We start from the raw sequence: 66507 nt of genomic DNA on the forward strand, positions 1-66507 counted from the left end.
GGTGTCATGGAGGAAGTTCCTCTCGAGTAGCAGAACGAGGGGTTCTATTCACAGTATTTTTTAATCCCATAGGCAGTCTACGGCCCATCCTGGACCTGCGAGATCTCAACAAGTATCCACATGGTCTATCTGGCTTCCATTATCCCCTTCCTGCATCCGGGAAACTGGTATGCCGCCCTCGACCTCAAGGACTCATACTTCCACATAGCAATCTTTCCAGGGCACAGATGCTTCCTCCGGTTTACAGAGGGGCCCCACCACTAGCAGTCTGCGGTCCTCCTGTTCGGCCTGGCGACAGCACTGAGAGTGTTTACCAAGTGCATGTCAATGGTAGCAGCTTACCTCAGGCGCAGGAGGACAGTCCTGGAGTGGGTTCTGTTCGATAATCCCCCTCACTCCACCAAGTTGATGTCAGATGCCTCGGATCTTGGCTGGGGGTGCATCTTGGCGACCACCAGACACAGGTGATATGGTCCCCAGAGGAGGCGAAGTTGCACATAAACGTCAAAGAGCTCAGACCAATCCAGCAAGGTGGAATGAGTCCTGACAGACAACACAGCCTCAATGTTCTACATCATCAGGCAAGGGAGAGCGCGCTCGTTGGCTCTCTGACAGGAGGCACTCCATCTGTGGGACTTCTGCATCAGCCATGTAATCCACCTGGAAGCTTGTCACCTTCCCAGCATCAATAATACGCTGGTGGACCAGCTTAGCAGGGACTTCTCTCACCATGAGTGGTCGCTCCACCCAGAGGTAGCCTGCATGATCTTCCAAGGGTGAGGAACTCCCCAAGCAGACCTGTTCGCCACCAGACAGAACAGGAAGTGCCATCGGTTCTGTTCTCGGCAAGGTCTGAGCAGGGGATCCCTTTCCAACACCTTCCTCCTGTCATGGTCAGGGAGCCTGATGTACATGTTCTCGCCAATTCCGCTCACCAGCAAGGTACTGATCAAGAGGGACAAAGCACAGGTAATCATGATCACTCTGGTGTGGCCTCCCAGTACTGGTTCGGCACACTCATGAGCCGGGCACACGGCCCCTCTCTGGGCCTTTCCCAACTGTCCGGACTTGCTGTCACAGGACTCTGATCAGCTATTGCATCCCAACCTCGTGTCCCTCCACCTCTCGGCATGGATGCTGCGTGGCTGAACCCTGAGGAATGGACTGTTTGGATGCGGTACAACAGATCCTCCTAGAGAGCAAGAAGCCCTCAACCAGACTGACTTACCAAGCGGATAAGGTTTTCTCACTGGGCTTCTGAGTGGGGCATCTCTCCCTTGCCTTCTTCTGTTCAGTCCATCTTGGACTACCTGCTTCACCTGAGGAACCAGGGCCTGCCACACTCCTCCAGTAGAGTGCACCTCAAGGTCATCCCCTCCTTCCATTCTCCAATCCAGGGCCAGACAGTATTTTCTCGTGACATGATGGTCAGATTCTTGAGAGGCCTTGAGAGACTCTTCCCGCAGGTGCAGACCCCTGTCTCATGGTGGGGTCTTAACTTGGTCCTCTACAGGCTCATGGGCCCTCCCTTCGAGTCGCTGGGCTCCTGCTCTCTTTTCCACCTGTCATGGAAAGTTGCATTCTTGGGGGCGGTGACGTCGGCGAGACAAGTTTCTGAGATTAAAGCCTTGACCTCAGAACCGCCAAACACAGTCTTTTACAAGGACAAGGTTCAGTTGTGGCCACACCCGGCCTTCCTGCCGAAGGTGGTATCTACTTTCCATATGAACCAGGACATCTTCCTTCCAGTACTCTGGCATAAACCACACAAGACCAGTGAAGAGAGGCATCTGCATGTGCTGGACGTCAAAAGGGCGTTGGTCTTCTATCTAAAGCATATCAACCGCTTGTAACAAAGCAGCCTGTGGCGGGACACTACTGAGAGTATCAATTCAGGACAAATTGTTTGGAGCAGGGCAGTTACAGCCCAAGCGTGGGATCCTTCACTACTAAGGCACCAAACTAGCCAAACAGAGAGGACTTTGGTTTTACCCCACTGGCTAACCAGAAGTCATACAAGCAATTCCCTCAGGGTACGGCTACACTTGCAGCTGTACAGCGCTGGGAGTTAAACCTGTCTTCGTACAGCTGAGTAGGGAAAGCGCTGCAGTCTGTCCACACTGACAGCTACCAGTGCACTGTCGTGGCCACATTTGCAGCATCTACAGCGGCATTGAGAGGGGCGCATTATGGGCAGCTATCCCAGCGTTCAAGTGGCTGCAACATGCTTTTCAAAAGGGGGGGGTGGAGTGTGACAGGGAGCATGGAGGAGAGACAGAGTGGATTTTTGGAGTCGACATTGTGTCAGCAGCTGGCTTGCAAGTTCCGACCCCCTCCCCCACCCCTCTCTCACTCACTGAAAGCAAATAGCCCTCTTTGTTTTTTTCCTCACAGACCAGATAAGCAGCTGCTCTGAAACGGACCCCTCTTCCCGCCCACCGCGCTGCTTCTCTCCTCAAGCCCCCTCCCGCCCCCTCTCTTCAAGCAAACACTAGCTGTGGGTGTTCCAAAGGGAGCTCATTCACAGCAAACAGGAGCTGTGTTTGTTTTTTTGATAAGCAGCTCCGGGAGCCCCGAGGTCACAACAAAACGAACAGAGGCATCACAACAAAACAAAGAGAGTTATCTTTACTTAAAAGAATTATGGGAAGGTTCCGGAGATCAGTTACAGCGTTCTAAGATTATTCCCTGTTTACACTGGCACCCCAGCGCTGCAGCAGCAGCGCTATACTCTTTATTCCTCTCGTCGAGGTGGAGTACAGGCAGCGCTGTAGCCAGGGAGATACAGCGCTGTATGTGCCTTGCCAGTATGGACAGGGAGTGAGTTACAGTGCTGTAAAGCCACCCCCAGCGCTGTAACTCTCAAGTGTAGCCAAGGACTGAGACACTCCAGTTTCCCAGTATCATCACTAGCACCGCTCCTTATGGGGATGAATGGTTATGAAAACCACTACCCCAGTAAAAGAAAAAAGGTTCTCCCGATCTCAAAGGACCAAGCTCCAGACCCAGGTCAATATACAAGTCAGATCTTACCCACAAAGCATGCTGTTGCCAATCCTTTAGAATCTAAAGGTTTATTCATAAACGAAAGAAATACAGATGAGAGTTAAAATTGGTTAAATGGAATCAAATACATCCAATTGCAAAGTTCTTAGTTCTGGCTTGTTTTGGGCTTGATGGGATTACTGATGATTTAAACCAATCAAGTCTCTGGACTACAAACATCCCAGCTTGGATGGGTTGTTCAGTCCTTTGTTCAGAGCTACAGTTTCAAGCATAGTTCCTTCAGAGGTCAGAAGCAGGACTGAAGACAAAATGGAGGGGTTTCCAGGGCTGTTTATATCCTCTGCCATGTGGAAGGACCCCTTTGTTCTTACTGTGGAAAATCACAGCAGCAAAATGGAGTTTGAAGTCACATGGTCAAGTCACATGTCCTTGCATGACTCAGTTTGCAGGCGGCAGCCATTGCTCACATGGTACCATTAACGTTCCCAGGAAGGCTCCTCAGATGTGGATTGGAGTCTCCCAACGTCCACTGTCAGTTAAGTGTTTCTTGACTGGGCACTTACTGGGAATAGTCCTTTCTCAAGAAGCTGACCAAATGCTTCACTGATGCTACTTAGAATCAAACGCATTGAGATATAAGTATCTAGCCAATATTCATAACTTCAAATACAAAAATGATACACACATACAGACAGTATAATCATAACCAGCAAATTACAACCTTTTCATATACACTTTACTTGACCTCCTTTGTACAAGATTTAGTGCAACTATAGGACTTTGGTTGCAATAATGATCTGTACGGTCACAGTTCATGTCAATAACATCACACCCCTTCTGGAAATCAACTCAGCTCTTCATTGCCACAGCAGAAAGGATGAAGGGTCCTCCCAGTGTCCTCACAGAGGATTTCCAACTGGATCACCTCTTGCATACACACGTTAGGAGCTGGTGAGGGTCCCGCCACTGCCAATAGAGCCCACTCAACTAGAAGCTCAGGCGTCCTCAGCTGCCTTCCTGGCACACGTCCCCATCCAGGACATTTGCAAGGCCACAACCTGGTCCTCTGGTCACACATTCACGGCACATTATGCCGTCACGCAGCAAGCCTGGGATGACACTGGGTTTGGCAGAGCTGTGTTGCAATCTGCACGTCCGTGAATTCCTACCTATCTCCATTGGTACTGCTTGGGAGTCACTTAATATGGAATGGAATGAGCAGTCACTCTAAGAAGAAAAGACAGTTACCTTTTCCATAACTGGTGTTCTTCGAGATATGTCCTCATGTGCGTTCCATGACCTGCCCTTCTTCCCCACTGTCAGAGTTTCCGGCAAGAAGGAACTGAGGGGGTTGGGGGAGCTGGTGGCGCCCCTTATACCGTGGCATGTGTGTGCCACTCCAGGGAGCACCAGAGCCGGTCCCCTACAGATATTGCTGAGGGAAAAGCTTCCAGCACTGGTGCATGTGGCGAACACACGCACCTAATATGGGCTGGACATGAGCAACACATCTCGAACACCAGTTACAGAACAGGTAACTGTCTTTTCCTCATGGTTCCTGGCAGTTAGCTTTTTTTGACTGCTGCTGCACATGCAGATGTTTTCAGAGTTATGAAAACAGAGTCCACGATGACTCCAAGATCTCTTTCTTGAGTTGTTAACAGCTAACTTAGATCTCATCCTTTTGTGTGTACAGTTGGGATCACATTTTCCAATGTGTATTACTTTGCACTTATCAACATTGAATTTCATCTGCCATTTTGTTGCCAGTCACCCAATTTTGTGAGATCCCTTTGTAACTCACAGTCAGGTTTGGACTTAATTATCTTGAGTAATTTTGTACTGCCTACAAATTTTGCCTTCTCATTGTTGACTCCCTTTTTACCTGCCAGGCCACCTAAAGATGTTTGCATTGGTGCTGTGAAGGGTTACCCCACCTCTGGGATGCTACCTGATGTAAGGACCACGGAGCCCACCTGTTCCACCAGCCTGGGCTCCCTTTCACTATTTGGCTGAACCAGGCCCTCAAGCCTTCTCCAGCACACACACAGGTAGGGAACCCCCAGCTGCAGAAAAACACAGACACTGAAATCAGCTCTGCATGGGTAGGCTTTAGCTAGGGAAATGCCCAGCACTCAAGTGCACACCCCTTCTGGAGTGTAAACCCAAAATGGTATCATCTTGTGCTGCACAGAGAACTATGCAGCGTAACCTCATGACATTCACCCCCTCCTCAGTGTGGAGGAAGATATGCACAACTCCCCCCTCCCCCCCTATGAATTCCACAAACTGGTTTTAGAGAAAACAAAACAAGTTTGTTAACTACAAAAAATAGATTTTAAGTGATCATAAGGAGAAAACAGATCAAAGCAGATTACCCAGCAAATAAAACAGCAACGTAATATAAGCTTAAGATACTAAAGAAACTGGTTACAAGTAGTAATTTCTCACTCTAAATGTTGTTTCAGGTGGATTGAAGAGATTCTTTGGCTTTCCATTACGCTTGTCACACAGCACTGTGCTGTGGACTCTGTCTATCATAGCCTGGAGATTTTTTCAAATGCTTTGTCATTTCGTCTTCTGTAACGGAGCTGTGATAGAACAGATTTTTCTTCCCATACAGCGATGAGATCCAGTATCTCCCGTACAGTCCATGTTGGAGCTCTTTTGGGATTTGGGACTGCATCACCACCGGTGCTGATCGGAGCTCCACGCTAGGCAAACAGATGACATGCATCTGACGAAGTGGGTATTTACCCACGAAAGCTCATGCTCCAAAACGTCTGTTAGTCTATAAGGTGCCACAGGATTCTCTGCTGCTTAAACAGGAAATGAAATTCAAAAGTTCGCAGGGCTTTTCCTGTCTGTCTGGCCAGTGCATCCAAGTTCAGATTGCTTTCCAGAGCGGTCACAATGGTGCACTGTGGGATACCACCCGGAGGCCAATACCATTGATTTGCGGCCACACTAACCCTAATCCAACGTGGTAATACCGATTTCAGCACTACTCCTCTCGTCGGGGAGGAGTACAGAAACCGGTTTCAAGAGCCCTTTATATCGATATAAAGGGCCTCATTCTGTGGATGGGTGCAGGGTTAAATCGGTTTAACGCTGCTAAATTCAGTTTAAACGCGTAGTGTAGACCAGGCCTGGGACTAGCACATTCCACCCAGATAACAAGAAACAGGCTGACCCATCTCAAAGACAGGGGCAAGAGAGTAATATGATAGAGTTGTTTTGTTCAAACTAACATGTACAAGGTGAGAGGCAGCACCCTGACACGTGGAGGGGTCGCACCTCTCTGTGTCGGGAGTGATGTGTAACTTGTTTGTACCTGTGTATAAAAGTGTGCCCCTGAAGCGTTGTCTTTGTCCAGCCTAGGGGGCAGTGGTAAGTCCCACCACTGACTGAGCTGGTCCATTGCCAGGGGGCACATATTCGTCGTATGTCCTGTAGAGTCTGTGGGGAACTATTACTGTGCTTCATTTGACAGTAAACTTGGCCGGGTGCCTTCGTACCTTATCGGAGTCTGTGGTCTTTGGGGGTTCTCTCAGGGTCTGCTGCATCAGCGAGCGGCGCAGAGCCAGGGCAGCACTCAGAGGGAACACACACACGCAGCCAACTGTTGTCAACATTGAACAGAGCAGAGCACCGCACCGGTGACATCTGACAACATTGGTAAGCCCGATGTGATTATAGGATAATCATAATCAGTAAATCATAACCTTTTCAATGATATCTCATAAGACTCATCTCTCATAAAATACATCTTAGTTATGCCATAATCACAGTATAGCCATATCGCTATGAAGAATATGGGGGCATAGTGTCACAGGTGCATTCCAGGTAGCTGTTCCATATTTCTGCTGACAGGAGTGGAATGTCAACGGTGTGCAGGAGGGAAGGTGAAGGGGATGGTGCAATGTTTCAGAGCGATCTGCAGTGCCAATGCGACACTGGTAGTTTGCGGCAACATTGCTTGGGTGATGCCTGAGGGATGAAAAACCAACCCTGTTACAGTGGGAAATTGTCACAGTTTAAGCCCAGCTCTGGAGGTGCTTCCTGTCCTGTGGGACACTTTACTGACCTCTGTGTTGGGTGACATAGCTAAAGGGTGCACCACTGATGATGAGCCTGCCTGATTTGTAGGACAGCTTTATTATGCAGTAGGTTGGAGGTCCAAATAGAGGAGGAGCCATACCAGAACTACCCCTTTCCAAGAAGGGAATGGCTGAGAATGAGATTGAAGTTGACACCAGGACACCGCCTCCCCCAGGTGCTGTGATTCAGCACAAGGATTCATTGTAGCAAGACAAGGCAAAGTCTCATAGACTTGTAAATAGGGCCCTGAGCTAAACTTCAAACCAGCTCCTTGACCCTGCGCTAAATGAATGTGAAGAGTTCTCAGCCTCTGCCCGAGCCCAGTCACTTCATCCAGCCAAAATCAGTGAGCTGCAAATGTTGGACTTGTGTTGCTTTGTTGGTCTATCCAGATACATAGTACCAATTTGTCCCACCTGGGGCCACAAGAAAGGCAAAGAACCACAGGGCTAGAAGGGCCTGCAAGGGAGATGCATCTGACGAAGTATTCACCCATGAAAGCTCATGCTCCAAAACGTCTGTTAGTCTATAAGGTGCCGCAGGATTCTTTGCTGCTTTTACAGATCCAGACTAACATGGCTACCCCTCTGATAAGGGAGATGCAGGAGTTGTTGTGTCTAACCATCCCAGAGAGATAGCTCCAGCCTTCTTTGGAAAACCTCCAGGAAAGGAGCTTCCACGACCTCCCTGAGCATCTGTTCCATTGGCCAATTGTTCTTACAGGTAGGGAGATTTTCCTGAGATTTAATCTAAATCTGCTCTGCTGTAGTTGGAACCCATGGCTGCTTGTCCTGCCCTCTGTGGCAAGAGAGAACAACCCTTCACCATCTTTCTTATTGCAGCCTTTCAAGTGTATGAAGCCTGCTATCATGCCCCCCTTAATCTTGGCATGAAATTGTTGATCGGATAAGGGGAAATCCAGGCAATTGTCAATTTGATTTTCTAGTCATATAAAATCTACTTTTCAGATGCAATTGGCCCATTTAAAGTCAAAGTCAACGAAACTCAGTTGTCCTCGCTTCCTGAGGAGAGAATGGGGCAAGAGTTGGAATGGCGAGCAGGAGATGGTTTGCTATTAACTCTTCAGAAAGGACAAAGTGCTTCTCTCACTAAAGACAGCTAAAAAGGCACACACATACTTTTCCATGGACGAAGTTATTTTAGCTGCTGCAGGGGTCTGATGCAGTTAGGAATGGGGAAGGGGGGTACCCAATGCATCTCTGTTAAGAAGTGGTCCTCACTAGGTACATGTTTGAGACCCTCTAAACTTAAAAGAGATAGGTTGGCTCCTTAAAAGCAAGAGCTGGGCTATGTCTACACTACGGGATAATTTTGAATGAGCATAAACCGATTTTATAAAACAGATATTGTAAAGTCGATTGCACGCGGCCACACTAGGCACATTAATTCGATGGTGTGCGTCCATGTCCGAGGTTAGCGTCGATTTCCGGAGCGTTGCACTGTGGGTAGCTATTCCGTAGCTATCCCATAGTTCTCGCAGTCTCCCCCGCCCCTTGGAATTCTGGGTTGAGAGCCCAGTGGCTGATGGGGCAAAAATCATTGTCATGGGTAGTTCTGGGTAAATGTCGTCACTCATTCCTTCCTCCAGGAAAGCAACGGCAGACAATCATTTCGCGCCCTTTTTCCCTGGATTGCCCTGGCAGACCCAATGAGCATGCAGCCATGGACCTGTTCAAGCTTTATTTTTTTGTTGTTGTTGCTTTTGTTTTACAGTGTACTGGATGCCGCGGACAGAGGCGATACTTCCAGCGCTACACAGCAGCATTCATTTGCTTTGCATGATACAGAGCGGTTAGCCAGTCGTTCTGTATTCGTCTGCTGCTGGGTACAATTGGCAAATGAGATGAAGTTTCGTGCTCTGTACATGTCCTGCTGCTATCATTGGGATGCCTCTGGCTGAGATCGACCGGGGGCGCGAAAGACAAAACTGGTGAAATGAATTCCCCGAGTCCTAATCTCGCTTTAGTTAGTTTCTCAAAATAACGAGGTCAGTCTGCTATGAAACGGGCAAGTAGTAGCTAGAAGAACATGTTATCAGAGAGCACAGCACCGCTCCGTGTCAATCCTGCAGAAATGAGCAGGCTACATGCCATTCATTGGGCGTGCCTGCAACAACCCCACCCCGTGTTTCCTCGCTCCCCAACTTACCTGGAGGCTAACTACGTTGCGGTCCCCCCATTTGTGTCAATGAAGTAGATAAAAATGCGCACCGAATAAGAAACAGTGACTTGTTAGTGAGAGATAAAATGAGGGGAAGGCAGCTCTCCGGGGCTATGACAGTCCAGGCAGGCATTAAGCAGTGTGGGGAGGAGGCCAGCATCCCACGCTAGACGTCCAGGCATACAGAATCTTTTCTTTACAATTGGATTGAAGCTCAGCCCCCATGCTATGATGAGATAGTTCAGCCGCGTTCTAGTCCCATCTACTGAGTGACCAGGCAATCATTCCTGATTTTTTACCCAGGCACCCCCTGGCGCCTCACCTCAGGCCAGCCAGAGATATTGAGCAGTTATCAAGCACTGAACACTCTCGGTCTGATAAGGACCGTTACCAAGTCCTACTGCACCTATCTCCACCTGGAGGGGAAGGAGCGAATATGCCACTTCACTGCTGCAGGCATCGCATCTCTACCAGCAGCATTCAGTACACATAGGGTGACATGAAGAAGTCAGAAAATTTCTTTCCCTTTTCTTTCACCGTGGTGGTTGGGGGGAGTAAATTGAGGAGCTATTCCCGTGAACCACGCCGGAAAATGTATTTGAAACCTACAGCATTGCGGAGCTCAGCCAAGAATGCAAATACTTTTTCGGAGACTGGCTGTGGACTGGTGGGATAGCTGGAGTCCTCAGTACCCTCCCTCCAATTGAGCGTCCATTTGAGTCTCTGGCTTCCCATTATGCTTGTCATGCAGCACTGTGTAGCCTGGAGATTTTTTTTCAACTGTTTGGCATTTCGTCTTCCGTAACAGAGCTTTGATAGAACAGATTTGTTACCCCATAAAGCGCATCAGATCCAGTACTCCTGTACGGTCCGTGCTGGAGCTCTTTTTGGATTTGGGATGCATTGCCGCCTGTGCTGATTAGAGCTCCACGCTGGGCAAACAGGAAATGCAATTCAAATTTTGCGGGGCTTACTTTTCCTGTTTACCTGGCCACAGATCCGAGGTTAAAGAAACTTTGGCCCCCCCCTTTGTTCCAGAAGCGGTCAAGTGGTGCAACTGTGGATACTTGCCTGGAGGCCAATAACATCGATTTGCGTCCACACTAACCCTAATCCGATATGTTAATATCGATTTTAGCGTTACTCCTCTCGTTGGGGAGGAGTACAGAAATCGATTTAAAGAGCCCTTTAAATCGATATAAAGAGCATTGTAGTGTGGACGGGTACAGCGTTAAATCGATTTAACGCTATTAAAATCGGTTTAACAGCGTAGTGTAGACCAGGCCTTAATCTTTCGAGGAGGGTCTGTGAGCCAGGAAGGTACTAATATTCAGAAATCAGACCAATGCATTCCCCTTGCTAGAGAGGCCAGTTGCTGCCGACCCACCACCTATCCCATTGCAGCCTGGCCTCAGTATGAATTCTGGTCTATAGGTACCTGAGAGCTCTTCATGTTTCCCCAGCCACATCCAAGTTTCTCTCCCGAAGAGCATGATGGGTTTGGGGCAGAAAATCAAATCCAGGTGTCAGCCAACATGGGTTCCTGTGATGTTCAGGAAAATTCCTGGATGACGCAGTACCTATTTCCAGCTATTCACCTCCCCCTCAGCCTATGGTCTTTTAATGGCTGTGCTTAACCTACCACCCAAGTGAAATTCTTAGGCAAGGCCTTATCTTCCCCTAGAAGGGTTGGGAGTGGTCAGACAGCAGTGCTGGAAACAATCCCTACCACCTGGTTTGGGTGAGTGGAGAACTGTGTAGGATACGTTTCCTCAACATTCAGCTGTGTCTTTACTTGCCTAAGCCATGCCTCATGGGCCACATTGCTCTTTATACCCCTACTATGGGGGCTACCCATACCTGTGCTCTACCCACTGCCGAAAGAAGCATGCAGTGGAGTCGAACTCTTTGACAGAAGATGCTCTAGAGAAGCAAAGAAAGCAAATGGTGAGCTGAGACTCCTGCTAAATGCTATTTTATTGTTACCTTATCCCCCCCACCCTCCATTGTGTCCTAACTCCAAACTGCGAGCACCTTCCCTGGGGTTGGGACTGCTTTCTTTGATACCTCTCTGTACAGCGCCTAACACTTAGGGCCCTGATGCTTGATTGGAGGGAGGCAGTGTGGTCTAGTGGTTACAGCACAGGACTGCGGCTCACTACACCTGGGTTCCAGTTCTGGCTCTGCCACTGGCCTGCTCAACGACCTTGAGCAAGTCACTTCCTGTTCTAGGCCTCAGTTTCCTCATCTGTAAAATGGGTATGATAATCTTGCCCTCCTTTGTAAAGTGCCTTGAGATCAACTGATGAAACGTGCTAGATGAGAACTAGGCATTATTATTAGATGCTGTTGTAATAAAACTGAATAGCTAATAATATTAAGTATTATATTTCAAAGTTGATTAGCACTAGGGTGACTAATGGATCATTCATCTGATTTCATCACTTGGGCAGCTCTTCATTTCCTGCTCTCACAGGTTTCTCCCAATAGACCATGATTTTCTCTGGTGCATTTGTGATTCTAAAATTATTCACTGAACGATTTTGGCTCATCATCCTCCCTCAGTCGCTTATTGGCCAGCAGCTTGTTGTGGGGATTTGACAGTCACAATCCGAGCTGTTTGCACTCTGGTGTCTCTGGCTAGGTTCCTGTTCCCTCCTGGATGCACATAATGAACTCTCTGAATCAGGTTTCTGGGAAAAATAGTCTGACAGTTTCAAAAGTGTGATGTGCTAGCTGGACAAAATACACCTCTATGCAGGGGGCCAGTGGAGGCTGATGCACTACTGGGTAGGGCAGTATGGACTAGTGGCTGGGCCACTAAGCTAGAACTTGAGAGATCTGGGTTCTAGCCCCCACTCTGCCATTGGCTTGCTGGGTGACCTTGGGCAAGCCACTTCTCTACTCCATGCTTCAGTTTCCCCATCTGTGCAATGGGAATAATAAGACTGTCCATTTTGAGCTCTACCTATAAGGTATTATCTAAGATCTGGCCTCCTTTTGCACAGGAGGGAATCCATCTCCAGGAATAGTCCCCAATATTGGCTTAAACCCAATGGTTTTGGTTGATGCTCTTCACGGTAAACTCACTTGCTAGGATATTAATGAGAGTGAGTCCTGGCCCAGCAGAATCAAATTAAATACAAATGTGTATGGATGTTGGCTGGTTGTTTAGGGTCAGTCTTGGCCCAGCTCTGATGCTGACTCTGCATCAACTTTTCAACTATTACCAAAATACAGAACTCCAACCATTTCTCCTCCTCCAAGCACAAAAAAGATGAAATGAAGCAGATGGGTGAGACCCAGTCATTGGTTCCATGACCAATCCTTCAGCACTGATTCTGCAGCTGGATCCACTTGGGTAGACCCTCAGGCCTGCTCTGAGTCAGTGTGGGGCCTTGGTTGTGTGCGTGTGCATGAGAAAGCAAGACTGACTCCATTAGAGTCCCCCCCCCACCATTTCCCAGTTGCTGTCACCAGTTCAGCAGCATGTAGGAATGCTGGCGCGCAGAACACACCTATACATAGGCTTGGCAGAATTTGATGTTTTTCAATATAATTTTGACGGATAATATCACTGTTTATTTCAAGCAATTTTTTAGATTTGTGTCACTTTAAATGTTCATAATTGTGCAAAATTATAGTCCCCCCTCATTTTTTTCTTGATTTAAATTTTCACAGTTGTGAGAAATGATGGAGGGTCAGACAATTATTTAATGACAGCAGACATTCAGGTTCTAAAAGTTAAAACTTTATAACCAGTAAGACCTGAATTGTCTACATCACATGGCTAAATATACAAAGTAAATAATCATAAATCAACCTCTAATCTCAAGCAGCATTTTTTGTTTACTTTGCTTATGTGTAAATTTCATTTATTATTGACGGAAATGTTTTTGCATGGGTGAAACTGATGTCCACCATCATTCATGGAGAAAAATCAAATCCTTCCAACCTATCTATACAATGCGGTGGCTACAATGCTGCTAGTGCCTGTGATAGCAGGGGTGGGACATTTTAGAGCAAATATCATCCAAGGATGTTGTGTACGGGCAGCGGGAAATCAGGGCACTCAAGCATCAGCTCTGGCAAAGGTCCCCTCCACCTCACATTTATTTACATCTCACATAAACAGGTGTGTATGTGTGTGGGCGGGTGGGCGGGGGGGCGTCCCTGAAGCTATGATTGGTTGGAAGTGATCTCCTATTAGCAGTAAAGGAAGAAATTATGTCTTTGTAAAGTGAATCCCCCTAGATTTGCTTTAAGGGTTTGATCTATATATTTAGCCATGGCCTAGCAATGCCTGTGACACGCAGGCCAGAATCCTGAGGGTTTTATTTTTTGGTAGAGGAGATTCACTCCTGTTTTTAAGGTAGAAGGTTGAAGTTCACATCCCTAACGCTGAGCATCCCAGACCCCCAGGCACGGGAACTAATTACCTGCTAATACTGGAAGGATCTTCAACAAAAAGACAACCCTGTTCAGCACCACCTCAGCACTGCACTACTGGGTCACTCCAGCATGGAAAACACCTTCCCTCTGCCTGTACGTACCTGTCTGTGTGTCAGACTGGCAAGTGCTTGCCAAGAAGGGAGCCTCCATTGCCCGTCTTTCGGACAGACCACTGAAAGCTTGAGATCTGCGCTCCCCCTGCCCCTTGACCCAGTGTGCCTGGCCTAACAACCAGAAGGTGGCAGCATTTCCCAGCCTATCTTCCCTTCCTCCTCCTGGCTGACAGTAAACCTGCTTTAACTCTGGGCTCTGCAGAAGTGCAGACCAGAGTTGTCTTTCTCTGTGGATTTCTAGCCTGGCCTTTGTTTCCAGCTGTACTGTCATCCTACCTTGCACCCACAGGGGAACAGGGCTGGCAACAGAGCACAGAGATCTGGGAAGCAGTGGTGCTGACACCTGTCATTCTGACACCAGGCCTGTCATTCCCCCAGTTGCTGGTGGTGGGACGCCAGAGCGTGAGCTTCCTCATAGCGGTGCCCTATTGCTGGAAGAGAGAATGGTCTCATGGACAGGGTCCTGGGCTGGCACCCTGGAGCTGCAGCTTCAGTTCCTGGCTAAGCTACAGACTCCTTGGGTTAGTCACCTAATTAAAGGAACTGGGAAAACAGATAATAATAACCCTTGGCACCTCCCATTATGTTCTCTATAAAGCTGTGAGGTTGGTATTATCCCCCTTTGAAGATGGGGAAACTGAGGTCCGAGAGGGTATGCAGCCAGATTGTTTTTGGCATCTCCATTCTGGCTGCTCAGTTTGGGTCTGAGTTTCAGGGATGCCACTGGGCATAGGCTCCCCTTGGTCTCACATGCAGTTGGAGGGCACTAGGAGCTTCTGAGAATCAGGTCCCAGGTTTCTCACCCCACCCCAACTACCAGCGCTTTTTGGGAGTTTTAGCTTGAGATTGCTCAGCCAGTGGGAGAGCTGGGACTAGAACCCAGGAATCCTTAGGCTGGGCCCTGCTCCATCCACTAGGCAAGACAGCCTCTCCTAGAAGCTACTTACAATAACCCAGTGCTGCTGCTTCGAATGCTGGTCCCTATGTGGATTCCAAACGGAAGTGCGTATGCGCGCCATGCACCGGAGCCAGCCATTGACCTGCACACGTGTTATGTGTTGACTGCATGGCACGCCTGAGGCTTTAAGAGGCTGCTCAGGTTGACGCTGCTCCAGTGCCCTCTTACCACCGCATGGCCAGAGTTGGAATCTCTGTTCCTCGGTGCTCTTCGCTCACTAAGAGAGCTGCTCTCCGTTCGCTGCTTATAGTTTTCCTCTAGTCTTCAGACTCTGAGTGGTCTCAGAACTGGATAGTGCCTTCTTCCCTGCCCAGTCGTACAGCCCAGATCCCCAGCACCAACTATACCATCCGACGTATGTTCCGCCAGCTGATCCTGGTTCTGCTACCCACAAGCTCTGCTGTTGCCTGGCGACCCCTATGCTTGGCCGGCTGGACCGCTTGGAACCCCTACTGAGGCGTGCCACTCCACCTGTCTCGTTGCCTTTCTCCAGCGCATACTACTCCCCCTTCTGTACATGAGGAGCCTCCGACATTCCCACTCCTGCTGCACCAGCAACACCGACAGTGCCATCACCCCTCTGGTCCATACGGGCACCTCTTCATCCCCTGATGATATTCTTATCTCACCCACTCTCTGCCATTCTGATGACCACGTGCAGTACCAGGACTTGCTTCGACTCATGGCTACAGCCCCCAACCTGCCTGTCAAAGATGTCCAGGTTCCACAAAACCAATTCCTGGACATCCTGCAACCCCCTGGATCTTCCTGTATCATCCTCTTTATTCACGACCTCCTCATGCAGCCAGCCCAAGCTGGTTGGCTGACCCCGGCCTCTTATGCCCCTACCTGAAATGGGTGTGTGCCATTATTTTGTTCCCTCTAAACAGGGTCGGATTAACTTTTGTGGGCCTGGTGCCAAATTATTTGTGGGTCCCCATCGGAGCAATGACACATGGTGCAGGGAGATTGGTCCCTGGAGCGAGGGGCCGGCCAGGGGCATGGTATGGCAGGAGCGGCCCCGTTCTGCCCAGCCCAGTGCGAGGGCAATATTTACAAATTGGCAGTTGCCAGATGCAGTGTGTTCTGCCTGGCCCTGTGCTGCCAACATGCCCCTTCCTGTTGGGGGTGGGCCCATGCCGTGCCACACAGCCCCCCCGGTACCCAACATCCTCCCGACTCACTATGGCCAGAGGCCCCCCTGGACTTACTAGGCCCAGTACCCCCGCCAAATCCTCCCACAAATGCACAGCACTCCCCTGCCCACAGCCCCACCACAACTGCCAGCACCTCACACAGAATCCCTAGTGCTCCAGCACACACACACCCAGACCCCTTAGAGACCCACTCCCCCACGCCCTGTCTCCCAGCCGCACTCACTGACCCAGCTGGGAGGTGACTGTGTCTGCCAGGTTGAGCCAGCAGCCTGGTCCCAGGGTGGGGAATCACTCCGGCCCCCCTAGAGTGGCGCAATCAGCCAGGCCAGGGCCTGCCCTGTCCGGACTCCCTCAGGACCCACTTGCCTGGAGGGGCCCAGACAAACCCCACAACACTGTACCCGCCTGACTGCTAGCAGTTTCTCCTTAATTGGTTCCAGGTGTCCTAATTAGCCTGCCTACCTTAACTGGTTCCAGCAAGTTCCTGCTTGTTCTGGAACTGCCCCTGTTACTTTACCCAGGGAAAAGGGATCTACTTAGTCTGGGACTAATATTTCTGCCTTCTAACTCCCTCCTGTAGCCATCCGGCCTGACCCTGGCACAGTATGCCTGGGTCATTTTTGTGTTCAAAGTTTTGAATATTGGCTGTGTACTTGCTTGATTTCTAAGTAGCCTCAGTAAAGCATTTCGTCAGCTTCTTGAGAAAGGAATGTGCAAGTTAAGTAACCAGTCAAGAAGCACTTAACGGACAATGGATCTTGGAAGGCTCCAATCCACATAAGAAGTCTGCTTGAGTACGTTCAAGGCAGCATGTGAACCATGGCTGCTACCTGTAAGTTCTGAGTCACACATGGACATGTGACTTGCCCAGGTGACTTCAAAACTCCATCTTGGAGCAGAACTTTGCATGGGGGGGGGGTGTCTCCACCCACAAGAGAGAGTCTATTTAAACCCCTGAGACACCCCTCCATTTTGTCTTCAGATGGCTCAAGAGAGAGCCTCTCCACCCCTCCAAGGATACCTGAAAGAAACTGGAACAAAGGACAGTAACTACAGGGCGTGAGTGATTGCTGGACCCAGACTAGAAGGAGACAGGTCTATAAAAGGAAGCTTACTGGAACACCTCTGAGGGTGAGGTTTTATCTGTATTCAGTTTTCTTACTGTATTCGGCACAGACTTGAGGGTTTTATTTTATTTTACTTGGTAATTCACTTTGTTCTGTCTGCTATTACTTGGAACCACTTAAATCCTACTTTCTGTATTTAATAAAATCACTTTTTACTTATTAATTAACCCAGAGTATGTATGTAATACTGGGGGGCAGGGGGGGAAACAGCTGTGCATCTCTACCAGTGTTATAGAGGGTGAACAATTTATGAGTTTACCCTGTATGAGCTTTATACAGGGTAAAACAGATTTATTTGGGGTTTGGACCCCATTGGGACAGGGCCGGTTCCAGGCACCAGCCGACCAAGCATGTGCTTGGGGCGGCACCTTGGGACATGGTGGCGCTCAGGGGAGTGCAGCGGGCTTGGTTGGCGCAGAGCTCAGGGGGGCGGGGGCTTGGGTGGCGCGGCGCTTGGGGGCGGGGCTTGGTGGCACAGCGCTCAGGGGGCGAGGGCTTGCAAGGTGCTCTGGGGAGCGGGGGCTTGGGTGGCGTGGGGCTCACGGGTGGTGGGTTCGGTGGCATGGCACTGGCTGGCGGGGTGTTACGCGCGGGCAGCGCTCGTTTTTTTGCTTGGGGTGGCAAAAAAGTTAGAGTTGGCCCTGCATTGGGAGTTGGGCATCTGAGTGTTAAAGGCAGGGACACTTCTTAAGCTGCTTTCAGTTAAGCCTACAGCTGCTAGGGGACGTGGTTCAGACCTGAGTCTGGGTTTGTAGCAGGCTAGCGGGTCTGGGCTCAACCAGACAGGGCACTGAACCCCAAAGCTGGCAGGGAGAGTGGGCTCAGGGGTAGTCTCAGCACATCAGCTGGCAACCCAAGGGGGTTTCTGTGATCCAACCCATCACAGGCGAATCCACCTTTCACTATCTTCACAGAGGTCAAGGTTTCCTACTCCTCCGTCCCAAATTCTCCCCAAAATGGCCTCGCTGTTCCACTTATAACCAGTGTGTGCACCTCCCAACCTTCAACCCTAAACCACACACCTCCCTCGAGAATGTGTGCTCCACACTCTCAGTGTTCGGCGCTTCTTACTTCCGTGTACCCGCACCTTCTGTGTCTCTCTGCGACTCTTCATCACCACTGCTGAATGGTGCCAGGGTCGCACGCTCTCTCACTGTGACTCACTAAATGGATCAATTGGTGTATTGCTAACTATTGTGTGCTCTCCCATGTCTCCGCATCTCTGGGGGTCACGGCCACTCTACGCGGATATGCTGCTACGTTGGCCTTCTCGTGGACGTCTTGTGGCCTGACATTTGTAGGGCAGCCACCTGGACCTCCATCCACCCGTTTTCCGCTCATTTACGCCATCACCCCTGCCACTGCAATGGATGCAGCAATTGGTCGCACACTATCCCACAGACTGTCTCTTCTAGTGAGCCCTCCACCCACTTCCTCACTGACCACTGCTTGCTACTCTCCCACTTAGGGACCAGTTGTTGAAGTTGAGAAAGTTACTATTGTAACTGGAGGTTCTTTGAGATGTTTGGTCCCTATCTGGATTCCAGTCCTGCCCTCCATCCCTCTGCTCTGGGCTCCCTTGCTTCCAGTAAGAGTGAACTGGAGCAGCATTGACGCATGTAGCTCCAAGTGAGTCTTATTTTCAAACTCCTACTTGGCTCCTACTTGCAAACTGCTGTGGATTTCTTTGTGCAGCTGCCAGTCATTTAAATATTTAAACTTGACAATAAGGTCATGACTAAGTGGCTGACAAATAATGTTCGAACTGGCTGTGTCACAGGCAGGAAGAATTAGATCATTTAATGTCTTAAGACACAGCCTCTCCATGTCCAAAACCACCTTTGCAAAGGACTCACTCTCTGAATTGTAGCCGTGTTAGTCCGTATCAGCAAAACAATGAGGGGTCCTTGTGGCACCTTAGAGACTAACAAATGTATGTGGGCATAAGCTTAGCGGGTTTTAGTCATCAAAACTTGTGCCAAATAAATTTGTTTGTCTCTAAGATGCCACAAGGGCTCCTTGTTTTTTTCACTCTCCTCACGGTGGGAGACCTGTTCCTAAGAGCCCCGCTGAGGTGAGGCCTCATGGCAGGCTCCCAGCTCCGAACCAATGCCTAGCTTGGCCATCCTTAACAAACTACCATGGTGCCTTCTGGACACTGAGATTCCAGGGATTGTTTTGCTTGTTCTTCTCTTTTAAAATGGAACAGAAACTAGACCTTGCAAATTTCAATGCCAATTCTGCAACTGTGCAAAACTGCTGAGTTCAATCCTTGTGTAAGGCAGGGATCTCTGTTAGAATATATGTGCTAATAATCTCTCTCTAATAACACTCAGCACTTCAATAGCACCTTTCAGCTGTAGAGCTCAGAGCGCATTTCAAAGCTCCATATCATTTTGCCCATTGTACAGATAGGGAAACCGAGGCACAAGGCCACTTACGCGAGTCTACACAGATCTGAAAATAGAACCCGCAGCTCTTGACTCCCTGTCTGCTGCATCTATTGCTTTTCCTCTGTAGGTCTCAAGGTGCCTTAGCAAAGTCCCCTGTGGTGGCTGGCACGGTGCCAATCCAAAGCCCAGCTGTAGGCACAGAGCTTCCATTGGCCAGAGCAGTTGCCCTGTTGCCAATGAGCCTTCTCCGGTAGCCACAGGAGGGATTAATCTGGCTTTGCACAGCACAGGTCACTGCCTCCCTGATGAGAGATCAGCCATCTCCCCTGATCGCTGCACAGCACAAACCCGACCCGGGCGGGGCGCAGCCAGTGCCTCGCCGCAGGAATAAGGGAGCGCGGTCGCTTTAACGGCGGGTGCCCTCGCTTCCCAGCCCCCGGGCCGGCTGCCGAGCCGAGGGGCGGCCCGCCGGGTTGCTTCCTGCGGCCCCTGGAGGCGGCGGCGAGCAGAGGGAAGCGGGGAGTTTCCATAGCGAGCGGCACCATCGGCCCGCCGCCCGGGACCAGCAGCGGCCCGGCCCCGGGAACTCCGGGGCGGGGCTCGGCCCCGGCGGATTTCACCTCGCCCCGGGCTCCGCGGGCGGATTAGTCTAGTGGAGGCGCAGGGGCGGGAGGCTCCGCGTCCCCGCGAATCAGCTGGAGGACGAGGTGAGTCTCCTTCCTCCCCGCCCCGCCTGCTGCTCTGACCCCGGAGCCAGCGCGGAGCCCCCGGCCCGGAGCGCTCGGGCGAGCGCCAGCTGGGGAGAGGGCGGGCAGGATGGTGACTCAGGTGAGCAGCGCCGATCTCTCGCCTCTTCCCTGGGCTCTACACGTGGCCCGGCCTTGGCCTGCGCGGGGCTGGGTCAGCTGCAGCGCCCGGCAGGGAGAGGCTGAACCCTCCCGGGGTGACTGGGCAGCTCCAGCGCTGCGTCTCTGTCTGTCTGGGGAAAGAACTTGGCAGCCAGGTCCTGAGCTCCTGGCGTTACCAAGGGCCCCTGCTGCAAATTGGGGTGTATCTTGCATGTCCCTTCCTAGTGCCAGGCCAGTAGGTAGCGCCCCTTCTTCCCCCCCAAAAAGCGCCTTAAGGCCAGGCTTTCCAAGCCAACGGGCGGGCAGCTGGTTCAGCCTGTTGTGAGTCATCCTTGCACAAGGACTGCAGCCAAAGTGGTTGGTTAGGCACCTGAAGGAGCAGTAAATTGGCCTTGAAAGCCAACTGGCTGCTGCCATTTCAGTCAGGGCAGGCCGCACCTGGCTGCGGGGGTGTCTCCCAGGTGGCCCAGAGGATTGAGGGGTCTGGGGTCTTCAGTGGCGGGGGCCTGCTTCAGTGGTAATTTGGCGTGGGGGGTCCTTCCGCTCCAGACCACCACCGAAGTGCCCGAAGACTCCGCCGTGGCGGGGGCTTCCCGCCACCGAATTGCCGCCAAAGACCTGAAGTGGAAGAAGCTCTGGGGGCCTGGGCCCCGCGAGAGTTTTCCGGGGCCCCCGAAGCGAGTGAAGGACGCTGCTCCTGGGGCCCCGAAAAACTTTCGTGGGGGCCCCTGCGGGGCCTGGGGCAGAATGCCCCACTTGCCCGCCCCCGGGCGGTCCTGGTGTCTCTCCTCTGTTCAATGACTGGTGACCAGCTTCTTGTTCCCTTAGTTAAAACATAACTGATGATCAAGGCTGGAAATATTCCCAGAGTTTGTTGGCATGCATGGCCTCCCCACCCCCACAGGAGGAGTGAGGACAGAGCAGAAGGAAGGGGCCATGAGATGAAAAGCTTCAGGGTGTCACTGACTAGAGCTAAGGGCACTGGGTGATGGGGCCCTGTTTGCAGAGGTGCTGAGCACTTGCAATTTCAGATGGAGTAAGTGGGATTCAGGATTGCTGAATACTCCTGAAAATCAGGTCCCAAGACCTCAAAGCACTTCATGCATGTGGGGTGTGGCTCACAGTCCCCAATTTACAGATTTGGGAAACTGAGGCACAGAGGGGGAAGGGAAGCAAATCGCCCAAAGTGACGACAGCCCTGTCCGTGGGACCATGCCGCTTCCACTCGATAGCTGGCATCTGAATCCCGTAATGCAATCTGTTCCCATTGCTCGACTTGTCTGCTACACAGGAGGAGCTGGGCCTGGCTTCTGGCTCACTGAAGAGGTGGGGGAGGAGTGGTGGTCTTTCTGCCTTTCTCTCTCTCTAATATATGTCATCTTCTCACTGAAGTGACACCCGGGGACAGGATGCAAGATGGCTGACCTGAGCAACATCCAGTCCGCAGCTTCCAAGAGCATCCGGCCTTTCCGGTCCAGTGAGGAGTATCTCTACGCCATGAAGGAGGACTTGGCTGAGTGGCTCAACATTCTCTATGGCTGGGATGTCCGGGTGGAGAATTTCATGGAGACCCTGGAGACCGGATGTGATCTCTGCCAACATGCCAACAATGTCAACCGCATTGCTCTGGAGTTCCAGCAGCAGCACCCAGAAGTTGCTGCCCACATGAGGGTGCCCCAGAATGAGGTTGTCTACCAGGCCAAGAATGTGGTGCCTGGCTCCTTCATCGCCAGGGACAACGTCTCGAATTTCATCCAGTGGTGCCGGCAGGACCTGGGCATCCAGGACGTGCTGATGTTCGAAACCAATGACCTGGTGCTGAGGAAGAATGAGAAGAACTTTGTCCTGTGCCTTCTAGAGGTCGCTAGGAGGGGCTCCAAGTTTGGGATGCTGGCCCCCATGCTGATCCAGATGGAGCAGGAGATTGAGGAGGAAATGAGGGATCAGAGAGCCTATGGGGGACTGGAAACCCAGGAGGATAGCCAAGACTTGGGCCCTGAGTCACCTGTCTACCCTAGCAGGGCGCAGAGAATCTCCTTGTGTGACCTCAAGAACCTGGATGAGCTGGTGAGAGACTGTTCCATTTTGTTAGTATCTTGTGCCCCCAAGTAACGTACAAGCAACATGAAACCCTCTCCTCCCAACATTACCCAGTGTGGCTCTCCTGGTGATCTAAGCCACGTTAGTGTTGTGCTAGGGGGGAGGTAACTGGAAGGCACTGGTTCTTGCCACCCACCAGTGGTTACATTTCCTCCCACTCCAACTTGTTTCTGCTCATCTTGCTCAGAGCATCTGTAGGCCTGGTGCATTCTCCCGCCTGGTCCCCAGACCCACCTACAAAGACGTGCTGGCCCCAGGGTGGGAAGGGGGGACCATCATGTGGTGTATTATAGCTGAGGGAGATCAAGGCAGGTCTAACTTGGATAGCCTGGGGGAAGAGTTCCAACCGAGATCTCTCCAAATGTGGAGGCTGGAGTGCTGCGTAGCTTGGAGGCTTTGGTGATGGGGCCTTCCACCTCCAGTGGGCAGATGGAATTGGCTCCAAGTTATTGGTGAGCAGTTGCCCCTCTGATGGCAGTGTTGTGGCCTGTGTGAAATGGGGATGGGAGGGCAGGAGTTGTGTCCACATCCCAACAAACCTCTGTTGTGACTGGCCTGCTGGGATAGTCCTGGGCACTGACTGAGCCTTCCTGTCCCCGGGATGGGTGTGCCAGGCCAAGCGTGAGCCGTGGTTTCAGCCGAGTGGGGCATCGGGGAAGTGTGCGGTGCCACCACCCGGTCTGCGGGCATGGGCGTTGGGCTGAGCTGGTACGTGGGGATGTACCAAACCAGCGATTCTCTGGCCACCCCAATGGTTCTGACAGGGTTTAAACTTTCACCGTCTTTAAAAATGGGAAAGAGTCATTCTGCATGAGCCCCAAAGCAGTGCTGTCTGATCCTGTCACTGGAAACAGCTCTGCAGTGAATTTCTCCCATCCATCTCCTTGTGGCATTAACTCTGAAACCTAACAACAGAGAGAGTGACGTGCATCCGACGAAGTGGGTATTCCCCCACGAAAGCTCATGCTCCAATACGTCTGTTAGTCTATAAGGTGCCACAGGATTCTTCACTGCTTTTACAGATCCAGACTAACACAGCTCCCCCTCTGATACTTAGCATCCTTAAAGGGGCAGTGCCACCTTAAAAATGCAGCGTAAGCAAACCTTTGTGACCAGTGATGTCTTAGATGAGTGAAAGTGCATTTTGCTATTTGTGGTTTGCTTCCCCCCCCCCCCCCCCCAGGTGCTGGAAATCAGTGCCAGTGGCTTTTTGTCTTCCAAGGCCTTCATGCTGCTGGGTTTGGGTGCCGGGGCCGGAGGGAATGGAGCATTTTTCACTGGAGCATGTACTGATTGTGGGAGCATCTCCATTGGTCTCTGGGCTTTTATAGAAGCTTTTTTCAGGATTGCCACATGTTAAGTTGACTGCAGTCTCTAACTATTTCACTGCTGAGTCGGGTAGCAAAGAGGGCCAACCGTGGGCTCATATAGGGAGCCAGTACGATTTCCTCTCCTTGCCACCTCTCGGAGCCTGGTGTGGGTAAGTATCATTATAGCCAGTGACAAGGGCTGCAGGCTCTAAAGCTGTCAACGTGCCACTCCTGGGGTGTGCTTGGTTGAAAGGGCAGAGTGGGCCAATAGCAAAGCCAGATACCTCCCGGAAAGTTGTCTGTGTGGGTGAGGGACGTGATCCCTTAGAGGAATATGTAATCGCCCATCTGTTTTCCTTGGTACCTTTTCTATCTGTGAGGATTTTGAACTTGCTGCTTATTTATCATTTGTCAAAGGGACTCCTGGCGCCCACTGATGGAAAAACACCCTGACGTCCCAGCAAGCTCTGGCAAAGCCAGGCTGTGGATCAGAGCTGTGCGGCAGGCGCCCATCTCTAATGGAGAGCTAGGGCTCCCCTGGGAGATGAGACCATTGTAATCAGATTCTCTCCGTTCAGCTGAAGCTCCATCACACATTTTTCCATCTTGAGAAAACGGCTCTTCTCCCAGCCCGGGCTTTGTTCGAAGCCTAGTGCTGGGCGAGGAGGGAAAGCAGGGGTGGCTGATGGGATTATTGCTGAAGCTGGGACCTAGGGAATATGGCAAAGGGAGATCTCTTAAATACTTCCCAGCCCTGGGAGATGCAGGTCCTGAATGCTGCTTTCGGAGCTGGCCCTGTGGTTGCTAAAGCAGTCTCTCTCTCCCAAAGTCCACAGGCTGAAATTAAGCCCTTGGATAAATCACTGGCTTTATTTTTAGACGTGGAGTTTGCTTTATAGCTTCTCAAGTGGAAACATGCAGAAATGTTGGTTCTTCCCAAGGTGCGACACACCCGCTTTGCAAAGCAAACCAGGGAGCGGCTGTGCCCTGGCTGGAGGCAGGGAGGGCAGTCTGCTGCCTTCTGGGGCCTGCTCATGGGAGAGGCCCTGCTAAGTGAGGAGGAGGCTGGTGCAGGGGAGTCAGCGTGGGGAAACCCTGGTTTCTCTCCCCCTTGCGGTGGGTCTGGGTGTCACACCTGGGGGGCTGAGCCTGATTCTCAGTGAATCGCTCCTCGGAGCTGACTGCCACCTGAGGGCTGGAAGTTGGGCAGGTGCTGAGCCTGGATCACCCTGGGGAATCCCCTGTGTAGGAGGAATCCTAGAGGGGCTAGTTCCACCCACTTTAAGGCCTCTTGTACTGCTCTGGTAGTGTGAGGGGCCCTCTGTCGTGACAGCACCGTTCTGATGTGGTCGTTCCAGGCTGGGCCACGTTAGCCAGCGTTCACTTGGTGCACTCGTACTGGCCCCCAGTCCCAGGGGAGAGAGCCCAGAACTGAGCAGCACTGCGACCCGTGTGCCAGCTCATAATGCCTCTCGCTTAGTGTGGCCTGGCCGCTCGTCTGTTGAGGCCCAAACCCATGCAAGCGCAGGGGGCGATGGGAGCATGCAGAGTTGCTGGGCAGCTGCATGGGGTCAGCTGCTCTAGTCTGGGACGGCAGCTGAACACTGAGGCAGAGGTGAACATCCAGGCAGGTCCTGGGGGCTGGGGCTGAGTTGTTGGTGGGGTGAGTGGGCAGTTTGGGGGCATGAGTTAGGGAGGATCAGGGGGCTGGGGAATGTTGAGGAATGGTGGGGTGAGTAATGGGAGATGTTGGGGACTGCAGAGAGTGGGATGTACGTCAGGGATGCATGGGAGCTGTCAAGGCAAGGGGGAGATAGGGGAGGGCTGGGGGGGTACATGTGGAGTGGGGGGGCATTTGGGGGCCTGTGCGTGGGGTGGGGAAGGGGGCATTCTGGAGTCTGTGGGAAGGGATATATGTGAGTGCTTTGCTGTCTAGTTTATGGAAGGTGAGCCCCCCCCAATTTCCATACTACTCGGGGCCCCAAAATTCCTTAATCTGGGTCTGATTCTGGGGCTCCCAAGGCCTCTGTCTCATAATACCAAGCGCTGCTGTTGGGAACAGGGGGCTTTGGGGCCGTTTCTATCCAGAGCACACTGCATTGTGGATAGGGGCAGGAGGACCAGCTGATCAGGGTAGCTATGTCAGTTGTAGCTTCCTGGGACTGTTGGCTGTTCTGGGACAGTTTAACCCCTGGCCAAGGCTTCATCCCCAGCACTGCAGCCACCTGGACCGACCGGTGCTTGGAAGGAGCTGGGGCGTGGATGGGAAAAGTGCTGAGATCAGGACAGCCACTGGGGTTTTGTGATGCTCTCACCTGGCATGGCCAGGGATGGAAAGTGTCACCCACTGGGGAGTGAATGTGCTTGTGACAGAGCCAGAGCTTATTAATGCTGCTTTCCAAGTCCAATCCCTCCACCCCCTGCTTGTCCACTCCTGGGCCCAGTGTGTGGCCTGGCCTCTGCGCTTGACGTCTGCAGAGACAGCAATCAACCTTCCCGGCCCTGTTGTCTGGATGGGGAAACTGAGACACGGGGAAAGGCCTCAGCATGGTGAAAGGTTGAGTTGGTGTTAGAGCCAGGAGTGAAACGCTGATGTCCGGGGGCTAAGAGGAGCTGTCCTTGAATCCAAGCAGGTCTCCACTTGGGAATCTCTCTGCCGCAAAGTGATCTAATAAATGCCAAATGCCACTGCTCCCACATGAGGCTGTGCACTTCCTGATTCTGGTCAGAAGCAGAAATGCTACAGGGAAGGTGTTTTCCAGGGCTTTCCCAGCCAGGCTGCAAGCAGGAGGGCATGGTGGGTACAAGCCTGCTCTCTCATGAGCTTTCCACCCTGACTTCTCAGCTCGAGAGATTTGCGGAAGCAAGTGAGGGCAGGGGTGGGACCTTAAGAGCCCCATCCCTGGGGTTGTGCCATACACTGTCCTAGAAATGAAGCGGGGATGGGACTGTTCATCTGACCCTAGAGAGCTCGGCCCTCGCTGCTGGGCCTGTACCCAGGGTGTTGGGCATGGAGCCCTGTCCTTATAGCAACAACTCCGCTGGGCCCCCATGAGCTAGTTGCTGAACAGACCTATCCTAGGTGACAGCCTCTGCTCAGCAGAGCTTGCAGTCAGAGACCAGACACAGTGGTGGATGAGACCCCCATCCGCGCAGCAGAGCCAGCAGCAGCTGTGGTAGGATGTGCACACCCCTTAGCCCATTAATTGTAGTGATCACTGCTCTCCACCGACCCAGCCGTAACCTGGGAACCTCCAGCTCCTCTTTGTTGGCAGTGACTTTGCTTAGTGTATTCTTGGGCGCAGATCAGGTTTAGGTGGGATATGGTGCATTCTGGGTGCTGGGAGGGGCTTAGAATCATGAAATATCAGGATTGGAAGGGACCTCAGGAGGTATCTAGTCCAACCCCCTGCTCAAAGCAGGACCAACCCCAACTAAATCATCCCAGCCAGGGCTTTGTCAAGCCTGACCTTAAAAACCCCTAAGGAAGGAGATTCCACCACCTCCCTAGGTGACCCATTCCAGTGCTTAAATGGGAGCCATTTGCTGCAGGGCATTTTTGCAAGGTGTGGGGTCTATCTGTGGTTCTTCTCTGGCCCCCATCACTGCTGTATCAAGCACTTCACAATCTTGATGGGATTTATCCCTACACAGCCCTGTGGGGCTGGGCTGTTCTCCTAGGGGTCAGATGGGACACTTAGGCCCAGAGAGAGATGCCTTCGAAGTCACACAGGGAATCTGTGCCAAGTGAGGGATTTGAACTCTGGTCTCCTAAATTTCAGGGTAGTACCCTAACCACTGGACCATCCTTCCTCTGAGGCCTGGGCTTAGTCATGTAATACTGGGTTTAAAGGAGCCATGTCCCAGCTGCTGTTTCCTCTCTCAGCTCTGCTCTCTACTCGTGTAATGAAGCTGCCCGGAGCTGAGAGAGAGACACTGATCCTGTCGAGCCTGTTCCCAGCCGAGAGAGCCGGGGATCCTGTTTCTATTTGCTGCAGGGTTGGGGAGCAGCCAGCCAAGCAACTGGAGTTGCTCCTTGTCAGGTGCTTTATAATTGTAATAATTGTGATGGTGGGTCGTGTGTTTGTGCTGATGTCCCTCTAGCAACTTCCAGCCTTGCAGGGGGGTGACTGGCAGGGCTAATCACACCTCGGCAGTGGCTGGTGGCTAGCAGTGTTGGGGGTTTAATGACATTGTGCATGCTGAAGCCTCGCTCTGGCCGCCCATGGACGCTGTTGCCACTGGCGTGCAGCGAATGCTGGAGGGGCTGCGCCTCTCTGCTGTGGGCAGCAGAAGTGCACCATTTAGGGAACAGGACACTGGCTTCTCATTGCAGATCTACTGCCTCTTGGAATCCACCTGGGGGCTGGGTAATGGGGCCCCACCCCGATGACCAGACAGTCATCAGCCTCCTTGCTCCATGGTGATGTGACAGTGCCCACAAGTGATGGCAGGCTTTCCTTGGGGCCCTGCAAGCAACCTTGTGTATCTCAGCGCTGCCTGGCAGCCAGCCTCGCCTAACTCCCACAAAGGGTCATCCCGCAGCAGGCATTGGGCCTAGGAGCTTGCTGTCGGGGTCAGCGCCTGGCATTGCCCTGAGGCCTGGTGGGGAAGAAGCTTTCTCTAGCAGGAGAGGGTGCAGTGTCTAGTCTGGGCACTATATTTGCTGCTTCCTTGACAATAGGCATGGAGAGGAACCTCGTGAGGAAGATGAGGCGATCTTGGCTCTCGGTAGCAGGGAGGGGCAGCACAGTCCGGTAGTCTAGTGAGGGCCTCAATCTCTTTACCCCGCGCTTGGCTCTATGGCGACAGAGCTGGCTTTAGCCACTGCTTCCCCATCTATTTCGGTGTTCCCTTAGAAACCTGACCGCTTACTGTCTCGGTCCCAATTTAAGATGTTTTTCTTCTCTAAAGGGCAGGGTAAAATTATAGCCTTTCTGGCAGCCAGTGGCCGCCTGTTCTCAGTGCCTGGCAGCTGTGCTGCAGTGGGAGCTCACAGCTGCTCTAACAGCAGGTTAGTGCCGGAGGCTTGACGAGGAGGCAACTGGAACTTTCCACCTGGAGATCCAGGAGCGTAGGCAGCACAGCAGTGATAGGTCTGCATGGGGGGTTCTGACTGTCCCAGCTGTGCCCACCAGTCAGCCACAGTGGGCCACTGGAGATGCAAAGTCCCTGGGCTGGAGTGTGCCGTTTGGGTCATGGCCACGGGGCCTTGTGTTCCACTGCTCCAAGGGGGCTTCCACTGAGCTAAGGAGGCATCTGGGCTGCTTTTGGCCTGGCTTCTGGAGGGCCGACGCACAACTTTCCTTCCTGACGTAGTGGGGTCGGATCAGCTCCAAGAAAGGCACAGCTTGCTGGGGTACAGGAAGCGGTGAGGGGCAGCAGTGACGCAGGGTATTGCCCCATCGGCACCCAGCAGCCTTGGCTTTCCCAGGCCCTGTGATCGTGTAGGTGCACTGCAGCTGGGGAAGCTCTGTGCTGCTGCCTCACAACAGAGATGGGGCAGTTCCCAAGTGTCCGTATGAGGGAGCAGATTGGCAGAGCACAGAGAGGGGAGAGGGGCCTGCAGTGGCCAGGGTGAAAGATCGCTGAGGCCTCTGCTCGCTCTCTCTATTAGCCAGGATGGGTAAGGAATGGTGTCCCTAGCCTCTGTTTGTCAGAGGGTGGAGATGGATGGCAGGAGAGCGATCACTTGATCATTGCCTGTTAGGATCACTCCTTCTGGGGCACCTGCCATTGGCCACTGTCGGCAGACAGATACTGGGCTGGGTGGACCTTTGGTCTGACCCAGTACGGCCGTTCTTATGTTCCCTTGAGCCCTTCGTGGTGGGGGCTGGGCTGTGAGCACTCAGGAGGCTGGACTGACCCCAGCAGCTGGAGCAGGCATCTCCGCCCTGCTTGTGAAGGGGGCGGCTGGGCTGGGGAGCTCCCCTCGGTCTGGAAGCCCAGAGCCTGGCAGCTGCATCCCAGCACTGGCTTTGGGTTGGTCTGATCCAGCTGGCAGGGGGGCGGGGGAAAGAAGTAGAGGAGAGGCTTGGAATGGGGGAAGGGGACGCTGGAGGAGCTGGGGGACCCAGGGCTGGCAGCATGATTGGAGCAGCGGTGCCCCCCAGCAGACAGCACTAGCTGAGAGCCCACCTTGCCACCCATGTGCCCACTCCCAGTTCCTGTTGGTGAGCCCTGAAGCCCCAAGGAGAAGAGAGAGAGAGAGAGTCTATCTGTCTGTCTGTCTGTCCCCGGATTACTCAGGGATCATTTAATCAGAGCCTTGGTGAGCAGGAGGGGGAACCTGACCTCCCCTGACTCCCTAATCTCAAAGGCCTTTTTAATGTGAACCCTTTCCCTGCCCCCATTCCTCATTAAGTCTCCAGCTTGCTGGGAGGGGTGACCTAAGAGGGCACTGGGGACTTCTGCTGCAGTGGCTGCTCATTGGCTGACTGTTTTGCAGTGGGGGGTGTGTGTGTGTGTGTGTCTCTAAAGGGGTGTTTGCTGTGGGATGATGTGACTGCACCCTGGGGCCAGGGGGAGGGTCTGGGCTGGGGTGATCCACCCGCAGGCTAGCAGGAGCGATCAGAGTACAGCTGACTACAGGGGTGTGCCTACAGTGGCCGAACAGGGTTTTGATGCATCCCTGCCCATCTGTGCCCCCCGAAGAGATGTGACAACATTGTCGTGCTGGGGTTTAAACAAGCCTCCTCCAAGCAGAGCCGGCTGAAATGCATTTTTCTCTGCTTTGTAATGACCAGCCATGTGACATGCCCTGGGCTTTTATGGGCATCATGAGAAGTGGGGTGGAGCGTGCAGTAGAGAGCAAGCTTCCTGCAGGAGGCTGCTCCCAGACCCAGAGCTGTGTGTATGGACCCTCGTGGCAGCCAGTGACCCTCTGTGTGTGCTCATGCCCGCTCCTGTTGCAGTCCTAAGAGTCTCAGCAAGCAGCAGCTGGAGAAGGCAGCGTTCTTTAGAGGTTACCACAGGCAGTGGAAGTCAGCACTCCGTACTCACTGCATGGACAGATCACAGCACTGAAGTGCCTCAGTTTCCCCTGTCAGTAAAATGGGGGTAGTGCCTACATTGCAGTGGGGTTTGCAGAGCCCACTGCAATGAAAAGGGAGTATTACTGTGATGGGGCAGAATGCTGCACCTGACAGGCTGACACCTTGTTACCGTTGGCAGCAAAGCCCCGGGCACCAGCGTCACCTGGCATCACTGTGCTGCTCTAGGAAACCCTGATGTCTGTCTCGGAGGCCTGGTGACAAGAAACACTCTCTTACTGCCCAACCTGCACTTGCCTCAGGTTCACAGGAAAGGGTTTGCTTAGACTCCTGTCCCAGAACTGCTTGGTAATCCCGCACAATGCTGCCGGGCTGGGGGAGCTGTAGGCTTGCGAGGGATGGATGGGGGGCTCCAGGCTGGAGAAGTGAGTTGGAGGGCATGTGCTGGGCCCCGGGAAATGACACATGATGGAGCGGTAGCCAGGGTCTGCTTGATGAAACTGTATATTCAGCACAGGCCCTAGGGAGCTCTGCCCGATGCAGTGTGCAGCTGCTGCAGGTGCACTGGCCACGCACTGCACCAGGCTCTCTTCAGGGATGCCAGCTCGGACGAAGCACCAAGGGGACCCGGCTCTGCCACCTGGCCTCAGCTGACTTGCTAGTGATGGGGATGGAGGGCTCAGGAAGAGAGGGAGGGGATTAGAGGACTGAATGGAGAGGTTTGGGGTAGGAGGGACAGGACAGGTAGAGGAAAAGGGAGAGAGAAAAGGTTGGGGGCTCCAGTGAGGTGGCTGCCCGAGTATGGAGAAGCCTGGATCCGAAATTCGGTGGGTCGGACCCATCTGGCGAATCTCGCCCTGAGAGGCGCACGCCTGTGCGTGCCAGTGGTCCCGGAGTACTGTCCGTGCGGGGGTCAGAGCACCTCAGTGCGGGGCTATGAATTGAGCGTACATGCTTGATTTAGGCCCCGATTGTCAAACCCTGCAGGCTCAAAGGTGAGCTGCTCTCTCTCTCTTTGGACACCTCACCGAAGTGGCTGGGCTGTCAAAGGTGCTGAGCACCCAGCAGCAACCACTGGCTTCGGTGTGACGTCGGGGGGCTCAGGTTTTGTGAAAATCCAGCTGCCCGGAGCTGGGAGAGAGACCGGCCTGTTGCCTGGGAGGGGGGAATCTCTGCATAGGCTGGCGGGGTTCCTTCCAGCGAGGACAGGTGCTGGCCATGTGGTCAGTATGAAAGGATGGAGGGTTTAATTCAGAGCAACTTGGTTCAACCTGAGGACTGGAAGAAAATCTGTCTGGCTCCAGATCGAGCCGCCTGTGAGTTGTGTAGTAGCACTTGAGTGTCCTGAGTCTGAAATCTTCACCAGGGGCAGGGGTGGAGTTGGTCCAGACTTTTTGTGGGGGCACATTCTTCAAACGAGCTATAGCTGCTGCTGTTTGCTCAGCCCCTGTGCACGCCTACTTTTCATACCTACATCAGATGTTACGTTCTTCACTGCCTCCAGGTGAGGAATTTGCTGCTGATTCTTGCCTCAAGCTCTGGTAATCTGTTACCAAACTCTGCCTACTAAATGCACCGCTCCCTGATCTTCACTTCCATTTTCAGCTGGCGATCATGTTCCTCTGCGCTTCCTATTTTCATCTGTCAGCTAGTGTTGGTGTGTGCTGTTAAAAGGCTGCCATTAACTACCCCAGAGGTGGCTGCATTATGGAGATGGGTAAATTCCACGCTGCATGGTGAAGTGTTTGAGTGGAAAGGCTTTGATTTATAGAGGTGTCCTAGAACGCCTGCTGGGTTGAAGGCAGAGAGAGGCAGGCTGCTGCGTAATCTGTACCGTAAACTTCACTCTCTCTCTCCATTGAGCCTCAGGCATGTTTCAAACTGCCTTCCCAAATATAGCCATCAGCTGGCAGCTGCATGGCTGGGGAAAGCAGAATGGAGAGTCCCTGGGTGGTAGGTGAGGGCAGAGGAGCTCGAGGAAGTGGTTGTTAGCGGGATAGCTGGTTATGTGGCACTGGAAGAAGAATGGTGAGAGGACAGCAGAGCCATTAACACCCTGCATATAAACACAGCCTGCTTTAGCAGACGGCTGCAGAGTGAGGGATCAGGACTGGGACCCATGGTCAAAGATCTCGACCTGCCTGTGTGCTGGCAGGTTGCTGTGAAGCTGGGCGTGCTGTTGGGGCTGGGGGAAGCAGTGCCCAGCCATCACAGGAGACTTGTGCCCATTTACTGATGAGGTTAACAGGCTGTGCACTGACCGTCCCCTCTGGATTCAGTCGTTCTCTCCACTCCTACAGTGTCGCTGTGGCTCCAGTGTTTTAAGACGCTGTTTGAGAAGTTAATGCATGAGATGAAATGACGGCATTGCCAGCATGAGCAGGGGCTGGACGCGGCCCTCCTTTCCAGGCCTGTGTTTGCCCAGCTGAGGTTCTAGTCCCACCCCAGCCTCTGGCTCCAGTACTGGGTGCTGCTGCTGGAGATGTTGAACCCACCTCTTGGGGTGACTGTCAAGCAGCACTCACATGTAAGAACAGCCAGACTGGGTCAGGCCAAGGGTCCGTCTAGCCCAGTGTCCTGTCTTCCGACAGTGGCCAATGCCAGGTGCCCCAGAGCAAATGAACAGAACAGGTAACCATCAAGTGATCCATCCCCTGTTGGCCATTCCCATTCTCGGATGTCTCTGAGCCCGGTGAGGTGAGCCGTTCTGCTGGCCCCTTGCCCCAGAGGATGGTGTCGCGTCATTTTCTCCACCTTAACCAGAGGGTTCCTAGGGTAAGGAAGGCAGCAGGAGTTTCCTGTCTCCAGCTGAGCCACACTTTCTCTTCCTGGGGAGCCTCTTCCCCAGCTGAATCGTGCAGGTGACTTGGGCTCCTGCTGCTCCTCGCCCTCTGCTTGGCGTCACGGTGCCCTGATGCTGGGCTGATTGGTGCCCTCTAAATACATTAGATGCTTTAAGAAACTGGAGCCTCCATAGCTGGGATCTTTGTACTGGTGGTGGGGGAGGGACAGTTCAGAGCACCCCCCCCAATGACTCCCTTGTGTGACACATGCCCTGTCACAACTGCTGATCCTCCTCCCCCCTTGCACAATCTTGCTTCCCCGCTCTGTGCTTCTGGGCTGACACGTCCAGGACCAGCTCCCCTGCTTCCACTGCACTCGCAGATCCCTTTGCTTTGGCATGGAATTCACAGCACCGTTGGGGGGAGGGGGGTGTGCATATGTGCAGGCCCCTTTGCAGTGTGAGGTATGATCACCCTGCCTTGGTATATCCAGGTTGCCAGAGCAATCAAGCTGGTGACCTGCATGACCCCTTCCCTTCCCCCTGCTCAAGCAAACTGGCATATGGAGGCTGGGAAAGTATGCTTGTGAAATCAACCCATCCTGACCCTTTACAATCCTTTGCACACAGCTGACTGACTCCCATTGAATAACACTGAGTTCCTGTAGAGCGAGGCTCCTTCCTGCAGGACACATGGCGTTTTAAAGAGCCAAGATTGTGGTGCCAGATCCTGCCCTCTGGTGCTGGAAACCATCCTTATTTGGTGCATTTCGCTGCTTCCCTGCGCTAGCAGCTCCTCTCTCCCCTTCCGCTCTGCTGGCCCTGGGGGTCCATTCAGTCTGGGCCTGGCATTGCTTCTGTGCTACCCCGAGAGTGATTGGGAGGGAGCTGGATAAACAGGGCAAAGTGCCAGTTCCTGGGCTTCTCTCTTTCCTTCTGTGCTCTCCCTTCTCAGTGAGTCTCGGGCCCATGCCCTTGTGGGGGAGGAGGGAGGGTTAGTGTCTCTGCCACGTGGAAGTAGCTAAATCACTGCTTCCTGGCAGCCAATTGGACTCTGAGTTTGTCACCATGAACCCTCCCTTAAGTTGGAAAAGGTACTCTGGGTTCACAGCATGGAAAGTATGACAGACCTGGCACCTTCCCCGTCTGGCGAGACACATGCTGCACTACTGAGAAAGCAGCCAGCTCTGGGGTGGAGTGCAGCACACTTGTGTGCATGAGGATGACTACTGGAAGCACTGGAATGGGTTACCTAGGGAGGTGGTGGAATCTCCTCCCTTAGAGGTTTTAAGGTCAGGCTTGACAAAGCCCTGGCTGAGATGATTTAATTGGGGTTGGTCCTGCTTTGAGCAGGGGGTTGGACTAGATACCTCCTGAGATCTCTTCCAACCCTGATATTCTGTGATTCTCATCAAGGACATTGGGGCCTGTGTGGGAAGAGCCACGCGCTATTTAACATCCTCCAGAGCAACTGGTTCCTCTGGCATCAAAGGCTGAGGGTCTCAGCTGAAAGCTCCCCAGGACAGGAAACTAGCTGACTTCAGGTGGAAATCTTGGCTGAAGGGAAGGAGTCCATGCTGCCAGGGGTCTCCAGCCTGGGGATGGCAGTACTCAGCCAATCCCTCGGGGGACAAGTATCTCTTATGCATTCAGGTTCTTGCGCCCGTTTGTCTGGGCACCCAAGTGGTCCTCGCCCTTGGCTCGTGGCTTGCTCCTCCAACTGTCAGCGACCCCATATAGGAGCATTATGGGCTCTGAAAGGAGACCCGTCTGGCTATTAGACCTGAGCAAACGTGGTGACTGGCTCAGGGAGGAGGGTGGCCCCTGGAATTGGGGTTGAGCCAGAAACGACAGGTAGAACTCTGCCAACACTGCTGAGTCTTGCTGGGGTGGGGACCGTAGGGTCAGATCCCAGTGATGTTCCCATGTACTTTGCATCCCAGATGCTGCTGGGGGGTGGGGGGCTGTGAATCTCCTGCCTCAGCAGATGTGCATTCTGGGGTTGACACACTCACTCACACCCGCTGGGAAATCCAAGTCCAGTTGTCACTGTGGCAGGTCAGAGGGCAAGTGGTTGGGAATGGGAAGCTGGTGGTAGTGGGGAAAGCCCTCTTCTTGGGGCTGAAGTGAATGACCCCAAAGAGCTTCAATCTAGAGGGAGGAGGGCCCTGGTCTGAGGAGCTCCCCGGGGAGAAGAGGGCAGATCCCACTGTGTCGCATCAGCCTTGCTGCTGACGTGGGACAGAGACCCCCCTGCCATGGGCCCTTCCTTTCTGCTGAACTTCCTGGCTTTGTGGGACACAAGCTGCCCCCTGCGTTAATTCAAACACGGTGCTGGGGCTAAGTTGTAGCTGCCTGCGGCAAGGAGGATTTTGATCCCTTTTGATCTGAGTGATTAACACAAAACAGATTTCTAATGTCCCAGGGCTCCATCCCCCTGTGTGGAAGTGACAGCAGACTTCACACTGGGGTCTGGGGTCTGTCTCAAAGGGTCTGTAAATACCAGCCTCTCCCTGATGCTCTGGCTGTGGCCTGGAGCCAGCAGCTGTTGAGGGCCAGTCTCCGTGGCAGTGCTGGGACGCTTGCCTTCCTGGAGGAAGCCCAGCCAGCCAGCTGGGCCACATATGCAGGCTGAGCAGGCTGCAGACTAATTACAGTGTGGAGAAGGGAGCGCTGGGGCTGGAGCTCCACAGCTCACTGCATCCAGCTCTCTGCAGCATGAGGGATTAGATGAGCCTGACGGGATTTTGTCTCTTAATTTCCTGTGTTCAGCCGTGAAGCTTTGTCTGTCTAAGTACTCACCCAGCCTCCCAGTGGCCTCCTTGCACCTGCCAAGCCTTTAAAAATAGGATAACAACATTCTCTCCCCTCCCTTCCCGCCTTGATTAGTATACAGTACTGGGCAGAAGTTGACGGGAAAGCCGTGGTCTTACCTCTGCTGGGGTTGCACTGAGTTCGGTGTGCTGCTGCCAACCCATAGTGCAAACCAGCATGGGTGCTATGAGCACAGCCTCCCTTGGTGTCAAGCCGTGGGAACCTTCCCTAGCACAAATGGTAGCTTAGCAGGACTCTGCTTTGGTGCAACTAGATCAGCTATGGGTCACTGATGGCTGGAAGCTCCGGTGTAGACAAGGGTGTGGCCAGAGGGCTGAGTTTGTTTCTGAATCAGCAAGGCTCTCTCTAGTGGCAGGGAGTTCCATAGTCTAGGTTCAGCTTTTAGTGGGGGAACTACCAGACAAAACTCCCCCTCTTGTTCTAGTGGGCGGTGATCAATCAGCCGTGTGGCGCGCACTTCCGTCTGGAGGACGGTTGCTCCACCCTCCCCATACAGGCCAATCTGGGAATGGTTCCACCAGCACTCAGTTTGTTTTGTGATACATCGGGTGCAGTAATTCTACAGTGGGCTGCAGGAGCTGGGTGGCAGTGCTGGCTGGCTGGCCCTCCCCTGAGGGAACTGGCCCTCCTGGGTGCTGTGAGCGGGATTTCCAGATGGAGGAGAGGTTTGCAAGTCCTGAGGCGAGTGGGACTCCATGGGTCTTGTCATGTCTCACTGGAATGCCACATGCTCAGTGCTTTGCATTGCTAATTAGCAGCAAAATCCGTCTCCTCCCATGCCCTGCCGCTATCTGCTCCCAAAGGTTGGTCAGTTTCGTTGCTGTCCCGTACATTTTCCCAGGGGAAGTCGCACCAGGAAGTAGCAGTAGCCAGGATAAATCAGAGAACCTGTTGCAGATGCTTGGCAGGCTGTGCTGATGGAGACAGAGGCCCTTCCTGTGGTGGGATCCATCTCTTGTCTGTGCTTTTGTTCGAACTCGGCCCATTTCCTAGCTCAGTGATTTAGGTAAACTGCATTGTCCAGCTCAAAAGCACCAGCTGCTTGTGGCTGGTGCATTTTAAAGGTGACCGGGATTGTCTGCTTGAGAACATGATACTAAACCAGCGTAGTTAAACCGCTGCCAACCCTTGTGTGGACGCACTTTGGTGTGGATGCCTGGAGTCAATTATGGATATGTTTAAAGTTCACTGAAAGCAGAGTGGCACCAGTTTGCATTAGTCTAGCTAAATTGATTTTACAGGATTGCTGTCCCCATGTGTTTCAAAATCCTGAGTCGAGGTCCCCAAAGCTCCTGAGATTGGCTTAAAAATCGTAGTTATTGAAATATTGTGGTCTGTGCCTTCTGGTTTGTGAAGCCTTTGAGTCACGTCCAGATCACATTTTCAAGCTTTTTCTCCAACACACTGACTGCTAGAAACTTACATTTTCGTGTTTGTTAACTGGAACCTGAGAGTCTCATGTAATTACGGGATTCCAGGAGCTTGACTGTTAAGTAAACATCAGATACAGTGAGATCTTTGATAACATGGCAAGAGTGGCCAACACTGGATTGAAATCTGCATGCAGACAAGGCCTTTGTTAGCAATACAGCACCTGTTGCCCACTCAGACTGTGCATCTTCTGAAATCTTCTTAAAAAGCAAAAGCAGGGGAAACAAGCCATCCTGTCCCGAGATCTCTAAGAGCAGATAGGAGCTGAACGCCCCCGTCATTATCCAGCAGGAAGAAGCTGGAAAGATCCAACACAATTAAAAGAATGGTTTGCAAGCCACCATTGGGTCAGTGGCCTCCCGACAGAGCAGTGACCAGTGTGGCTGCTGTGAGTAGCAGCACGGAGAGAAGATGGGTTGGAAATCGATTGATTTGCCACTGGGGATGATTTGTCAAGACGGTTTGAGTCGGGGCAGGGCGAAAGGGAACAGAATAGAGAGCTGGATCTCTGGGAACCTTGTCCCTGCACAAGCCTTCCTGGAACTCACTCCTTTCAGCTTGACATAAACAAGGTGTCCAAGGGTCACCAGAGTGAATGCAGCGCGGGCAGTTTTCATAATGGAGGCGCTAGACTTTGCACAATGTGTCCTTTTCCCATTCCTGGCTGGCCCTGGCTTGCTGGGCTGCCATCCACCTAGTGGCAGGTTAATAGTTTTTGTAATTGTTTGTTTATTCAGGAGCAAAAGAGCTGGAGTTGCAGGAGCTCTGCCATTTTCTCTGTTCTGAACTTGTGTGCTGGGTTTGGCTGCTGAGCACTTAGCCTTGGCTCCCTCCCTCCTGGGGTTCTGAATGGTGTGGTGTGTGTGTGTGTGTGGTGGGAACCGGGGGCACAATGTCTGTGCTGCTCTCCAAAGCAATTTGTATGAGAAAGCATGGGAAGTGCTGGGCAGGCTTCCCAAGCTCCCAAACAATGGATGCAGTGTTGTCAACTCTGGCAATTTTTTGTTTATTTGTTTGCCAGTCTCCCAATATTTGATGCTTTACTTAAAGCCCCAGCTCCCAGAGTCCTGTGATTACTTGAGAATCTCAACTTCCATTTAAAAAAAATATTAACTAGCCCCTCCCCTGGTCCAGTTCTGTAGCTGTTCCCTGAGTCTTTGCCTGTGTCCCATCTGTGCAAGGGGGTGATAGCCCTGCCTGTGCCCCATGGCTGCTGAGATGGTAAATCCATTCAAGGCGCTGAGGTAAAGGGGCCTCCGATACACTCCCTCGGTTGCTAGAAGGCAGTAGTAGATTCGTAACCCACTCGCACACCCTGGCTAACATGGGCTGCCTGGTACAGTGACAGCGCTGGAGTGGGTCAGTACGTGATAGCGTGGGATAACCGTGACGGCGCTGGGATGGGTCAGCATGGGATAACCGTGACGGCGCTGGGATGGGTCAGCATGAGATAACCGTGGCGGCGCTCAGGTGGGTCAGCCCGGGATAGCACGGGATAACCGTGGCAGCGCTGGGGTGGATTGATCAGCACTGTTTTATTTGCTTAGAAGAACTCTCTGGGCCTGCCAGCCTGGGTCCTCCTCTCCCATGGACTGAACCCAGAATTCTATCCAGGCAAGCCGAGAAACCCGACCTGGCTCCCTTTCCTCCCAGGCACCACATCCAGAATCTGCTCCAGGTCTCCAAAATCAGCCTGGGATACTCTCGTCCAGGGCCTGTAACCAGTCACTTGCAGGTGGGCGCGGGGATGTGGCCCTCCTGGGGGTGCTCGTGGCTTGCTCTTGGTGGTGGCTCCGGGTGTCCTGTGCCCTGCCTCCGCTCAAGAAGGACAGGCTCTCGCTGTGTATGGCTGTGAGTCCAGTCACCTCCTGGTTCTGCTGTGGGCTGGGGGTTCATCTCCTGTATGTGGCACTGACCTTTAATAATTTAATTTCCTCCTTCTCTTAGGTGCGAGAGATTCTGGGCTGCTGTACCTGCCCCTCTCAGTTTCCCATGATCAAAGTCTCAGAGGGTAAATATAAAGTGGGAGACTCCAACGCGCTGATCTTTGTTCGAGTAAGATCCTCCACAGCCACATTTCCTTTCTAAACCACCCATCTTCTCCCCACACCCCCTGTCTCTTCTGTGTCGAGCACTAGCTGGTCCCCAGCAATACCAGAATGTGGGTCTCCCTCCTTTCTTCCCTAGACATTGCTACCAGAGGTTGTGGGCCTGGGGGATTCTGTTTCATTGAGAGGAAGTGTTGTCTAGTGGCTGGAGTACAGGACGGGAGCCAGGAATTCCTGAGTTCTAATCCCAGCTTTGCTTGGGCTCACGGGGTGACCTTACAGCAAATTGCCACACCTATGAGCCCAACAGTGGGGACTCTAATATCCAACCCACTTCCTGGGGACAGGTTATGAGTATCTGCACAGCACGTAGCAGCTATCAAGTGGTCTGTATTCCTGTTCTGCTCTGGTAGCTGCTGGATTAAGGGGGATGCCAGATGACACCTGAAGTTTTGTCTGTGTCATGGGATCTCAGCCTGTCATAATTCATGTGATGGTTCTTTTCTGGTCACGATCCCAGGTCCTGCTAAACACCTGATCTGCAGTATCTGGAAAGATGCCGTTAGTTCTACATGGCCAACAGCGTCCAGGTTTATTTCCTGCCCAGTGCTGCCCCAGTCTTGCGTTTTTGACTGGCCTTGGAGCTTCAGTGATCCTGAGGGTGCTGTGGCCTGGGGGCAGCAGGAGAAATGGTCACATGCTGGGGGTGGATGGCCTGTTTCAGCAGCTTGGAATGGAGGAGATCACAGGGTGCAGGCCTCCAAGGGTGCCATGCTGGCTACTCGTGAAGAGCTCCGCTGATGCCAGCTGATGCCCATCAGAGCTGGCTGGGTTAGGGCTGTACAGACCCAAGCCTCACGATGCCAACCCAGAAGGGGCCGGCACTGTGGGAGTCCATGCCTAACGTGCCAGGAGAAAGCTGGCCACTTCCTGCCTCCATCTCCTCATTTCATGGGCTGGAGCGTGTAGGTGCCTTGCCCAACGGGAATGTTATCACAGCTCGAGGTCACACACAGAGTCTGTAGCAGAGCTGGGAATGGGTCCTAGATGTCCTGAGTCCTGAGGCTCAGTGCCAGGACCACAAAAACCCAAAAGCTATGCCCGGTCCGCATGCATGGATACAGAGTATCAGGCAAGGAGAGCCACCTGGAGGGAGTTTCAGGAGGAGAGCTGGGCTTTGAGTGACCCCTGGCTTTGGGGTTTGGAGAGCAGCTGGCCCTCCCATACTTGTAAAGCATCCTGTGTGCTGCAGAAAGAAGTCCGCTTACGTAGCACTGGTTCACTGGAGACCCTGTTCTAAGGGGAAACAGGGTCTTTGGCCCTTAAAGCTGAACTGCAAAAGTAAAACGGATGGTTAAAAACTTCAGATTTAGCAATTCTGCAGATTTGAAAGCTGCAGCTGCCCTTGCACTCGCACTAAGTATTTGCATCTCAAGTCCAACAGGTTCCTATACCAGGATTCATATGGGCCTCCTCCAGCACGGTGGGGTTTGAAGACTGGAAGGAAGCTAGTGATGTACCAATCTGTGAAACAGAAAGTGGGACAACTCTGGTAATCATAGGCCTGTCAGCCTGATATTGAGCCCAGCCAGGTAATGGAGTGGCTGATACAGGACCTGATTAATAGAGAATTGAGTTTACAGATGACACACAAATTGGGGTAGTGGTAAATAATGAGGAGGAAAGGTCACTGGTTCAGAGCGAGCCGGAGTGCTTGGTAAACTTGAGTGAAAGCAAAGTATTGTAATATGGCTACCCGTAAATATATACCCCTAGGAACCATGCAGGCCATACTTAGAGGATGGAGGACTCTAGGCTGGGGGGCAGTGACTATGAAAAAGGTTGTGGTGGATAATTAGCTGAATGTGAGCTCCCACTGTGAAGCTGTGGCCAAAAAAGCAAATGTGATCCTGGGATGCATCAACAGGGGAATTGTGAGTAGGAGTAGAGAGGTTACTTGACCTCTGTGGCTGGCACTGGTGTGACCACTGCTGGAATACCGTGTCCCGTCCTGTGCCCACAGTTCAAGAAGGATGTCAACAAATTGAATAGGGGCCAGAGAAGAGCCACAAGAATGATTAAAAAATCAGAAAACCTGCCTTTGAGTCTATTTAATTTAACAAGGAGAAGGTGCAGGGGTGACTCGATGACAGACTATAAGTCCCTACATGGGGAACAAATATTGAATAATGGGCTCTTCAGTGTTGCAGAGAAAGGTCTGACACAATCTAATGGCTGGAAGTTGAAGCTACAAAAATTCAGTTTGAAAATAAGGTGTAAATTTTTCAGTGAGAGTAACTAGCCATTGGAACAGTTGACCAAGATTTGTGATGGATTCTCCATCACTGACCAGTTTTTAAATCAAGATGGGAGGTTTCCCTAAAAGCTCTGGTCCAGGAATTATTTTGGGGCAGGTCTCTGGCCTGTGTGATACAGGAGGTCAGAGTCAATGGCTCCAATGGTCCCTTCTGGCCTTGGAATCTATGTATATTAGCAAATTTGCAACCTTCCTGGGACATAGGGAAGTATTATAGCCCCTTTGCAGATTGAACCTGAGGCACAGAGAGAGAAGTGACTTGCCCAAGGTCATACAAGAACTTGGTGGTGGAGACCTGGGAATTGAAGACAGATCTGCTGAGTCCCAGTTTGGTGCCTTAACCACAGGACCTCCTTGCTGTAGATGGCCCTGGTCCTGTTGCTACAAAGTAAACGTAAATGCCTGTCTCCATAGCTACGCATGGGGATGACTAAGAAGCACAGTCTAGTGGTGAGAGCTCAGGACTGAGAGCGAGAACCTAGAGTTCTGTGCCAGAGCTGGGATCTGAAAACCTCTCTGGCTTTGAGCAAGTCTCTTGCTCAGCTTCTCACCTCATACCTCAGTTTCCCCATCTGTAGAACAAGCCTAATGCTTGGTACACCTCTACCCCGATAGAATGCTGTCCTCGGGAGCCAAAAAATCTTACCGTGTTATATCGAACTTGCTTTGATCCACCAGAGTGCGCAGCCCTGCCCCTCCGGAGCACTGCTTTACCACGTTATATCCGAATTCATGTTATATCAGGTGGCGTTATAGCGAGGTAGCAGTGTGTATAGTGACTGGATGGTGGGGAGTGCCAAGCAGGGTGACTGGACTCTCCTACCCTGTATAACAGCCAGTCGCAAAGCTGCTGCTGACAGCTCAGCTGGAGCTACAGCCAGTCCCCACCACAGTAACCGACCATAATATCCCAAACAGGGTGGGGGTTTCAAGTGGGGAATGCATGGCAGGAAGTGAAATCTCGAGCCAAGCAGTTTCCTTCTCATCCTGAAAAAGGCCAAGGGAGGACAGGTGCAGTGACACCACCGTGAGCAGGGACCTTTTCCTTGAGACGTCTGGTGTTATTTAAACGACTATTCAGCAAGGGTAGGTTTTGGCTCTAACAACCTGGGGCTGTGATCTCATCAGAATTCACAAGCTAAACAGGGTTGGGCCTGGCTAGCATGTGGATGGGTGACCTTGAAGGGGAACACAGATGCTGCTGGAAATGGTGCTGAGGCATCAGCATTGAACCAATGCCCTGTTATGGTGTTAGGGGGTGCTGTGCTCTTTGAGGTGCCAAGAGGCAGTGCAGTCTGCAGGACTCAAGAGGTTCTAGTCCCAACTCTGCTACTCTTTCACTGTGTGGCTTTTGGCAAGTGAGGGAAACTGAGGCCCCTCTTTAAAAAGGGGATGATAATAGTGCTGTGAGGTAGCCAGGTATAATTTAGGATTAATTAGTTAAATGATTATCAAGTGCTTTGAACATAAAGCACTATAGAAATAATCACTGTAGTGACCCAGCTAAATTCTAGCTTTAGTCATTGCATTCTACCTCCCTAAATTCCTGCTGCAGCTTTAATTGGATACAGCATTCTTTTGCACTTCCTGTCCTGAAGTGTTATGTTTGGTTGCTATGTGCTGCCAGTTTACACCCCAGAAGTGGCTGCATATGCAGTGGATGTAATGGTTCCTCTAAAGTCTGATTGGTAAAATCCTGGGTGTCACATAGTAATACTGTAAGCAGTGAGTTAGCGCCACTGCAGGCCTGCTCGGCGAGAGAGGGAGCAGTGTTGCTCAGAGACAGGCGTGGGTGTGCTAGCTGACTGAGCCACAATGACCCTGACGGGCGTTGTTTCCTTGATGCCCTGCCAGGTACTGAGAAGCCACGTGATGGTGCGAGTAGGTGGTGGATGGGATACCCTGGAGCACTACCTGGACAAGCACGATCCCTGCCGATGCGCCTCCCTCTGTGAGTGTGTGAGGAGAGGACTCATCCCTTCCAGCAAGTTACCAGAGGGCCTGGGGCCAGAGAGACTCCCCTGCCCCATACTCACTGTGCATGCCAGTCACTTTCACTCCTTTCCAAGGATGCCTCATTTGTGGATGAGTTTTCTTGGGACACTGCAGCAGACCCTTCTACCAGCCCGGTCCCTTCGGCTGGTTACTGCTCCTTGCACCTTGCTCCTCCGAGCCTATAGAGGCAAGCCTGGCTGGCCCGTGCTGGCCTGAGGGGAGAGGACTTTGCAGCGCTGCAACAGCGACCCCTTGTGGCTGAACGTTGGCCCCCATGGCAGAGGCTCTGGCCCCACCAGTAGCATGAGCTCTTTGCCAAGGCCAATTCCCTTTCATGCTCCCACTGTTCTCTGGGATCAGGGCTTTGTCTCTGGCCAAATCCTGCTACATACACAGCTTTCCTCATCCTCTGGTGGTATCCATTGGGCACTTGCAGAGCTGACGGGTTGAGCAGGACGCAGAGATGGGGAGGCAGCAGAAAGGCCCAGCGGGGAAGGGAACGGCTGCCTGTTAGCAGACGTCCCGAGGAAGGGTCATGGGAAACGTGAAGGGCCCATTGATCCCAGCCAGGCCCCTGTGAAGCTCTGCTGCAGTGTCTTCCCTAAGCCAACATGCTGATGACTTTGTTCCCTCTGCAGCGCATCGTCTAATGCAGACACGTGCCTTGGGCTTCTCCCCCCAGAAGACGGCATCTCCTGGCAGCTTCTCTTCCAGCCCCCGAGCTGCCAGCCCCAGCTCCCAGCGCACCTCGGAAGGCATGAACCCCTACCGGCCAACGGAGACCCTCCGCATGGGCGATAAGCGGCTCTCAGCTGGTGGGGACTTGACCCAGGCCAAGATGGACCGGTCCGGCCATCCGGCCAGGGGGGCAGGAGATCTGTCTGTCCAATCGGACTCCTCAAGGCCGATCCCCAATGTGACATCACACGTCAGGCAGGAGAAGCTGGAAGCGCTCCCCCCAAGGGCTGGTACAGTCCCCTCATCTGGCCAGAGCTCCTCCAGTCCCTTGAGGAGCTCCACACCACTGGCCCACCGCGATGTATCTGAGCCGCGAGCTTCATCCACTCTCAGGTAGCATGTGCCAGCGATGCCCATCCCAGCATCCTCAGGCCACCTCACTTGGCAAAACTTAGGGGATCTGGGAGAGAGGGCTCTTGGTGTGTTCATACCCAGGGAATGGAACAGGGAAATGCCCCCGAGTTGGCAGAGAGTGTGGGCAAGGTGCAGGTTATGTTCCCAGAGCACAGACAGGGCTAGGGATCTTCTCTCCCTCCCGTACAATAGGGCCAGGATTCACCCCCTGCCTTGGGGGGCAGTGAGACCCACACATGGTGTGTCCTGGGACAGGGCGCTCCACATCTCCTTAAGGTAATAGAGTGCAATCCCCCTGTGCTGCAAGCAGACTCATACTCCCTATCTCTGTGCACTGAGAATCCCCTGCACTCTCCTGGGGCAACTGACTGTGCCCCTCCCCAACCCTTGGGCATCAGGGGGCCTCACTCCCAGGCTGTCCGTGGGGTGTATCTGGGCCCCAGCCTGGCTCTCAGGGGAAGAGCGGTGCAGCAGCTCCAGTCCTTTGGGCACATTTTACTGCCAGCCCTGGAGGAGGGGCTGATGCAGGGGTGATGTGGTGGCTGCCCAGCCACCTCAGTATCCTTGGGAAGATAGAGTAGGCAGGGCTGGGGTGGTTACTAGGGGAAGGGGGGCTCAAGGCTCCTTGTGGGTGGGCTGGCAGGAGGGCCTCTGTGTCAGGGGAAATCCAGCCCCTTCCCCCCGCCAGTTCTGGTGGCGGCTGTCACGTCCTGCCCCTCCCAGAGGAAGAGGCGCTCCCTCCCCGCCCAGCCGGCAGGGGCCTGCTCAGCCAGCCAGCCACTGACTCACTCCCTGGGAGCTGCTGCAGGATGGGGGAGGCGAGCAGCTGCCGACCGCCATGGCAACCACTTCCCAAACAATAACAACTTCTCTAGGCCAAGGCCAAGCGCTCCCCGTGGGCACCTTCTAGCCCCAGATCCCCAGCCCAGGGCTCTGGAAAGCAACAGCCTCCGACCCCATGAGTCTGGGCTCTGCGAGATCCCCAGGCAAGGCAGGGATGTCTAGACCCAGATTCAAACCTTCCCCTGGATGTTCAGAGTTGGGTGTTGAAGCTCCCCTGGGTGCGTTCTCTACTCTAGCCCCCACCCCCCCCATGGCCAGCAGGAGCTGCCTGCCCCCCTTTGCTGCCCCGAGCATCATTCTCTGCTCCCCTTTTGAGCAATGAGATGCTCCCTAAACTCAGGCCACGTCTACACTACGGGATAATATTGAATTAGCTAAAATCGGTTTTATAAAACTGATATTATAAATTGATTCAGGTGGCCTAAACAGCACAATATTCGGGGCGTGTGCATCCATTGGTTTCCGAGGGCTAACGTCCGAATCTGACAAAGCGTTGCCATGGTGGGATAGACTTCTTCTGTAGCTAGCCATAGCTACCCAGCAGTCTCCCCCCATCAACTCGAGCCCGCTTGAAAGCCTCTGGGTTGAGAACTCATATTGTCAGGCGAGGTGTTCGGGGTAAATGTCGTCAGTCATTCCTCCTCCGGAGAAACATAGCTGAATCAATATCTTTTCCGGCACCGTTTTTCCGCTGAATTGCCCTGGCAGACTCATAGCACACAGCAACCATGGAGCCATGGAGCTTACTAGGCCTTTTTTGTGTTTTTTTTTCCGCGTCAACCCGAAATATGTGTACTGGATGCCGCGGACAGGAGGGCATACTTCACCAAGCGCTAACACACAGCATTCACTTTTTTTTTGCAATTGAATTAGCAAGAGTATGGTTACATGGTCGTTTCTGTACCCGTCTATCTGGCGAGAAAACTGGCAATGAATGACGGTTATCTCCCCCTACTGTACTCGTCCGCTGGCTAGCGATCATGAGTGCCCTGGCTGAAAGTCGGCCCGGGGGTGCAACGTGACAGAAAAAGCAAAACATGGAGATTGACTTCAGTTGACTTAGAGTCAAGCTGTCCCTCTATGGTTCTAAAAATAGGAAGTCAGCTCCTGCTAAGATATAGGGGCATAGTGTAGCAGGGGAAAGGGCAAGGTCGTATAGAGAAGAGACGACAGCTGCTACCGTGTCAGATTCACAGGGGGAGGTGCCCCCGCAAAAACATCCACCACTAATTTGCTTCCTCTCCTCTCTTCCCATACCCTTCTGGGCACGCCCTATTGCATGTCGTCCCGCCGCATGCGAAAGTGAGAGGAATTAGAGAAACATTGCTAGGAATAAAGAGCGAGGAAGACACTTAGGTTAGTTGAGGGGAGAGAAATTGAGGGGAGGCAGCTCCTGAAGGGGCTATATGACTAGTCCAAGGCAAGGTACAGACAATGCTTTTCTTTACGACATGGAGAAGACGGGCGGGGGGGGTCGGATGAAGCGCAGGCCGCGCAGTTGCTAAGAGAAAGAGAACAGGACCTAGGCCGTTCGTGCAGATGCCACTACTGGGAGTAACTGGGAGGTCATTCCATGTTTACCGCAGCGGTGCCGACCGGATAATCCTCCATTTTCCGCACCTGAGGCCGACGAGCCAGGGAGCACTCACGGGCTGATGGCAACGAGCGGAATAATGCAGTTCATATTGACCATCAATCCGAACCGGGGAGGAGGGAGGGGGGACAGTAGCGCACCCGCTGCTACACGCCTGCAGCACGCGATCTACGTCAGGCAGCATTCAGTTACACATTTAGGTGAACATGTGAAAAAGTAAGAAATGATTTCTTTTCCCTTTCCTTTCACGTGGTGGGGGCAGTGTGGGGAGGAAGGAGGAGCTATGCCCTGAAACAAACGCCAGAATCACTGGGTGTTTGAACCTACAACATTGGGGAGCTTCAGCCAAGAATGCAAATACTTTCGGGAGATGCTGGACTGTGGGAAGCTGGGACCCTCAGTACCGCAGCCTCCATCCATGAGACGTACCATTTGAAAGTCTCCTGGACCCTGTTAGTGACTTGGGCACGGCAGACACGTTGTAGTCGCTGAGATTTTTCTTCAGTAAAAAACCTAGTTGCGCGATTACGGGGGTGCTGTAACGGGAGCCTCTGATACAACGAGTTTGTCCTCCCCCATAACAGCGATCAAGATCTAGTATGTCTTCCCCGTACAACGGGGTCCAATGCTGGAGCTCGTTTTGGGATTGGAAGACTGCACGGAAATCCAGTCGCCTCGGGACCAGGGGATCAAAGAAGAAGGTCCCACCGCTAGGGGCAAAGCAACCATTATGTAATCGCAGATAAGTTCGCGGGGTAGAGGGCGTTTGCTCCTGGTTGTACACCTCCCGCTAGGGGCATCCAAGTTCAGGGATTGAGCTGTCCGCAGGAGCCGTCAGGGTGCAGACTGGGGTGGGATAGCCGGCCCGGCAGGCCAATAACGTCCATTTCTGTCACACAACCTAATTCCCGATATGTTAAATCGAATTTAGCGCTACTTTGGTTGCCTCTATTCGGGGTGGAGTACAGAAATCGATTTAAAGAGCCCTTTATATCGATATAAAGGGCGTTGTAGTGTGGACGGGTACAGCGTTAAATCGATTTAACGCTCTTTAAATCGATTTAAACGCGTAGTGTAGACCAGGCCTCAGCTCTGTGCTGAACCAGGGTCATCCTCCTGCCCCCTCCACTGTCAGGGGCTGGCAACTGCAGGCCAGTTTGCCCCAAAGAGAATCCCAGGGGACTCTCCCACTGGGCCCTGCACTCTAGAGCAGTGGTTTTCAACCCAGTACTGTGTCATGGAAAGGGTCGTGGCGGCTCTGGTCAGCACTGCCGACTGAGCCGTTAAAAGTACCGGCGGCGGTGCCGCCCGGCTAAGGCAGGCTGCTCCCTATGTGTGTGGTCCCTGTGGGGGAGAGCCACGCAGAGCCACTTGCACATCTCTGTTTAGGAACCAGACCTGCTGCTGGCCTCTTCTGGGGTGCAGTGCGGTCTGTAGTGCCAGGACAGGCAGGCGGCCTGCCTGAGCACCCCTTCTGCGCCGCTGACTGGGATCCGCCGCAGGTAAGCCAATTCCCTACCCCAGCCCTGAGCTCCCCCAGACCCAAAGCCCTCATCCCTGACCCCAGTCCAGAGCCCTGACCCCCTCCGGCACCCCAACCCCTTGCCCCAATCCAGAGCCCCCTCCTATACTCCCAGCCCCACCCCAGGGCCCTGACCACCTCTCGCACCTCAGCCCAGAGCCCCCTCCCACACCCTGAACTCCTCATTCCCGGCCCCACCCTGTAGCCCTCACCCCTGCACCCCAACCCTCTGCCCCAGCCCTGAGTCCCTCCCACACCCCAAACCCCTCATCCCCAGTTCCATTGGGTCACGGGCATCAATAATTTTCTTCAACTGGGTCACCAGAAAAAAAGTTTGAAAACCACTGCTCTAGAGGACCTGCCATCCCGTCAGAGTGGGCACAAAGCCCTGGCAGTGTATCTTGGATTCCTAGGGCATGGGGATAATTGGACCAAGGGCCGAGTCCCCCACCTCTGCGTGGCCCCCTCTCTTGTGAGGTTTGGGGTTTCTCTGCAAGGCCTAGTTCCGGGAGTCAGCATGTGAGGGGAGAATCTCAGCTTTTGCTTGACAGTAAAACCAAGTTTCTAGTCCCCATGGTGGCAGAGAAGCTGGAAAACGTGACCCCTAATAGCTTAACAGCAGAAGACAAAGGAAGAGCCCAGGCACGTTCTCTCTGGCTCTGAAGTCATGCAATGCTAAATTTCCCAGTGGTCTGGGGCCTGGCTCATCATTCTGGAGTGCTGGGGGTTGGCAGTGTTGTGCTCTGGCTGCCCACTGGTGAATCCAGGCCCTGGGGCCAAGGGACACCCATGGCAGGGCTTCCACAATACTGAGCCCCCAGTAAGTTTATAGTGTCGTGGAACCAAGTGCTGCTCCTCTCCACCAGCCAGGAGCTCACTTGCATTGTAGATCTATTGTTAGTTCTCGTTATCAGCTTTGCTCAGGATCAGCCTGCTGGCTTCCTGTGTGGGTATGAGATATTTATCCAGCCATATAGTTAAGCAGAAATGACTCACCCATACCATACAATCCAGGATGTTAGAGATCATTATCGCCAAGGTATTTGTATTAAATAGCACCTAGCTGAGAGGGGACTCCATCGAAGTAGGCGTTCTTGAAATGTGTCTTCCATTTTCCTGGTGCTAGAAACTTTCTCCAACTCAGAATTCCTTTTGGGCAGAAATTTTTTTTCCAGCCCAAAGGTGAACATTTCTGGAAAGCTGGAACACAGCTATTTTTGAAGGAGTTATTTGAGCATGGGAAAAAATATTTCACGTGCCGTTCAGAACCGTTGCAGTGATGTGCCTCAAAACTAGCTGGAGCGAATGACTTAAAACTTAGCTTGTTTGGTAGCCTCCTTCAGGTTTACAAAGCAAGCCAGGTTTGGAGGAGGTGGATTAAGTCATAGCTCAAGCACCCACAGGAAAAAAATAGTGGGTGCTCAACACCCAGGAGCAAGAGCTTGAGTGTGGAATTTGATGAGTTCTGTGCTGCTATCAAGGTCTACCCTTAGGGCAGGGAGTTTGTTTATAAACAGCGGCAGGGTGATTAAGATAGCAAAAGGCTTGTCATTAAATTAAGCACAGGTAGACGAACCTGAAAGCACCGCCAGGCACTCCAGTTAAAAGACAGGAAACAAAGGGTAGGAATAAATTATCCATTTGCAGAATGGAGAGTGGTGTTCCCAGTGGCTTTTACTGGGCCCAGTCCTATTCAAATGGTCCGCAAAAAGGGGCAAACAGTGAGGTGGCAAAGTTTGCAGATGATACAAAATTACTCCGGATAGTTAAGTGCAAAAGAGACTGTGAAAAGTTACAAATGGATCTCACAAAACTGGGTGACTTGGCAACAAAATGGCGGACAAAATTCAATGTTAAATGCAAAGTGATGCACATTGGAAAACATAATCCCAACTATATATACAAAATGATGGTGCCTAAATTAGCTGTTACCCATCAAGAAAGAGATCTTGGAGTCATTTCCAGTACTCTGGAAGCACTATGTTTCCAGAGTACTGCAAATTCATAAGAATCCTTCTCTCTCTGCCTGTATGATCCTAAACTGCAGAATGCTCATTCACCAGCTTCAGAAGACTTAAAAATTTTCTCAGGTCATCAATAGGACAGACGCAACTGAATATATAGCTGTCCTTAAAGTGCATCAAGACAATACCAGGGAGAGCTGGCTGTATTTTAAAGAATCCTTATTGAGGTCGCAGGAACAAACTATCCTGATGTGTAGAAAGAATTGTAAATATGGCAGGCGACCAGCTTGGCTTAACAGTGAATTTCTTGCTGATCTTAAACACAAAAAAGAAGCTTAAAAGAAGTGGAAGGTTGGACAGATGACCAGAGAGGAGTATAAAAATATTGCTCACGCAAGCAGGAGTGAAATTGGGAAGGCCAAATTACACTTGGAGTTGCAGCTAGCAAGAGATGTTAAGAGTAACAAGAAGGGTTTCTTCTGGTATGTTAGTAACAAGAAGAAAGTCAAGGAAAGTGTGAGCCCCTTACTGAACGAGGGAGGCAACCTAGTGACCGAGGATGTGGAAAAAGCTAATGTACTCAATGCTTTTTTTGTCTGTCTTCATGAACAAGGTCAGCTCCCAGACTGCTGCACTGGGCAGCACAGTATGGGGAGGAGGTGACCACCCCTCTGTGGAGAAAGAAGTGGTTCAGGACTATTTAGAAAAACTGGATGAGCACAAGTCCATGGGGCCGGAGTTGGTGAATGTGATTGCAGAGCCATTGGCCATTATCTTTGAAAACTCATGGCGAACGGGAGAGGACCCGGATGACTGGAAAAAGGCTACTGTAGTGCCCATCTTTAAAAAAGGGAAGGAGGAGGATCTGGAGAACTACAGGCCAGTCAGCCTCACCTCAGTCCCTGGAAAAGTCATGGAGCAGGTCCTCAAGGAATCAATTCTGAAGCACTTAGAGGAGAGGAAAGTGATCAGGAACAGTCAGCATGGATTCACCAAGGGCAAGTCATGCCTGACTAACCCAATTGCCTTCTATGAGAGATAACTGGCTCTGTGGATGAGGGGAAAGCAGTGGATGTGTTATTCCTTGCTTTAGCAAAGCTTTTGATACGGTCTCCCACAGTGTTCTTGCTGGCAAGTTAAAGTAATATGGGCTGGATGAATGGACTATAAGATGGATAGAAAGCTGGCTAGATCGTCAGGCTTCATGGGTAGTGATCGTCAGGCTCCATGTCTAGTTGTAGCCGGTATCAAGCGAGTGCCCAAGGGTTGGTCTCGGCCAGTTTTATTCAATATCATCATTAATGATCTGGAGGATGGCGTGGACTGAACTCTCGGCAAGTTTGCAGATGACATTAAAGTGGGAGCAGTGGTAGATACGCCGGAGGGTAGGGATAGGATACAGAGGACCTAGACAAATTAGAGGATTGGGCCAAAAGAAACCTGATGAGGTTCAACAAGGACAAGTGCAGAGTCCTGCACTTAGGACAGAAGAATCCATTCACTGTTACAGATAGGGACCGAATGGCTAGGAAGCAGTTCTGCAGAAAAGGACTAGGGGTTACAGTGGACGAGAAGCTGCATACGAGTCAACGGTTGTGCCCTTTGCCAAGAAGGCTAACAGCATTTGGGCTGTATAAGTAGGGCATTGCCAGCAGATTGAGGATGTGATCATTCCCCTCTATTCAACATGGTGAGGCTCATCTGGAGTACTGTGTCCAGTTTGGGGCCCACACTACAAAAAGGATGTGGAAAAATTGGAAAGAGTCCAGTGGAGGGCAACAAAATGATTACGGTGGAGCACATGACTTATGAGAGAGCTGAGGAATGGATTGTTTAGTCTGCAGCGAAGAGAAGAATGAGGGGGGATTTGATAGCTGCTTTCAACTACCTGAAAGGGGTTTCAGAGAAGATGGATCAGACTGTTTCTAGTGTAGCAGATGACAGAACAAGGAGTAATGCTCTCAAGTTTTCAGTGGGGGAGTCTAAGTGGATATTAGGAAAAACTTTTTCACTAGAAGTGTGGTGAATCACTGGAATGGTACCTAGGGAGATGATGGAATCTCCTTCCTTAGAGGTTTTTAAGGTCAGACTTGATAAAGCCCTGGCTGGGATGATTTAGTTGGGGATTGGTCCTGCTTTGAGCAGGGGGTTGGACTGGATGACCTCCTGAGGTCCCTTCCAACCCTGAGATTCTATGATTTTGTGAACTAGACGTGAATAAGATTGCTGACAGTTTCATCCAGAAAGCTACAGTGAGACAAAGTCTTTAAACTGGGACGTTAGTGAAGACAGCTTGTGATTGCAATGATTTTAATATACTGTAATTCCTGATAATGTAATTATGTAGTTCATAACAATTGAATCATTATTAAATAGTAAAGATACCAATGACAGACCCATTCAATAATTAGAATATGAAAGAACTGTATAACTATGCTGAAAATAGCTCCCCCCAAAAGTGGCAGAGTGCCCCACCCCCCAACACACACACCTCTTCAAAAGCACCCACCGGCAAAAGCAAAAGTCAGCACCTGTAGATCGTGTCTGCAGTTGTCCATGTGCAGGTTTTTTGCCTTCCTCTGCAGTTTTAAACTCATGTCAGTGATAAATTCTTTGCAACTTGAAGTCTTTAAATCAAGATTTGAGGTTTCTGTTACAGCAGTGGGTGGGTGAGGTTCTGTGGCCTGTGATGTGCAAGGGGGTCAGACTACATGATCACGGTGGCCTTAAAGTCTTGTCTGTCCGTCTGGGGAGCAGCATGGTCCCACTGGGATCTACTCCTGGCTCTGTCGCTGACCTGTGGGATGACCTTGGCTGAGTCATAGCCCCTCTCTGTGCCTCAGTTTCCCTTCTCTCCATTGTCTATTTAGCTTGTAAGCTCTTTGAGGCAGGACCTGCCTCACATAAGTGTTGGTACAGCACCTAGCACAATGAACCCGATCTTGGTTGGGTGCTGATGGAACAGTAAAGTTTTAAAGCTGCTTAGTGACAAAAGCCCGAAACGCCCCAGGCCTGCAGGTGGAGGTTGTATGTGCTGCTACTTGAATAGATCAGAAACGGGCGGTAGGGGATTCAGTGTTAAGACGGAGGAACTAGAAGTCAGGAAAGCAGAGTGGCTAAGGCTTTGTCCCAGGATGTTTAGCTGTATGTTACCTTGTTTGTATTCGTGTGTTAAATCTGGGTAGGAAACGAAATGTGCCCCCTTTAAGATAGCAGGGGAAGGCTTCCTCAGGCTGGAATGTGGAGCACTGGATTTCTGCGTCCAGGCGAACTGGGCTGCTTGGAATGGACAGAGGGATCTGTAACATGTGGCTGGTCCCGGTTGGGAGGGATCAGCAGAGAATGGGCTGTTGTTATTCCAGGCCTGGCGCGCTCTCTCCTGAGAACAAAGTGCTCCGCAGGGACAGTTTGGTAGCCCAGAACAGAGAGGCTGGGTGCTATGCTGCCAGCTTGGGAACTGGGGAGGGGAAAAGCTCAGGCAGATGCATCTGAAAAGCGGATTTTGCTGTGGAGGCGGAGGCTGCCCTCCGGTGGGCTGGATGGGGAATGGTGCCGCTATTCCTGCTGGGAACATAAGCTGTTATCTGGCTAAAGTGCTTACGCCTCTTGTTCAGCTCGTGTGAGCTGGGGCATGATGCAGCAGCAGCCTCCAAGCCAGCTCTGCGGCCAGGCCCGATTCTGGTCTCAGGCCAACTCTAGCCAGGTTTGCTGCATGGCCTTCGGCAGAGCGAGCCCTGGGAGCCGAGACTTCAACGCAGAAGCGTTAGAGCAGGGGTGGCCAGCCTGAGCCTGAGAAGGAGCCAGAATTTACCGATGGACATTGCCAAAGAGCCACAGTCATACATCAGCTGCCCCCCATAAGCTCCCTCACGCCCCCAGAGCCTCCCCCTGCCCCCAATCAGCTCGTCCGTGGCATGCAGGAGGCTAGGGGCGGGGGGGAAGAGTGAGGCCACGGCAGGCTCGGGGGGAGGGGGCAGGAAGGGGAGGTGTGGAGGCCGGGTCTGGGGCAGAGCCAGGGGTTGAGCAGTGAGCACCTCCCCTCCCTTCCCCTCCGCCCCCCTCCCGGCACATTGGAAAGTTGGCGCCTGTAGCTCCAGCCCCGGAGTCGGTGCCTAGACAAGGAGCCGCATGTTAACCTCCGAAGAGCCGCATGTGGCTCCGGAGCCCCAGGTTGGCCACTCCTGGTCTAGAGGGATGTTACAAGGGTTTAGTCTGGAGCTGGGGCCTGGGTCAGAATGACACATCCCAGCTGTGGAGAGGGGGACACTGGTGCCAGGTGCTGGGGCCTGAACAGCTGTCCTGCCCTGGCAGCTCATGCAGAGCAGCAGAGGCCCCTAATGGGGCCGGCTTTATGCCTATTCCACCAATTCCCCCGAATCGGGCCCCGCGCCTAAGAGGGTCCCGCGCCCAGTGAGAATCCTTTCCCTGGCTAGAGGCGCCTTTTTAATTTTTACTCACCTGGCAGTGCTTTGGGTCTTCAGCGGCACTTCAGCGGTGGGTCCTACACTTTCTCCGTGTCTTCGACGGCACTTCAGCAGCGGGTCCTTCGCTTACTCTGGGTCTTCAGCGACACTTTGGCAGTGGGTCCTTCAGTGCTGCTGAAGACCTGGAGAGAGTGAAGGACTCACCGCCGAAGTGCCGCCAAAGACTCAGAGCACCACCCGGTGAATACAAGGCCCACGTGTTTTTTTACATGTTGTTGTGTTTTGTTTTTTTTTAAGTCATTCCTGCCAGTGCCCCATTGAAACTGTTAGAATTGGGCCCTGCACTTCCTAAAGCCGGCCCTGGGCAGTGAAATGTATTGTCTTCAGCAGTCTCTTCTCTTCCCCGCGCCCCCCACCCCAGCCATATATGGCGCTGACGTCCTTTCCTTCTTGTCATTCCAGGCTTCAAGACCAGCTGCCCCCCAGAGCCAGACGCCTCTCCGGAGACAGCGACTCCTCCGCGTCATCCACACAGAGTGGCACCCTGGGCAGGAGGCGTGGTGAGGACGGTGCCTTGCGAACAGCGCACAAGAAGGAGGTGGGGAGGCGCATGACCGAGGGGGCCCCTAGGAGTCAGCCTTCGAGCCGCAGCCAGTCACGGGAGCGCGGGGTCTTCTTGGGGCCGAAACCGTTGGTGGGGGCCAGGAGGGCAGAGCCCGAGGAGCGGAGCCGGTCTCGCATGGTGAACAGGCCTGGCAGGCCCAGTGCCAGAGCACGGAGCCAGGGGAGAGGTAGCGGGGAGTCAGTGCTGCTCATCAGCCGAGGGAAGGATGGGCAGCACTCCTGGGCACGGGCCAATGAGGTGAAGGAGAACGGCCAAGATTCTGGCCGAGCTACCCCCAGGACCAAGAGCCCAACTCGCGGGCACCTCGCTCGGGTGAGCTCCAGAAGCCCTGCCCCCACCAGTCGCAGAGCATCCCTTCCTGCCAACAAACTGGCAGAGCCCTCGGTCCGGGCACCTCAGCAGATGCTGGGGTCTGTGAGGCAGTGGCAGGTGGACAAGACTGAGCCAAGGGTCCCTGTGAGGGAGCAGCTGTCTGAGGAGACCCTCCAGGCCAGGGAGCTGACTGAGAGCTTCAGCCAGGAGCTGGAGGAGCTGGCACAGAGCTTCCGGACCCCTCTGCACCTGGACCCCAGCCAGGAGCAGCAGCTGTACCGGTGCCTGGAGGAAGAGTTCCTGGCCAACTCCCAGATGATTGAGCTGGCCGAAGATAATGGGGTGTCCCTGGGCTGCGCTCACGATCCAGGGCGTCTCCAGCAGACCACGCCAGACCCAGGAGCCGTTGACTCTGCCTACTGCTCCTCCAGCTCCTCCTCCTCCTCGCTAAACTTCTTCAGCAAGCACAGCTTCCAGGCAGACTTTGGTGAGCGGCCCAAAGATGACCCCAAGAGGAACCCTGCATCCCAGCGCCTATGGGCCTCCAATTGTAGCACCGGCCCCACTGAGCTCCAGGATGGGTCTGGCTGGGACTCCCACGTGGCGCTGGAGCCGGGCACATGCTGGAGGAAGCCAGCTCTCTCAAGTTCCTCAGATGAAAGTAACTACTACCCAGCCTTGAATGACCTCCAGGAGGTGGCCGAGGGAGTAGAGGTGTCAGGTCCGGGCATGGATGCGGCCTGGACCATCTTGGAGCTTGCGGGCTCTGACACAGACTTGGGAGCCTCGGCCCCAGATGAGCCGATGAAGACTGAGGAGGACTCTGTGGAGGGGTCGTTGGGTGAGACGTCCCTAGATGCAATGCTGGATGTACTCCAGACGCAGGAGGTGGTGCTGAGGCAAAAGAAGTCCCTGAAGAAACCAGGCCGAGTGCCTTCCATCTACAAGCTGAAGCTGAGGCCCAAGGCCAAGCCACGTGTAGACACTCAGCCAGATAAGAAGCCCTCCAAGATACCCACACCGCTCAGCTACAAGACGTCCGGTGCCTCACCCAAGGGGAGCCCTCCCAAGCGCCCAGCTGAGCATAAGTCCTGGAGAGCCTTTCACAGCGTCTTCTCCTCCTTCATGGAGCCGCCGCAGGGCCAGATGGAGCCAAGAGGGCCAGACGAGGACGCCTGGGCTTGATGGGCTGGTAGCACTTGTACAAGATGGAGGGACCGGCCTGTAGCATTCCCCACTGCTGCTCCCAGATCCCCATGTCCCGCACCTGCTGCCTTGGATGTGCTGCTGTGGTGGTCCTGGCCTTGCTGCTGCTGCTGCTGCGGCGAAGGGGTGGGCGGCCAGATGCCCCAGAGTTTTTTTTATTTTTGGAGGTACCTCGGGATGGAGCTTCCATTTGCAGGGCCAGAGCTGGGGCTGGGAAGCTGGGTGGCTTTGATTTAACTTGAGATCTCTTAAGTGAATTGGCTTTTAGGGGGACGTTCCTGAGCCTTGGATTCCTGGGTGTCTTAGACTTTCCTTGGTTTCAGACCAGAATTGTTCTGGGGGTCTGGGATTGAACACCCTCAGATGTCCTCTGGGCCTTCTGCCCCCCAAAGCGCTCTGATCTCCAGCGCAGGGCACTCCATCATTCTGCACTGAAACTCAAGAGGCTCTGTGACCATTCTTTGGGGGTGTGATCGCTGGGAGAGAGGGCGCAGTGGATGGGGCACACCTCCTCTGAGCAGAAGCAGAGAGGGACCGAGCTGCACAGCAGTCTCCGAGGGGAAGGCAGGGGAGTTGGACTTTATTTTTAGTTGGGGTTTCTTTAATTGACTCTGGTTTTGAGGAGAAAGGGTTAGCAAACCATATTGCACATCATTTCGGCAGCACCTGCCGGCCTCCAGTAGGCTGGGGCTCCCAGCATTAATTGACCGTGACGTACTGTATGTTTGTTAATAACATCTGTATCTAGAGATAATATATTGAGTGTCTGTACATATAAATACTCTGCATAGACTGCTGCTTCCCTCATGTCTGGCCTCAACCCTAGGGACATAGAGATGGACAATAAAAATAATGACCCAACCCCCCCGTCCTGTCTGGCCTGGTTTGTACACTGCCAGGGTGGGGGCGGGGCGCCAGAAGACCTGTCCCTAGGTCAACCCCAAAGGTGAAATCTAGGCAGGCTTCAGCCATGTCCCAAATCTACTGTCCCTCCCACCCAGCTCTGCACCCTCCCCATCAAACTGTCCTGGCGTCAGGGTGTAGGGGGATGGGGCATACTCCATCCAGAGGGAGCTGGAAGCTTTGGGGGAAATCCCCCACGTGATTCCTCCATCCTCTCCAGGTGCTGTTCCACCTTCTCCTCCCAGGGGCTGTGTCCCTGCCAAGGGGAAGCAGCAGGACAGCTGGCTGCTCCCAGTGCTCAGAGCAATGGTCTGTGCTGGCCAGAGATGAGAACTACAGCAAAAAATAAAGCGACAGAGCAGGGAGGGGGATTTACTTGCTGGGACAGAAGCCAGCATCTCAGGAGCGTCCTGCCTGAGGCAGGCCAATTGCCCAGCATGTCGCATGCTGCTGCTCCTGACCCAGCCCAGCTTTCTGCCTCCCTGAGTCTCGTCTTGGCAGGCCTAGGTCAAGAGGAGATTTCTAAACCTGCGACGGGCTGGGGGCAGCGGGTGCTGGGCACTGTTCAGTGGGTGGAGGTCCTTCCACCACGCTCCTGTGCTAGGAAAGGTGAGTCATGGATGCTACTGTTAAGCCCGTGATCCAACTTCTGCTCCAAGCACTGGAGTGTGGAACAAGTCCCCCTGGGGCCAGCTACGATGACTCTTCTTACATGGCCATGGGAACACACGTTCCACAGGTCAGGTCCCCTGCTGTGCCCTGCCAGAGAGGGAAGAACACCTGGGCCTGACTGTCAGAATAGCTGCCCTCATCTTCAGCAAGGTAAGGGGGAGACCCCAAGAGCCAAGCCCCAGCCCCACCTGCACTCTGGTGCTGCTGTCTGGCCCCTTCTGTATCCGATGCACCCAGGCAGGAGGGCAGAGCTTGGACACCACACACACAGACACTCTCTCTCTCTCTCTCCAAACAAAAGCGCTGTTGTGTCCCAGCAGGTAGCTCACAGGGAAGGATGGGAGGGGGCAATTTGAACTATTAAGCTTCCTTAGTGCTGTCCCTTGGGGGCATGCACACCTGGAGCAGGGGCTGCTGTTGTCAAGGGGGGTGGGTGGTCGCTGCCCCAGCTGTTGTGACCATGAGAAGCTAGTTCTGCGTGTGCTGATGTTTAAAGGGGCAAGAAATACAATTACAGAGCAGGGCAAGAGGAGCGAGGGAATCCTTGTGACTAACATCCTGGCTTCTGGAATGACTCCCAAACACCAGGCCTTCTACCCCAGCCCCTGCCTTTTCTCCCAAGGATGGGGCTTCGGCCTGTACCCTCCCCTTCCCCCATCCACTCCATCCCATTTTAGGGGCATTTTCCTGATAAGCCAACTCAATTTCCCACCAGCTGGTTATGCTATCTCCTCACCCCCACTACCCTGTTTTGAACCAGAGTCATCCTTGAACAGGAGCTATTAACAAGCAAACACTACAGCCCTCCTCCACCCCCACCCTAATAGGCTGCCACTGCACTCAATTCCCAGTTTTGTCTCCTTCGTTAACCAGGGTGCACACAGCCTGTATCCAGCACACAGACGGCTAGTGGCTGAAGAGTATATTGCAAACCAACATCTTATTACATCCCCCAAGCAAGGGGGATGCCCTGGACTTCATTTCTGGTTTTGGAAGCCAGGGCCTGGAAACTGGAGGGTGTCAGTGCCCAAACTCCATTTGGCTCAGTGCCAGGGGTAGATATCGGGCAGTGCGATGAGGTGAGGTAACCAGCGGGCCCCAGAACAACAGCCCTTCCCCCAGCATGTACCACAAGTCAAGGACAAACACACACAGCTCCTGGAGCCATTTTCCTGTGTGTGATGCTCCCTCCAAGTGCAGCAGTTTGGCTTCTGGGAGAGGAGCAGAGCCTGAGAATAGCCCTTAGGAGGAGTAAGGGCCTGACCTCAGGGGCTGGGTGTCCAGCCTGATGGAGGGAGGGGCTATGGGGGCTTGCACACCCTGCGATCAGGGCAGGCTCCAGCGCAGCAAGCAGGTGCTTGGGGCAGCATGAGTGGCTCTTCGGCGGCGGGTCCCTTGGTCCCTGTCGGAGGGAAGGACCCGCCACCAAAGTGCTGCTGATTGTGGCTTTTTTTTTCTTCGGTCGCTGCTGAAGAAAATGCCGCCTCCCGAAATCCTAGTGCCCTATGCAACTGCCTAGGTCGCCTAAATGGTTGCACCAGCCCTGGCCCCGAGACCCTGCACCCCCTCCCCCTGCCAGGCTCCCCTGTGGCCTAATGCAGTGCCCAGGACATTTGGTTTCACGCATCTTCCCGCACACACACACACACACCCCGTCAGTCACCTCTGCCCTCAGCACCACCCCAAACTGAGCTGCAGGCAGGTGAAAGGGGAGCCCACCCCCTCCTGGCCACGCATGGCAGAAGCGCGGCCACAGTCTGCCCCGCTGTTGAAACCAAGCTAGAGGCCTATCCCTCTACCCACATCTGCCATCGGGATTTGTTGTTAGCCCCTTAAAAACAACCAAGGTATTTATTAAACCATCAACTCTCTAAACCCGGTGACCCAAATGTCTAGGAACACAAGTAAAGTAAGCCCCCTCCCCCCCCCCCCATAAGAAAAGGCCCGGCCATGTGCTGACTGTGACTGAGGGCAAGTTCCCTCCCCTAGGACAGGCCCAGGTGAGAGGCTGGAGGCTCAATGGACCACGACCCTGTCTGGAGCTCTGAGGCCCCTCGCGACGCCAGGACAGCGCCGGACTCGGCCAGGTAGGTGGAACCCACAGGGCCGGCGGGACCTCAGGGTCGGGTGATGCCTGCCCAGCCCCAGCACTGACCCGGCTTGTGCACCCCCTGCAGCGTCATGGGGGGTGTTTGTCCTCAGTGACCGAGTGGCAGCTGGTGCCACTCACTGCACTCCCGCAGCTGGGCGAACCCGCGCCGGGCTCCGCGTACGCTTCTGAGGCAACCTAGGGCGCGGTGACGGCTGCTGTGCTCGTCAATGGCTGCAGCAGCAGCACCTCCAGAATCTGCCACGCCCAAGGGCAGCCCCTTCCCTCAGCTGTTACTGGGCGACTCACAGGGCACATGGTCCCACCTTGCAGTAGAAAGGGCAGGAAACTCCACCTGAGGAGGGGGAAGAAGGGCAGCCAAGATGGATTTCAGTCGTCCTTTGGGCATTTCAAGATGGCACATCTACGATGTTAAGCACCAAAGTTTTCTCCCACACCGCCACCCTCCCATGCCCCCTGGGTCTGAACCACTTTCTGTAAGGCCAGAACCTGCTCTGGTGACTTTGGCTTCTAGCCCGCCTGGGGTGAAAGCTGGGGCTGCCAGGTGGAGGCGTCAGTGTCCTGCCTCAGCCCAGCCTGCCTTTGCACCAGAGCTGATGGCTGGGCACTGTGTTGGGCTCATTCAGGATAATGGGGGCTCTCACAGCGGACGTGTTTATTACTGGGTCTATTGCATGAGGGGGCAGAGCGTGCCACAGTCCCGTCCCCTGCCCTGTGTGCCAGCCTGCCCTGCTTTAGCGGGCTCAGGACTGAAAAAATGCACCATTAGGAACCACATGGCACCCGTGGCTGGGCTCCAGCTGTTGTGCCCTCACACACTGGGTGCCCCCTGCTGGCTGTGCCAAGCATGACTGCAGCCCAGGGATTAGGGGTGTGGTGCCAGAGAGCAGGGGCTGCCGGGGGGCAGGGTGGGGGGACACAGCAGAGTGCATTCAGTGAGCTAGGCCATGACATCCACCATTGCCTTGGCCCATCGCATTAACAGCAACGCAGGCACCTGCTGCCCAGCCCCACACCTGGCAGCTGTTTGGCCAAGCAGTTGTGGCAATGTCCTGTGGCCATGTGTGAGCCAGCTCCTGCACCCAGGGCCGGCTCCAGCCACCAGCCGAGCAAGCTGGTGCTTGGGGCGGCAGATTCCAAGGGGTGGCTTCCACCCAAGCCTTTTTTTGCTTTACTGCTTCGGCCGCTCCCGCCCCTGCAGGTTTTTTTCTTTTGGTTCGCTGGCCGGCCTGTAGGGGGCAGCAGTGCAGAGGAAAGGAGCGCCCTGCTGGGAGCAGTGCCAAGGCTGCAGCAAGCGCCGCGGGGCAGCCCACGTTCTTCCCTGCCTGCCGACCCGAGCGGCGCGGAGCCCTCCCGGCAGGCGGCGTGATGAGCGGCCCGCTGAAGGGAGCCCTGGCCGCTCCTCCTTCTCTCTCCCCCCACCCTCCCCCTGCACCCGCGCTCCGGCCGCCCCGAAGGTTGGTTTGTTTGGGGGTTTTTCCCCCTCTTCACCGCTCCGGCCACCCCGAAGGTTTGTTTGTTTGGGGTTTTTTTTTCCCCCTTCGCTGCTCTGGCTGCTCCCCTGCAGGTTTTTGGTTTTTATTTATTTATTTATTTTTGCGTGGGGCAGCAAAAAAGCCAGAGCCGGCCCTGCCTCCACCTCCCCCCCGCCTAGCTCCCGGCTGCATCACGTCAAGGATTCCTGCCTTCCTCCCTTCGGCAGGCTCTACTGCTTGGCCATGCACTCCGGCTGTGGGCCACATCAAACCATTACAAAAAAGCCCCAAAGCACTTACCAGGCTGGGCTCCTGTGATGGGGCACATGGCAGGCTGCATGTGCCTCCCTGTGCCACAGCTTCAGCAGCCCCCGCTTAGCTGTCCCTTCGATGAGCAGGGGCACCACATGGCGGGGTAGGGCTAGCCCCCTGGGCGCTTTTACCTGAGTGGGACATGTGAGGGCTACAGCAGAGAGGTGCTGCTCCCAGCTTGTGCCCTGGGGACAGGGAGTCACTGTGTTGTTTACAAACAGCTAAGAAAGGGTTGGCAATTAAATTAAGGAGCTGAAAGTCCTTAGATGAGCCTGCAAAACAGGAATGGGGGTGGGGGAGGACTTTGAAGTCAGGCTGCAGGGGTCTCAGAAGGCATGCAGCCGCCATCACAGTCAGCAAAGAGGGAGATTGTGGGGGGCAAGGGGGGTGGAACAGAAGGGGCCAAACCAAAAGGAAGGGTGAGCATGTGGCTGAGCACATCACAACGGCTACCCCTTGCTGGTAGAGCAGTGCTGGATTCCCCATTGTACAGATGGGCCACTGAGAAATTTAAGACCGGATTTTCAAAGGTATTTAGGGACTCAGTAGGATTTTCAAAAGTACCAGGAAGGTTCAGTGTGTTGTAACCTCCACTTAGGGTGACCAGCCAGCAAGTGTGAAAAGTCAGGATGGGGGTGGGGGGTAATAGGCACCTATAGAAGAAAAAGACCCACAAATTGAGACTGTCCCTATAAAATTGGGACATCTGGTCACCCTACCTCCACTAGATGCCTGGTTGGGTGCTAAAAAGCTTTGAAACTCTGTTCTTAAGGCACTGCCCTGAGGTCATACAGGAGGTTTGGGGGAGGGGGAGTAGAACCCCCCCAAATACCAGGTGTGCCCCCCGCCATGCTCCACCCCCAGCCTCTCATGCTGCTTCCTACTCAGCAGGGGGAGCACTAGCCTGGGGCAGAGGCTAGCAGCTGCAGGGGGCGGGGCTGTTGGACTCCGAGGGAGAGGGGCAGAGGGGGCCTCGGGCCGAAGAGGTGGGGCCAGCCTACCCCAGCCATTGGTTCATGCGCTGCCCATGCTCCTTATCCACTAGACCAGGGGTCTCGAACACGCGGCCCCCAGCCAGGAGTGGGCAAACTACAGCCGCCGGACCATCCCCCTTGAGCCCCATGCTGCTCCCTGGAGCTGCTGGCACCACACCCTCAGCTCCCATTGGCCAGGAACAGGGAGCCCCCTGCTGCATCCCACATCCCTTGTGCACCCCAACCGCCTGCCCTGAGCCCCCTGCTGCATCCCACACCCCAACTCTCTGCCCTGAGCCCCCTGCTGCATCCCACACCCCTTCTGTACCCCAACCCCCTTCCCTGAGCCCCCTGCTGCACCCTGACCCCCTGCTACACACCACACCCCAACTCCCTGCCCTGAGCCCTCTGCCTGAACCCCAACCCCCTGCTGCACCCAAACCCCTGCCCTGAGTCCCCTGCTGCATTTGACCCCCTGCCGCACCCCACACCCCAACTCTGTGCCCTGAGCCCCCTGCTGCACCCTGCCTGAACCCCAACCCCCTGCTGCACCCAAACCCCTGCCCTGAGTCCCCTGCTGCACCCTGCCTGAACCCCAACCCCCTGCTGCACCCAACCCCCTGCCCTGAGTCCCCTGCTGCACCCTGCCTGAACCCCAACCCCCTGCTGCACCCAACCCCCTGCCCTGAGCCCCTTGCTGCACCCTGCACCCCAACTCCCTGACCTGAGCCCCCTGCCACATCCCACACCCCAAACCCCCTGCTGCACCCTGCACTCTGACCCCCTGCTGCACCCCACATCCCAGCCCTCTGCCTGAACCCCAACCCTCTGCTACACCCTGCACTCCGTCCTGCACCCCACACCCCAACTCCCTGCCCAGAGCCCCTTGCCGCACCCTGCACACCTCCTGCACTCCCTACCCTGAGCTCCCACCCCACACCTCCTGCGCCCTCTGGGGGCAGGGAGGGGGGCAGAATTGGGGTGGGGACTTCGGGGAAGGGGTTGGAATGGAGGCAGGGAAGAGGAGGGGCCTCATGGAAGGGATGGAGTGGGGCCAGGGCCAGGGCCAGTGAGGGGGGTATCAGTGATGCCACCCTCGGACCAATGAACTAGCCCTCATGTGACCCTTGTGGTCATTTGAGTTTGAGCCCCTGCACTAGCCCAGCCTCTCTCTGCTGCATGCTGCACGAGTGGATTCCCATAGCTGGGAGCAAAACCAGGGGCAGGTCTGCGAGTCCCAGGCCGTGGGGAAGGCTGTCATGGGTGACTGCATGAAAACCAGCCCAGAGGTCTGGTAGGATGAAGAAAGCAAAAGACTGAGAGTCAGATGAGCAGAGAGCACTTAGCCCCCGAGGGGGCAGGTTCTGCTCCAGGTTGGGCCATACAGCAACGACTGCTGTCAGCACTTTTTAATGGAAAACCATTTCAGTTTGTCATTTTTTTGTTCTGAGTGTGAGAAAAGGAAGGAATTACAAAGCGCCGTTTGAGTATCAGATGTGATTATACATCAAATTCTTAGGGTTTCAGCTGAATTCAGGCCAATTCAGAACAAAGCACAGAAATTGCATCCACACAGTCCATAAAGTGGATGATTATTGTCATGATTTGAATTATTCACTGGGCACCATCTATGCGCTCAGCACTGTTCAGAATATGGCAGACAATCCAGTCCCCGAGTCAATGTGTATAAAATGTGGAGCCCTGGATATGACGGCTCAGATACTTACCTATGAAGTGTGTAGTTATTGAGCACATTAATATCTGTGAGTGGAGGTGCTGATGGCAATAGAAGTTTTAGCTGATTAAGGACTGGAAGATTTGACCCTCCAACTTTCTTTCAAGAGGAAGAGCTGCCCAGAGCTCCCGCGCCTCTTTATTTTCTTTTCCTGCCTGCAGTGGCCCTGGGACCACCTCAGAAAACTCATTTTTTTCTTAACTTTAAAATGTGAAATTTTCTTGTTGTTTGGTTTTAAATATTCTCCTCTGAGAACTGCAACTCAGTCACTGTGGTGTTGTGTCTAAGAGTCTTCTGGAAAGTAACTAGCCTTTAAACAGAAGTGAAAGCAGTTTTGCCAACTCTCATGAGTTTAGTATCAGAGTCGTAGCCATGTTAGTCTGGATCTGTAAAAGCAGCAAAGAATCCTGTGACACTTAGTCTATAAGGTGCCACAGGATTCTTTGCTGCTCTCATGAGTCTCATGATAATTATTGTTCTTCTTCGAGTGATTGCTCATATCCATTCCAGTTAGGTGTGCGCGCGCCGCGTGCACAGCCGTCGGAGAAACTTTTACCCTAGCAACACTCAGCGGGTCGGCTGGGCGCCCCCTGGAGTG

General features: G+C 53.4%; 1 protein-coding gene across 2 annotated transcripts; it reads left to right on the forward strand.

Moving 5' to 3' along the window:
* The first annotated feature begins 21730 nt into the window (after nucleotides 1-21730).
* Nucleotides 21731-58581, forward strand: GAS2L1 (growth arrest specific 2 like 1). 2 transcript variants are annotated; one of them, XM_032764642.2, is made up of 5 exons: nucleotides 21731-22403; nucleotides 39734-39841; nucleotides 44006-44102; nucleotides 44785-45217; nucleotides 56048-58581. In XM_032764642.2, exons 1-5 carry the CDS (start codon nucleotides 21753-21755, stop codon nucleotides 57705-57707), a joined length of 2949 nt encoding a protein of 982 aa, XP_032620533.1. In that variant the 5' UTR covers nucleotides 21731-21752; the 3' UTR covers nucleotides 57708-58581. The 2 variants fall into 2 exon arrangements, with proteins under 2 accessions (XP_032620533.1, XP_074916066.1); XM_075059965.1 differs by lacking the exon at nucleotides 39734-39841.
* The last annotated feature ends 7926 nt before the right edge of the window (nucleotides 58582-66507 follow it).

The sequence above is a fragment of the Chelonoidis abingdonii genome, chromosome 22 (genome assembly GCF_003597395.2).
Source record: "Chelonoidis abingdonii isolate Lonesome George chromosome 22, CheloAbing_2.0, whole genome shotgun sequence".
Lineage (NCBI taxonomy): Eukaryota > Metazoa > Chordata > Testudines > Testudinidae > Chelonoidis > Chelonoidis abingdonii.

Coding starts and splice junctions, on each gene's coding strand:
- GAS2L1 (XM_032764642.2), top strand. CDS start 21,753: ATGGCTGACCTGAGCAACATCCAGTCCGCAGCTTCCAAGAGCATCCGG. Junction 22,404..39,733: donor TCAAGAACCTGGATGAGCTG/GTGAGAGACTGT, acceptor TCCTTCTCTTAG/GTGCGAGAGATTCTGGGCTG. Junction 45,218..56,047: donor CGAGCTTCATCCACTCTCAG/GTAGCATGTGCC, acceptor TTGTCATTCCAG/GCTTCAAGACCAGCTGCCCC.